Raw genomic sequence first — 71,778 nt, 5'->3', positions numbered from 1 at the left:
CCCTGCTTCTCCCCTAGAAGCCTGACTCAGGGCACGGCCTCCTCACACTTCCCTTCTTCATCACCAGCTCCTTCTGCAGCCTTTCTGCTTGGCTGGAACTGCTCCAGGCTGCTCGGGAGCACACAAGGCAGCAGGGAGGTGATGAAGCTGCGGTGTGACAGCCACCAGCACCGGGCAGAGAGTGGAGATGGCTGCCAGTTCACACTCCACCCAAGCCTCCTGCTTCTCCCAACAGCACTTTGCTCCTTCTCCAGGGTGTTGCAAAGATCTAGATCCATGAAGCATTCAGCTAGTGCACCTTTAGGTAAGTATCTAGCTGTAAAGTAGCCACAGCACTCCCCTAACTAAGCAATCTTTGGGTTCTTCCTACAACAAAAGTAGTGTAAAACCAGGTGCAGCATTAATGATGAGAAATGTACACAGCCTGCTTCTAAGTAGAGAGATAGAACATCAATGAAAAATAGCATAGCTGTTCCTCCCCCACTGCTGGTGTAATTCAGCACTTCACATGTGAAATCACAAAATATTAATGGGAAAAGGCAAAGCCATAATACTTTTCTCCTACTGATAGCTGAGGTATAAACTATTTTTAATCTTTTTTTTTTGTTAATAGATTTTCTTCCTTGGTGTTTGGGGGTGCTTAATGTCCTCTGGGAAAGATAAACATCAGTGATTATTTTAGGCCTGTATGACCTTGCTGAGGAGTAACATGACTCCGTGCAGGGCTGAGAGCAGACTTGGCAGGGCCTAGTTATAAGGAAGTCTTCTATTGTGCAGACTTGCTTTGCCTGTGAAGCAATATGTTTTTTTGTCTTGCAGAGTGGAGCTCAGAGAAAAGGCTCAGCCTGCACCAAACTCTTGCAGAAAATGACTGACTCATTTTCAGAAAATCAAACAGGATCACAGGAGGAAGTAATAACTGGCCTTCAGAGCTGAAAACTTTAAAACCCTGCTCTTGATTCACCCTCACAATGGCAAAGGAAGAAGATAGCAAATGATAGTGGAAAACAAGGCATATTCTGTTCAGTTTCAATCAGTCTTTGCTTTATGACAGATTTCACTAAATCTTTAAAAAATGCCCACCCCCTAACATCTCCGGTGATGTTTTCTTTTAAACTAACAAAGCAGCGTTTCAAATTCCTGACCACGTCTTGGTTGGCCAACAACAGAGCCTCTTTCCTGAACAAAATGATTTGTTGTAGCAGAGTGGAGTAAGCCACAACAGCTGTAAATCTGCATTTGCTTCTCTGCACAGCCCTGCTGCACCTGCAAATGAACTTTCAGTTCTGAAGCTGAAACAAACAGCCCTTGCAATAAATTAATTTATTAGCTGTCACATGTCCAAACTACTGCAGGGCACTTGAGTCACAGATGGAGTTAGAAACAAGGGACAGGTTATAACCAAACCAGCATAATGCAATTATTTTTAATGCTGCTTCCACCTAGTCTATTGCTCTTTTTAAGTCCTCTGCAATTTTGCCAGGGAAGCCCAGGGTGCTGTAGTGGTCTGATCTCTTCTCCTTCCCCTCTCCACTCCCACTCACGTAGGTGCCACGTACACCTGCAGCATGAGGCTGCAGTCCTATGCAGCACCCCTTGCCCCTTCCCACCCAGCCAGATGCTGCACCCAGCCCTTAGCAAAAAGTCACCCATTTGGGGTAAATGAGTGCAGCTGTGAGCTATCCTAACTGTGCTTAGCTTTCAGCACAGCTCAAAATCCTTTTTGGATCAATTAAACTTAGGACTGTGCTTTTGGGCTAAGTGCCTGTTTTAAGACAGCATAAAGAAATGCAGGCGTGGTGTAGCTCTCCCTGAATTCAGCAGTCTCTGCAATACCCAGAGTGAAGAATGTGGCAGGACCTAAAGAGCTTTGGTTTATATGTGGGTCAACCTCTAAGAAAAAGCGCTACTGAATAGCACAAAGAAGAAGTTCCCAGGCACGCAGAAGCTTCCAGGACATCCATTTCATGAGTGTATCTTTGATATCCCCTCCCCATTAGAGGGATATAGGTGATGTCAAGGAGGCAGAAAATCTGCCATGATCAGCTGCAGGAGATGGCCAGGAGAAGGAGGGTGCACTCCTGCAGCTATGTTGACATGTAGCATAAGTTATTCTGCCTCCACAGACCTTCTACTTGGCTGGACAGGGGTAAAGAAACACCGTAGGAATTCACAGCCCTTGCTTAAGTTTGTAGTAGCCATTTAGAGCAACAACGCTCTGTTAGGGGAAGGCTGGGGAATATGGGTATCTCCTCATCCCTCATTTCCACAGCCTGTCTGCACTATTGCCAAGCACCCTTGGTTAGCCCCTCTAATTAGTCTCTGCCTAACCATGACCTTTCCTTCTCACTTGGCTAGCCTGAAATGCTGCTAGCTGGTAAAAGGTAAGACTTCAGTGAGAAGCCATCACTAAGACAAATGGAAAAGACTTCAGTGCGTTCAGGGGAAGCTTTGTACATTACTGCCTAATAAAAAAAGGCATCAGGATGAGAATGCAGTTAGGTTTGAAGCGAGTTTACAGCTTCACCCCAACTTCCTCTCTGTCCACTGCCCTGAAGCTCAGAGAAGCCCAATGCAAACAGAGCGAATCCCCTGGGGCCAAAGGAAGGAGTGAGCAGAGGTTTCCCTCCCTCTTCTGCCCACCTCAGCCCAGTTCTGCCAGCTTTCCTTCCCTGATACTTGCAGAAGAACATAAGCACCATTGACACCTGTATCTGGGGGCCTGGAAATGGTATAAGCTAACACAGCTAGACCTGCTGTTGGACATTTCCTTAGCTGGGCCTGGCTCAAGAGCTGTTAAGACCGTTTTTCCCTCAGGGAAGGAAAATAAAACAGGAGCTCCAGAAGCCGGCTTCCCAAATTTCTCTGACACCACAGCATGCATGACCCCAGAAAATTGCTGCTGCAGTTTATACCAGCCAGCTCCTCTCTGGCTAGTGGAGGAAAAGCTGAGAAATGTTAAGATCTTTAGTGAAGGAAACATCAGGAGTACCTTGGATGGAGCAGGATACAAAAGAACATGTATTACAAGACGTGGTTCAGTTTATAGACTCCCTGAAAGATAAACAACTTTGTGGATACTTTTACTGTGCACTCAGTAGAAGTTTCTCCTGTGGAAGATAGTGGTAGAACTGGAGCCAAGTGTCAGTAAGAAGCCCAGCCTTCATGCTCATCAACTATTAAAAACAACCCCTTAATTTCATAAGACCTCACCGCTTTTAGATTAATCTACATCCGTTGTCCCCTTGTTTTGCTGCTGAAAAGACTTGGAACAAATTATCTCCTGTAGTAAACTGGTGTGTCTCAGCTGATGTCAGTAGCGCTGCACCAGTTTGCACCAGTGGCAAATCTGGCCCCAGCCACACAAGAATCAGGAACCTGAGGTTACAGAAAGGGTTATTTGCACTACAGGAATGAATGACAGCACAGTTTCAGTTTCCTGTGTGAATACATTTCTCGCATCCCTCGCTGTTGGTCTTTCTCACACACTGCATCCAAAGCACAGCATGCTGCAAGGAAAGATTAAAGATGCTGCACATCTCGTTAATCTGGAGTGTCCCTGAACACGTAGCTCCTAGAAGTCTGTGGAGAGGACACAAATTTCTGTATTGAACCAGCAATGTCACAAAACAGCTAACAGTGAAGAGGGAAAAAAAAGGCAGGATACAAGTAACTCTTTTGAGCAGATAATTAACTTTAAAGCAACATCTCTTCAACTCCCTGGGTTAAGTCCTCTGCTGTCACAGCTCCATCAAGCATAATTATTTATACTAGTTGATTTGTCCTGCTGTATTTGGAACACAAGGTGAGTCCACTTCTTGTTGCAGCAGTGGTAAACTTCTTGAGACATCACATTCACCAAGTAACTGGAAAATCAGCTCCCAAGATAAATCCTGTTAAGTGCAATGAGATACAGCAAGGAGGGAATGGGTTCACTGACAAACCATGGCGGGATCCTATGGTGATATCTAATCTTTAGACCTTATCTAGATCACAGTGAAATCAATAGGATTTCTGTCACCTCCCAAGTTGCCAAGATCTGTCCCCAGGTTCTCAGCTAGAGCTCCCAGCTCAACCACAGAACGCTGCAAGCCAGTCTAACATCAGAGACTGTGATGGTACCCAGGCAGTCTTTTACCTTTGGAAGTAAACAGGTGATGCTGTTGGCTGCAGTTCATAGAAGGAGTCTCACACTGTCAGAGGTTTTGCAGGATTCACCTCCTGAGTATGATCACAGGAGGACTGCAAGCACCAGAAGTTTGTCACTGACTTCCCTGTGTGTTCCCTGACCAAATCCTACAGAAAGTAATTTTGCTTTCTCCTGTTCTTATAGAAATCAGAGCTTTCCTAGATGACAATTTATGATGAACATTTATAACACCTTTCCCTGAGAAGTGTATGTTAAAATAGCATTCCTAGATGCATCTATTATAACATTGAACAGTCAAGTAGGAAATTCTGATTTAAAAAAGAAAATATGAAAATTACCCCCATGAGAGTTCTTTCCTAAGGAAATTGATATTTTTAAACATCCAGAAGCCCTGAAAGCAAGAAGAGTCCAAAACAAAACCCTGCCTTTCCCCACCTGCTCAAAAACATTTTGGGAAGAGGCATGTGCCTCTATCTCAATTAAATACAACACAAGAACATGGCACGGCAGACGGGGTTGTAGGGAAAAGTCACACTTCCAACAAATAACAGTACGTCGCTGTGTTTTAATGTTTCAGAATAACCTTGACAACCTATACCTAGTTTCTGTACACTCAGAGGGAGTGTGGTTGGAAGGAAGCAGCTAACCCAGACGTCGGGCATGGTCTAGTCTCCTTGATGAGCCCTGTGGCCCCAGTTATTCCTTCTCTAATGTGGGAGTAATGGGACTGACAGCTTTAGTAAATTGCTTTTGAGATCTGCCCATAGAAAGTGATTTGTAGAAAGAATGTATCACTATTAAATCCACCTCCAGGGAATAATGGCACTACTTAGAGTACTGGAAGCTCAGTATGCAGATAGTTTTTTGCTGGGCCTGGTCCTTGATTCATTTTTTTCCCCTGTTTACTCTATGTATTTACTTTTTGCACTTCATTCAGGATAGATAATGAAAACAGTATAGTCTGCTTCTACTTTTGTTTCTGGAACAGATCAAAGACTTTAATGGACTCGGACTCAGCAGAACTGTAAATGCTCCTTTCTGTACAGATATAGCCAATTAAATGGCCCTGTCGGCTTCCAGGAGGATTACTTAAGATCTCATTATTTGCACTGCTCTGAATTCAGTCCTTAGAAGAGAGTGGACACATTTCGCCCAAATTAAAAAAAAAAAAAAAATATGTGGAAAATAGCAAAAGATTTTTTTTGCATCTCCTGTGTTTAATGCAATCAGCCTTAGCAAAGTGCACTGCACTCCTCCTTGTTAAAGCAGTCCTGTCCTTTTTTTCTCCTTGCCTTGGAATTGTTACAGAGGGATAAAGTTCTGCACGGCTCGCTCACTCACACAGTTGTAATAAGTCAGAGCAGGTTGGCTCCCTGCCCAACAAAACACAAACTCCCCTGAAGTCTCCAGCTTTTCCATGGCAACACCACAGTCATCAACACAGCAAACAATCGCTCCAACCCCTTCTACCTCTCCCCTCTTAGCGCAGGGAGGGATAGCATTGCATCCAGCCCATGGACCTGTGCTAATTACCGGGCATGAAAGGAGATAGTGATGGAGATCGTGTTACCCTCTGCATGGAGCTTTAGGTGAGATCAAAGGAAAGAAAAGGCACTGAAAACACTCAACACTTCTCAGAGTACTTTTGCTTAAATGAAAAGACTGTTGCTGCGTGTACAAGACATGAAACACCAAAAAGTGTAAGCGTATTGAGACTGACCAAGGGTGCAAACAGCATGACAAAGCAAGAGTTCAATGCTGAGTAGAGTCCCTTAGCCCAAGAGAACCATGTGTCACTCCAAGGTGTCTAACGGCCTGATCCTCGCCACGGTTATCGATGTGCATTTCTGCTGGGCCGGTGCCTGGCTTTCAGGGGATAACAGCAGACTGATGGTTCTGCAAATAGGATTGTTCCCCAGCTCTGTGTTGTGAGTAGCACTGCTCATGATCTGTATGGCAGGGGAGCAGTTACAGCGCTGGGTCCTGATCTGTCACTGCTTTGCACTGGCATCCTTCACACCTGTCCAAATAAGGGCCAACACCAGGACTGAACACCACCATTCTCATCTGGTAGCATTTTACTCTCACTTTGCATAAGTATATAAGACCTCACAAGCTGCAAGGCAATAGAAAATGAGACCCAGAAGGCCCCAAAATATCTTATTTAAACTAAGAGCTAGTAGTTTTCAAGCTGTGGTCTGCAGACCCATGAGGATCTGAGGACTACTTCTGAAGGGTCTGTGAAAGCTAAGCAAGAAAAGCAAATCAATTGCCACGAGGCTTAAATTAGTTGTAAATGAATTTTAGAGTATGTGCAATTTGTAAAAGATTGGCAGGTATGTCCACTGGCTTTATATTCCCCTGCAGACATGTCAAGAACCTGCTCTGCGCAAGAAAAGCTACCCTGTTTTGGGATGATTTGAGGGTATATGCGACAGCATGGATAAGAGTATGGGAAGTTCTCTGCCATTAAACCTCACCAGTGTAAACTCAAAAGTGGATATAGTTTTCCTGGCATAAGCAATATTATAATTTGTTTGGACTATGATTTTGCTGGTTTAGTTTTAAGGTCCTCGTTAAAGTAAAAAAAAAATTGTAGGCTGGAAATGCCATAGGCCGACTAGCTCCTTGTGGACAAAGCAGAATTTTGAATGTAAATTGGCCCCAAATCAGCCATTTCCAGTTCAACTCCTGGTGCAAAAGAATGTCCTTCAGGCTTTACAAAATTATTTAGCTATTTTTATAACATTTGAAAAAATGATTTCTCTGGAAAAAGTTCAAAATGGAAATAATACACCAAGTATCCAGGCTTAAATGGAGGCTTAGGTAGCACTGTGCTTGCAGCATGTCTAGCCTTGGAGTAAGCCTGTTCGAAGGTATCAATCTCTGCTGCTGGACTGGTGACCTGAGGGTGTCAGTCTCCATGGCAAAATCCCACCACTGTTAGTCTTTTTTCACCAACACGCATGTGACTGAGGCACTCCGGGCCACAGTCCCTCGTACAGAGGGTCTGCGGTTTGCCTTGGTCCAGTACAACCTGTGGGAGAATTCATCCGTCCTTTGGGGTGAATGGTGCAAACAAGAACCGTGGGAAGAATTTTGGTGCACTAACAGCACTTCAGTTACATGCGTTTCAGTCCAAGTTAGTGCAGAACTACTCTAAACCATGTCCCCAGCCAGATTAACTTGTTCAAACCTACATTAGAGACATTTTGGTGTGGATAGTAAATAGCTTAAGCAAGAGGGTGAGCTTTTTACATATGGCTCAGGTAGGATTTGCAGCAACTAACGCAAAGATGGATACCCTAACTAACATTGAGTTTAACTCTTATTGACATCAGCAGTACTTTGCATGATGCCCACAGTGTGGTGAGGTCCTACTGATGATATGTTCAATGCCATTTTAAGATTGCTTCACCCCAGCTGCTGGGTTACATCTGCACAGTACAGGTGCCAAAGTATAATCCGCTGGTCAGTGTGCGTTATGCATTTGTTTCTGTGGCTCATCCACAGAGGAAATGAGTCTCTCAGCTACTACCCTAAAAAAGCTGGTTCTTCAGCCCACACTATGATAGGTCGTAAATTTAATTCTAGAGGTCCCTGACCTCTAGAATTCGGTGGCAGAGAAAACAGTGGTTAGCATGCAAGTCTCTGTGTGTTAACATGAACAAGGACACAAAAGAGGTTACCCTATGATTATGTACTGATGACCTGAACAAAGCCGGTCAATCCAAGCTGAGTTCTGCTATGAAAATTATCTTTAATTTGATTTTTCCTTAGTTTATGAACATAACATTTCACTGTAGGCTTGGGCCCGGTCCTTTTTTCTTCAGTGGCAACATGACCACTGTCTTCTCTGTGACCAGGGTCACTAGCACAACCCCAGTGGCTTGTATCGAGATACAACAACACAACTCCCTCCTTGGACTCCAGGGACTGTATGATGCACTGCCACAGCAGTCTCAAAACCTACAAAACCTACAAACCCAGAAAAACAATCTGGAGCTTTGCATTAGTCTCCCTCAGCTGCTGGTGGGTTCCCTTCCATAGGCTGGGGAGCCTAGGGATTGACACAGCGTTCCCCCTGTCACTTATGTGCCACTCGTGATGGCTGCAGATGTGCATCGGGATGTGAGCCCCAAAGGGATGCCTCAGCCAGAGGAGATCAGATTGGATTCCAGTGAGACCACAAGAGCAAAGATCAAGTGGCTTATTAACCAAAGATGAAATTTCAGCCACTTTTTAAGTGGACACTTTTAAGATTCCACTGGACAGGGTGATGGGCCATCTTGTCTAGACCGTGCTTTTGACAGAAAGGTTGGACCAGATGATCCTTGAGGTCCCTTCCAACCTGGTATTCTATGACTCTATAATTCTATGATTCACCCTTGTTGCTATCGGTAGAGATTCATTTCTTTCACTCATTGGTGTTAATCAGAAGAAAATAATGAGATTAGGTATAAAACTGAAGGGTCTCGCCCTAGCCAAGGGTCTACATGTTCACTTTCTGCTTTGTACCCAGCCACTCAAGTGCCTTTCCACACGCAAAGCCGTTCGCTCTCAGTAGATCAGACCTTTTCACTCTGCAATACCAGGTATGCATTCTCTTCACAGACTGATGGGGTGAAAGCTCTCAACCATCTTCCTAGTGTTCCTGTGCAAGCCAAGGAATCACTTAGCCCACACTGGGAAAAGAAATATGAAGTCCTTCATATCATTGTCCTACTTTCTGGTGCAGCCCTGCCCACTCCACATCAAAGGTCTCCCTTGCCATTAGTCACAACAGCCCCAGGTACCACGTGCTCTGGTTTGCATGTCTACACCCCCCACCACATCAGTGTGCTATTTACTGCTGGCCCGCAGCCTTTAAACACACCGTTGGCAGCATCACCGGTGCAAGCTGCAACTGTTTAAATAAGAACCAAACACTCCTGCTTAATTTTGTGTTCTCTTTTTCAGGACAGTTTCCATGAATAAGCAGACCTTCTTCTGCTTGCTGTGGGTGGGGAAGGCACTGATGTGTCTCCCGCTAAGTAGCCCATCCTGGCTACTGCAGTAAGACGCATGCCTAACCTGGCTAAGAGGCAGGAAGCTTTGCACGTTGGTTCATGTAGGGCCACTCTTTGTTTCTGATGCTGCATCCTAGGAGTACAGTCCCCTGTTTGAAAGAGCCTGAGGGCCTTAATGGGCCCTCATAAGCACCTCTGGGTGCTCACCTGCCCTGCTTGGCTTGGGAACCAGTTGTTGTGCAAAGTGTGCATCTTTCTTAGCATTTACTCACTTGAGTTTCCGCTGGAATGTAACTACACAGTCCTTTGCCTTAGTAATTGCTATATAAGATGAACTGCTGAAAGTGTTTCCGTGATGCAAGAGCAGAGAAATAAACAAAAGGGGGAGACAATGAGGAGGAGAGTGGATTAACTGGAGCATCCTAACCATGGGCAACTGAGGAGTGCCACAAGTAAAACTAACTGGAATTAACCACTGACAGTAGCTGTAGCTGATTCCTATCAGGCAAACCAAATGAAATCCAAGGGTGCAGAAACTGCAGGACCTGTTCAGAAAAATGACCTCATTAATAAAGTTTTTGAGGGAATGATCAGAGGTATTATTAACATCTATGGCCTTGCATTTGAATTTTGCTGGAGAAACTCTCTAAGACACAGCAAACCTTTGAACAATCCATTTTGGGGCTATAGGGTCTCAGAGTCTCCCACACCAAACAGTCTGTGCAACCAGGTCCTTGCCACTGCAAAGTCAGTGGGACGGGGGAAGGACAAGAAAGTTTGCTGTTTGCAATGCTCAGTGCCCTGCTTGTACAGCGCTTTTAACCTTTGCTCAACAGTATGTCTCATTTCTGCCTCTCTACCTCATGCTTATACCAAGCCCCCAATCTCCTTCCTGTCATTCCGTGATAACGAGGTAATAAATGCAGTAAAGACACTGGTAGATTAGATTAGATAAGAGAGGGTTACAAGAGACTCTGACCGGCTCAGTTGTTCATACAGGACCTCAATGTGTCTTGCTATAGGCAGCTTTGTTTTGCTTCCAGGTCCATTGCTCCCATCGTCTTGTACTTTTACAGACTATTTCAGAAGATGCTAAATCCTAACTTGCTCCTGTGAGGGGCAATGGCTCTGGACTCCCCTACAAAGCACTTGCAGTAAGTTGGTGCCCACAGGAGCTGCAAAGTGAGCATATGGAGAGGTTTGTGAGGTAGGAAAAGGTGCTGGCTAAAGAGGGATTAAGTGTTGAGGGAGAAAGCCTGCTCTGAGGAGACAAAGTGTATCAAGAGAGGGAAGGGAACAAGTTTTAGACATGTGAATGTTTTATAACAGGGCTCATAAAAACATATAACAGTGCAGCCTGTTTCACTGCTGCTGTGGAGTTGGTCAAATTGGATCAGTGGGGCTTTCTTCCTTGAAAAATGAAAAAAAGAACTTTGGCAGAACTTAGCAGGAGCCAAGTTATTTTTTGTCCTTGAAAGGATGATTATCCTGCTCTGTACTGATTCGCTTTCCTATTCCCAAGGTAATTTTCAAGCTTCCTTTGCTTACCTGTCATAGGATTGTACAGAGAGAGACACCCAGGCACTGACAGCAAAATTTCACTCTCCTCCTTTGCCCTTCAGCTCTGCTTCTGCAACTCCTAGCACTGGCCTCTAACACCACACTAAGATCGATGGTTACCACATGTGCTGGGAAGTCCAGGCATCCCAGCACCCAGCAAGGACCAAGGCACCCATGAGAAATAGTGAGCCTGAGAGATGGAGTTTCAGCATTAACACTGGATTTCCTGGCTGGGACCTGCCTGTGTGTGGTATGCTTGAGTCCTTTACAGGTAAATCCCTTTTTAATAAATTATTGCCTTCATTTTTTAAAAATATATTTTCAGTAATATATTTAAAGAACAAAAAGCCAAAACAGAGGGAAAGCAGAAACAGTGACAGATCAGAAAAAGGCAATGATAAAATAATAATTCAGCCTTCTCTGAAGGAGCAACACTTACATCATTGGCAAGAAAAGAAACTGGACAGTCTCTTACTAGCACAGTTCAGGATTTTTCCTAGACCACACATACTAACAAGGAAGGAAGTGGGCCTTTTACATTTGTTCTCTAGTATTTCTAAGTTTTAAAGAAACAACAAGGCCTGTCTTTATACAAGGCATTTAAAAATAGTGTTTTCACTGTACAGCAAACCAAAATGTCATGTTAGTACTACAAGCATCATTTCAGAAAGTAAATGGGTAACTACTTCTTAGGTAAATACAAAGAATACTTTGACCTCTGGCACTGATGGATGACTCATTGACTGAATCATAGAACACCAGGGTGGAAGGGACCTCAAGGATCATCTGGTCCAACCTTTCATGGAAAAAGCACTGTCTAGACAAGATGGCCCAGCACTCTGTCCAGCTGAATCTTAAAAGTGTCCAGTGTTGGGGAATCCACCACTTCCCTGGGGAGATTATTCCAATCGCAGATTTTTCTCATTGTGAAAAATTTTCCTCTTGTGTCAAATCAGAATCTCCCCAGGAGTAACTTGTACCCATTGCCGCTCATGTTTTCCACGTGACTCCTTGTAAAAAAGGGAGTCTCTGTCTTCTTTGTAGCCAGCCTTTAAATACTGCAACATAGTGATAAGCCTTCTCTTCTTAAGGCTGAACAAACCCAATTCTGTCAGCCTTTCCTCATGCAGCAGGCTTCCCAGTCCCTTGATCATCTTCATGGCCCTTCTCTGGACCCTCTCTGACTGATGCACTGATGTCACATGTTGGGGTTTTTTGTGAGCAATGGCTCCAGTCTATATTCTTGACTCAAGCAAAATCTCCTAGGGATAAATTTTCCAAAGCACTCCAGAGATTTTAGGCTGAGCTCCAAAAATACAATTAGATGTCCAGTTCCCATTTGTTTCAGTTCAATACAGAGAAGATTAGATGCCTAGATGTTGTAAGTCAAAAAGATTTGGACTCCTAGCTGTTCCCAGATTGATCATTGAGATGCAGGAAAGGAATCCAAGGGTCCAAGCATCCAAGTCACCATCAAGCACAGTCATAGAAATACTGCTAACTTGGTAAGAACATTTCCTTTCTAAGACTTAATTGCTCTTCATTTAATTGTAATTGCTTTAAATAATCTGCACATGAGCATGCAACACAATTACATTGCAGACCATTACAGTGGCATGTAGGCAGCAGCACTACCAAAATGTATTTAGAGTTCAGAGACACTCAGATTCTGGAGCATGAGTTGAAATGTAAGAGATGGCCAGGAGAGACTCCTCATTTTCTGCTTTGCCCACAGCACCCTGCCCTATTTAAGAGTCATTAAAAATACAAGACAGTGGATGTACTACTATTCTTAAAACTGTGGTATACTCTTAAGTATTTTCTGAATCAGGCCAATAAGGATCCCTTCTCCAATACGGGGTCTCATTTCAAGGAAGCAGCACTCAAACTGAAAAGCATTTAATCATGTTTAACTTCACACATATTCTTTAAGTATTTTTCTGAACTGGAGCCTGAGCATTCACAACTGCCTGCCTGGTTTGTGAGCATCCATGGCCTGCGGTGAGAGGCCAGAGAACCTATATGTGCATTGTCAACTCACAAAAATTTTTCCTTTAAGTTTCTTGTTACAATGTTACCTCTGAGCTTATCCTTTACAAAACTAAAGGAAGGAGGAGAGAATACACTTGTGATCATTAGATTTCCAGTTGAAGCAAAAAGAGAAAAGCTAAAGAAGCAGTATGAGGGAAGATGAGGAGAACATGTGGAAACCATGTGTTCAGCATCTCTCTTGTTAGCCTGGCCCTCTGGCCCTTCCAAGCTAGAAAAACAACATTATGAAGCACTGTCAGGAGCATGAAAGGAGAGAAGGGAGGGCAATAGCCCAGGTGAGAGAGGGGTGAATGTGGAGGAGGAGGAATGGCTAATAGCTCTGGGAAGTGGAGGAGGGGGATGGCAGAGAAGGACTTTACCAGGGGAAGGGGATGAGTGTGACTTTTGTGACCAAAAGAGGCGGCACAAGGATGTGGTAAAGAGTCCTTCTGACCTGTGTCAAAGAGCCTGTGCTTTGATGACAGCCTGGGAGATCCAAGCACAGACGGTACGTCCTGGGAGAGGGCTCTGAAAACCACATAATGGACAGTTTCAGTAAACAGCCCTTTCGACACACCAGTCATCCAAATGCAGTTACCCTTCATGGGCTTGACAGAATGAACACACATCCAGTACACTAGCATGGGGGTTATCGACCTCACTAGCCATCCTGGCTCTATCAGGGCCCCTCAGATGTATTGTGTGTCATACATATGTATGTCAAAGGCCCTACATATGGTTGGTATATATAGAAAGTTTTAGAAGTACATACTGTTTACTCAAGTGACTGGATTAACTTCTGCAGAGCTATTCTGGTCCACCTGTAAATACATGGACTAAAGGGCCTTATGAAAAGTAGTTACTGTGTATTGGCAAGTGGCACTTTTTAAAACCTGACTATCTTGTGTTATGAATGCTGGGGTTTTGTTTTGGTTTTTAAGTACCAAAAATGACAGGATCGTGCTATACAACTACTGGATACCAATTTTTTTTTTTCTCCAGTTTAAAGCTGTTTTTTTCCTCAGTCCCCTAAAGCTAAAAAAGTGTGTGTTAAACTTGCAGTATAAACTGCTGCTGGGAATTACCCCGGTCCTGATGCCTTTGCTTAGATGAATAGTGAGGTCTGTAAGGTGACTGACCAAGGCGACAAGAGGGGGGGAGGACTGTGGTGCTCCCAGCCCTGCTCACACAGGAGCCTCACAGACTTCAGCCCAGGGGTGTCTTCCTTTTAGCTGCCGAGTGTGACACGGATGGCACGCTAAGAGCTCCAGGACAGAGGATGGTCACGCACAGTGTGAGGATGGCTTTCGCGCTGCACCTGGGGCTGTGCCCTCAGGTTCACCATTGGCACAAACAGCAGATTGTGCCTTCAGGTTGCCTCAGGGCACCCCTCAAAGAACACTCTAAACTAACCCAAAGGGGTGGTTCAGAGTAACTTAGCCTGGAATCAGCCATTATCTCTGTTCTGTAAACTCATGACTTTGATGGAAAGCAAGATGATTTTGTGGTAAAAGGAAAAAAAAGCAGGGAGGCAGGGGGATGGGGCCAGAGTGTGTTTGCAGCTGCTGGCCATCAAATTTCAATTCAATCAACATGACTGAGTTCCAGCTCCTGAAAAAGAGAGCTTTTGACGACATATTGACATAGCCTGAACTACAGTGGTCCAAGTGGCAGTGCTATAATTATAAGGATTATATTTAATACTGCACTTGGAAATGAAGGTCTGAAACACTGTGACTCTCTCTCTCCCTAAAAGCTGGCCAAAATATGTACTAGGAACCATTATGGTAATACACAAATCTGGTAGGAAAAAAGAAATGTCGGAACTCAAATCATTATGAAAGGGGATCATGTGGCTGGCAGCTCAGGTCTGCTGGGAGTTGAGCAGCAAGGAGGAAAAATGAGTGTGAAAGGAAGGGCAATTGGATTTGCAGGAAAAATTGAAAGTAGTTTTTAAAAGTACAGAATTAACTGGTTTAAGGAAATAAGTCAACTGATAATTAATACTCTACTTACTTTTGAATTCAGTTTCCTTTTGTAGCATGTTGTGGACTTCAGCCAGGCTGAGGCCTGTTTGTTGAACAAAGACCAAACCCTGCAAATACTTCTAGACTTGCTTAATTCTACACATCTTGATTTCAGTGCGATTACCCATGTGTGCACAATTAAGCACATGCATAACTGTTTCCGGGAACTGGGCCATAGAGGTAAGCAGCCCCATGTTGAAGACCAAGTGTATCTAGCTTGGAAGGATGTTGTACCAAAACCTTTTAGAGAATCAGAGAGAATGCATTTCTTGATATAAACTAGCATAATGACCAGAAAAAAAAGCTTGATCCTACATTAGGCTGATGTTCCACAGTGCCACGTCCATAGTATTTCCCATAGGCAGTTTCAGGAGGGGCTAATCAGAACAGAATCAAGACTGAAGCTCAGATATTGAGATACCATAGCAGTGAGGAAAAGAGAAAAAAAGAAAACAGAATGGGTAGGGGGAGGGGAAGGGAAGGGAAGGGAAGGGAAGGGAAGGGAAGGGAAGGGAAGGGAAGGGAAGGGAAGGGAAGGGAAGGGAAGGGAAGGGAAGGGAAGGGAAGGGAAGGGAAGGGAAGGGAAGGGAAGGGAAGGGAAGGGGAGGGAAGGGAAGGGGAGGGGAGGGGAGGGGAGGGGAGGGGAGGGGAGGGGAGGGGAGGGGAGGGAAGGGAAGGGAAGGGAAGGGAAGGGAAGGGAAGGGAAGGGAAGGGAAGGGAAGGGAAGGGAAGGGAAGGGAAGGAAAGGAAAGGAAAGGAAAGGAAAGGAAAGGAAAGGAAAGGAAAGGAAAGGAAAGGAAAGGAAAGGAAAGGAAAGGAAAGGAAAGGAAAGGAAAGGAAAGGAAAGGAAAGGAAAGGAAAGGAAAGGAAAGGAAAGGAAAGGAAAGGAAAGGAAATTGGAGTGTCTGGAGATGGTTTCTAAAGCAACAGAACCCTAAATAAATGGTCTGATTTTCCAAAGTGAAAAACATACACTGAACAGCCCATGCAGCATTTTCGCCAACTGTCACTGGGGTGGCATTTCTGAAATCTGGTGGAATGACTCATCCCAAAACAACAACTGTTGCCAACAAGGTCTTTCCTCCAGGTCTAGTTATTTGAATGAGAGAGCCGTAAAAACAAAATAAACAGAGAAATCAGAGGCAACTCCTTGTCTTGGGGTTCAACTCAGAAGCTCCCTGTGAAGCCATCCACTCTCCAAGACACCTCACCAATCCACTGAACAGGAATCCAGGTGATCCTCTGGGCCAAGGAAGGGATCAGCCCTGCTGGAGTGAACCTGTTGTTCATTAAAACAAATTCCTCCTTCCGCTAGTCACTACCTCTCATATCACACATATGTGCAGGATGCATCCTCCTGAGCCATTCTGCCCTCCCCGTTAGGGATTTCAAATGGTGGCAAACAATACCAGAGGAATCATGACCCTGCCGACAGGTAGCACAGTTCTCAAATGGTTTGAGACAGTCACCCTTCAATTCAGTGGGAGCAGACCTGGCCCAGAGAGTACACTGTCGTGCAGTAATTAAACACAGTCCCGTGAGTACCGATAAGTGTCCTTCTTTGGCTAGTACAAAATACAACAATTTCAAAGAGACTTTCTGAAGCAGTGTTGTTTTGCTGAATAATTTACGTCCCTGAGTCCTCTGAAAATGAGCAGCATACACTTCAGCGCTGCAACAGCTATTCAGTGTAGACAGTGCACATTGTGTTCAGTAAGCTCATTGCTTAAACACTGTTGCCATGACTATAAGAAAGTGATTATACTATTGTTTACAAGAGTCTCTCAATAAGTCATTACCACGGTAGCCAGAGTTTTGCCTCAAGTCAAAATTTTTGGGAAGAAAAAAAATCTCACAGGTATAATTAACTTTGTGATCAAGATAATTCCACTGAAAAACTTTGAAAACTGAATACATCGTATGGTGAGGAATGAAAATAAGTAAGAATCACAAGTTTCTCAGGACTGTTGACTCTCTGGTTTTCTGACTGTTTCATTGGTAAATTCCATGGAGAAGAAAAGTCCTGCTAACTAAATAACTGTTGTAACTCGTTTTCAAGGAAGAAATAATTTATAGGGCAAGCACCAATGTAGTTCAACTGTGATGAGTAACTCTGTAAAAACAAACCACTTTGTACACAATGTAAGGGAAAAAAGACTTAAAAAACCTGACTTATTTAGAAGAAACATTTGGGATTATGAAATATGGCTTTTCAGTGTCCTGTAATGAAATCGATACCCAGAGCATTTAGTTCTGCATCCTCTAGTGCATATGTCCAGTACATGACCTCTTTATCTCAACAGTGTGCTGATGATCAATAGTTTCCAAAACTAAGAAGTAACTCTGAAGCTGTTGGAAAGTCGTCCTCACATTTCCTATGGACAGTAACAGGCCGCAGAACACAAAGCAAAGAGATGATTAATAGAGTGTTGGGCTAGGAGTCAGGAAATCTGGGCTCTGTTCCCAGCTCTGCCACTGACCTGCTGTTTGACCTTGGGCAAGACACTTGACCTTACCGTGCTTCTGTTCCTCCTTCCATTCTTTGTCTATCTTGTCTCTTGAGGCCCTAAGGTATGCAGGGAAGGGCATGGTTCTCACTGGGTGTTTGTATAACACCTACTCTAGGGAGGTGCCCGCAGAGGTCTGTAATAAAGCCAGGGTACCACAGGGATGACTCTTGCACAATAGCATGTTTTGTTTCGAAACAGAATAGCCACGATGAACCTTCTTGGGGTTTCATCTGCTCCTCCAGGAACTTACTGGGTCTTTCAGCCAGCTTCAGGCTCAGGCATCAGGTAAATGGGCTTGCAAGATCTGCTTCCTCACTGTGTCAGAAGTACTTTCATGCCTATTTTTAATTGGTACTAATTTCTCTGCACCTTGATTCAGCTGGGTTTGCAAGCACATCAGAATTATAACTGAGTGACACAGATAAAAATAGTTACAGGAGCCATTCCTGAACAAAAGGAATTTCTTCAGGGAAGTGCCAACACCTGTATGTGAAGCCACAGGCATGAGGTATTTTCAAATTAAACCAAAATAAATGATAATTTTTCAGTAAGTGTGTTGGAATTTTGTGTAAGTTGTTCAATTAAGATATATTTCTGAGTCTTTCTCCCACCCCGAGCCATAAACGTGAACCTTCCTCCATTACTACCAGATGGGAAACAACACATGCAGGACAAGGTGGCTCCCACCTGCTAGTGCTGGGGTGCAGCTGCAGCCTCGATAGAGAGCAGATGACTTGTGTATATGCTCTCAGTCCCACTTTGCTCCCAGTTTGCTGGAGCATCAAGTACATTAAATGCTTGGATACAGCCAACTTAATTGGAAGACTGATTGACAAACTGATGCAGAATCAAGAGCAAGTAAAGCAAGAAAATATGAAGCATACATTTATGATTATGAATGAACGGATGGAAAATGCTTTCCTCTCCTAAAAGGAAGGGGCACTGCCACATGTTGCACTTTTGTTGTGAATCTTGGCAACGCAGTGCCATAAAAACTGAGCTCTGGGAGTCATGTGATTATGTAAAAGACTCATTTGGGTTTGTATTTTCAGTGCTCATACCTGTGGGTCAAAGGCTGAAAAGGTGATTCGAGTGCACCTCAAAGGCTCAAAACACAGAAGTCAAATAAGAAGAAACCATCAACTCACATACATTGCCTGCAGCTTTGCCAAAGCAAATGGTCAAATATCCTGTCTTAGGCTCCATCAATAATAAATGTGGCTTCTAAGCCATAAAACTCACCATCAGATCTCAATGCACTTTACAAAGGTGATAAATAGTATTTTTCACAGAGGAAACTGAGGTTTATGGAAGTGAAATAACAGGAGTAATCTGTTGAATAGATCCTAGAGTCAGAGTAGAAACACTGAGTTTCTAGTTCATAGCACGCTCACCTAAGAACTGTTGCTTGAGAGTTGCGGGTATTTTGTGTTGGGTATTGGTGTTGGCACTGCCATACAATTATGGATTGATTACCTGCATCTAATAATACTTTGGAAGAACTTGACAAAGTATGACAAATTCACAGGTTGGCTCTCAAGTGATTATAGGAAGCTTTTCATGCGAAATCTGGGGCATAAATAGTTTATGCTTTCATCTAAAAAAAAAAAAAAACAGAAAAAAATCTGTTTTTTAAATTGAAAAAGTGATCCAAATCTCACTTGGCACCAATTCCTTCTTTTTTGCAGCCAAGACCACTGCCTCTTTCACTGCTCAAAGCTGTTCCAAACTGTAGCAGCGTGATATGGGTAAGGTCCTTTCCAGGTTTATAGCCACTGATTCAGATTCGTGGAAAAGCCAGCTCTGTCATGAATCCCATCAGCTTTATCTTGCTGCTGCTAGGAACACTATCACACAGGGGAACGTTGACATGCGGACACCAGAGAAAAGCCAAAGAGCAAAGACCTTGTTCCTCCTCTTCGGAGCAGTCAGGTGGCTAAAGCTCTTCTATGTACCATGTAGCTGATTGTGTGCCCTCTAAAGTGTTACATAGTGGTTTCTTTAATCACCTTCCTGAACTCCATAGAAGTGATGGAGTCAGGTCATTTTCATGTAGAGCTGGGCCCTCGGTGGAGACCAGGGTCCCATGTGCTAGGCGGTGAGACGGTGCCATCTGAAGAGCTCAAGCACAGAAGGGAAATAGTGGCACAACAGAGGACATGCACAAGGTCACAGAGAGGCTTGCAGCAGAGCTGGCACCTCTATGCCAGTGCTTTGTTAGCTGGAGCAGCTTGCCAGCTTCCAGCTCCTCCTACACCACATACAAGGTGCAATGTAAGTCCAGCCGTGGAGATGATAGATACTACCCTTCCCAAAGTTGTCAAAGGGACCAGGATAGAGCACTTCTTCTCCAGTAATGAGACACAGGTGAAGTTTCAGTATCATAAACCAACAGACTTGATAAGAAAGGCAGCCTACAGTTGGCCTCTGAAGATGGTATCTTGGTAGAAATGACCGTTGACAGCAGTTAGGAAGAGGAAGAGAGGCATGTTACAGCCTTTTTTAACCTGCTAACTGACTAACCTAGTTGCTGGAGGTTTTTTGGTCACTGCAAGCTAACCGAACCCCACACAGACCTTCTGCAGGCAGTGTTCTTTGCGAGGGGAGAAGTAATGATAGTGAGATAAGTCTAAGTTTTTGCAAAGCAGCTTCTCTGACTCAGACATACCCTTCTAAGGTTCAGATTTCCTCAGAGAGTGGCTAACATTTTTGCTGGAGTCACACTTTTCAGCACAGAAGAAACAGAAGCTGTATATGACTCTCCTTTGTTGTGGTGCTACACACAAGGGACTCAATTTGAGTACCTCAGGGGATGAGAGAGCTCTATCAGAGGATATGCCATAATAGTCAGGGAAGTTGAGAAGCCCATGGGTTGGAGAGTGTGTCAAATCCAGGCAGCCAAACTGTTTCTCTGCTCGTTACCTACAGAAACTTTGGTGGTGGAAACAGTCTGTTAAACAGCTTCAGAATGGAGGAGGCTTTCATTAAATGTATTCAAAGCTTTAAAAGCTTCAAAGGAGGCAAGTGATTTGATTGGAGACCTAGGACTGAAAAGGCTCCTACACTAGCATACTTTTAACAAATCCACTTGCTCAACTTTTCATTAAATACAGCTTTTATACAGCTTCCAGGGGATCTTCTTGATTTTGGTTCAGAAAATGTTCTCACAGCTGAGGGAAACAAAGATTTTAAATGGCTCCCATGTCCATTCTAGCCAAATGGATCCCAGCAGGCTAGAGGGCCTATGGCAGCAGATCAAAATTTTCTACCCACAAAAGCAATGATGTGACTTATTCATTTTACCTGACTCAGCTACATAAATTGTCTTTATCAGAACCCAGCTCTCCTCCCACAGAAACACAAGTAGTAGACAGCAGTCCTTCACCCCACAAACAGAACATTTCATTGCTTTGGCACCAAACTTTGTTAGTCAAAAGATCCCACCCCAGGTCTGCAGAACAGTTTGTGCTTTAATCCACCTGTGATCACTGCACCATAACATCACTTCACCTCATAGCTGGTCACCTTATACTGCTTGCTTCAGAGTGCTTTCAAAAGTTACGTACATCCAGGACCAGAAAATGCAGCTATTTCTGCAGGGTACCCCAGCAGCCAACTAGCAAACAAAGCAAAGCACTTGGGAGATGGGGGAAAAGTAAACTTGGGCCAAAGATACCAGAGCACAAACTTTCCTTTTAAAATACTTGAGGATCTTTAATGCTAGCACAGGGGATGCCAAACCTCACCAAGCATAGTGTGGATCATTAAAAAAAGTTATTAAGAAACAAAGTCAGGGCTTCCATGATCATTAAAGGATCTCCACATAAAATAACTGCCTAAATTGAGGTTTTACAAGCCAAACTTGGCTCTTGGCACCAATCAGGCAACCCTGTCTTCCACTGAGGTCCTCCGGGAACTGGGACAAACCCATTGACTCTTCCAGATTTGTGCTGCTGTTGATGAGAATTTAGGGGAGTAGGAGAAATTAACCCATTCCCCTCTTCCTTGGCTACATCATCTTTATGGGACTGTTTTCCCTTTCCTTTTTCACCTGCATGCGGACCTCATCCAGGGAGCAGGCCACCTTCACAGTCACTCTTCTGAGTACAGAAAATATTAATATATTTAATTAATATTTTAATTGAATCCTTATAATGATAAATCCAGCACAACTTTGAGATGGGTGAAAGTAGAACGAGTCACCTGTGACTGATGACAAACATCACTGAACACACTCAGAGCCACCGGTGTGATGGCTGCAATGAAAGAACCTGACCAGAATAATACAATAATGACTGCAAAACAGACTTCCCGGCTTGCACAGAGCAAAATGAACAGTGCTCAGACTATGTCAGAAGAATGGAGGCATGAATCGGCTGCTGCAGATTTGAAACTGCAGTGCAGGAACTTTGGTATTACCAGTTCAATGCTTAAGCCACTGAGGAATGCCCTCCACAGCTAACTGTTTATATATAACATAAATAATATAAACAGCTAAGTGCTGGAGGGCATATACAAACATATAGATGTATGGATAAAAGAAAGACAGAATATTTTGTCTGTTCCACTCTGCACCATGAAAAGTAACACCGCCATATAAATAAACAAATGTCAGCTCTTGAGAAATGCAGGGAGGGAGAAAGTACAAAATCATTCCTAGCCGTGACCTGAAGAATAAATTTCTTCTTCACATGCACCCACATCCATTGGTCCAGCTAAAAAATCTGGTGTCCACTCTCCAATTAGCAAATGCTGCTGCCAAAGATTCTTTCTCAGAAATCAAAGTAACACTGCCAAATTAAGCCCAAACCAAACCCCACAAAAAACTCTAATTTCTGCCAGTTTTAAACTGTCCACTGGGAAAGGATAATTATCAAATAACAAATCAAATATCAAATAACAATGTCAGATAATCACTTCAAGTTCTTTGATATGTTCAAGTGGATGTCATTTCAAATGTTATCGAGTGTCAAATATTTACTCTTGAGTCTAACTGTGTAAACGACCCATCCAATGCCACTAAACATGGCAGGCACACTTGTAACAAGAGCAGTGGGACCTGCAAAGCAAAGGAAACAACCCAGCTATTTTCAGGAGAGGAAGTGTGGGGACAATCTTGGTTTTGCAGACGAAGAGCATCCTGATAGCCAGAACTCCCCAAAGAGAGTTATGACCACCTTTGCGCTTATCTGTGTGGAGTTTTTTTTTAACTGGTGAATCTACAGCAAGGCAGGCAGAGCTTTACAGTCACCCCGTGGAGTCAGAGATGCGTCCAATCTCACACGCTCAGTGTGAGACTCACACAAACGCTCCTGTCCTGTGCTTCCCTGTGCCAGAGCAGTACCGGCCACAACTGAAGCTCAGAGCTGCACCTTGTTCCAGGACCCTGCACACCTCAGATCTGCTGTCTGCTGTGAGCAAAAAGCCTGGAATTAGAGGAATAGTGCATATAAGGCTTTCACTAGATTTCCTCTTGGGAAACACCCCACAGAGGATGAATTCTCCTTAGAGATCGTTCTCTTCCCCATCTATTTATAATGCACAGGACAACAGGCTTAGTCTGTCCTTAGCCTTGTCCTTCAAGAAGCTTTGGAATAACTGGTGGAGCAAATTCCTCCTCCAGCTACAGCTGGAGAGAAAGCAAGACCCCATTATTTGCCTGCCCATCCCTGCCCTCTGAATTTTCATGAACAGGAGCACAATGATGTGCTACCTGGTCTATGACCCTCAGCCACTTGAATTCATCCCGCTCAGACACCATGTGGTTTGCTTTTCCTTTTTAATATTTGCAACAATGTTCTAAGGAGCTCTTGGTAAGGGGAACATGTGCCTCCACGACACAGAGACGTGACTCTGAACCTATGCCTTTCTCTGTTCCTTAATTAGGCTGTCCTACCAGAGCAGCAAATGAGGAATGTCTGTGTCAAGCACAGAGTGGGAGGATCAGCGATGTGCAGTGATACCATTACAATACCGCTTCATGAGCCAGCATTTCTCCAGCGTCAAACCATGGTTCAGGGACCCAAACACCATGCTCAGTGAAGTCACGTACCTTGTCAGCAGGATTACCGAACGCTAGCATGCAAACACGAGGGGAATTTTGTCAGACCTTTCCCTTGTCCAAGACACATATGTGCAGAGTTATCTGGGAGGTAACGCAACATGCAACGTGGAGCGAGGGCTGTGCACGGCATTGTCCAGCAAAGAGCGGGTTAACAGTCATTAGTGGTATTTCAGAAACAAGGACAACCTCTCTGCATTTAAAAGATTAAAATCTTTCAATATTTTCTTTGGAGTTGTTTCATTTAGCACTTTCAAACAGCTGCTTCCAGCTATTTCATAATAATAGTAGCAACTAGTAAAAAAACCCCCGAAAACAAGAAAAACCCTACACAGGCCTGTTCCCTGATTTCAGAAACTGGATTTTTCTGGGACGTACATTATTAGCCAAAAGCCTTTTTTTCCCGCCATAGGACAAGTGCAAAGCATTTCATTAATACACACTGGAAAAATAAGATAATGGCTTTCTTGACTGTGACGAGGAACGTGGGGAGATTTAATCTCAACACTGAGTCAGGTCGAAGCGCCTAAAGTCCCCTCGGACACAATGTTATCGCATTAACGCTTACATCATCACCCTCACAAATGATGCTGAGTAACGCAGCCCCAAACGTCGATCCACGCACCGCAGCGAACTCCCAGGCAAGAAGGGAGAAACAACCACAAAGGTCCCGTTTTAGCATACGTCAGGCACTAAGAAAGATAAGTTTGATGCCTGGAGCGGAGGGAGCAATCTATTTTGAGCCGTTCAAATAGCAGCCACGGGCCTATCAGGACGCAGTCACTCCTCTTAATATTTCGCATGTGTGCTGAGAATTAAGAGTTGGAAGGCAGCGCAGCACAGCATAAGCCTTCAGAAGTGTGGTACACGGGCTGCTCGTAATAAAGTAACAGGAGACAAGGCTTCGCCTCCTTGACACATTCAGAGCAATTTCCAGTTGAAAAAGGTCAACATATCATATACAAAGCAGCAATGCCTGGAAAACTCTTGTAACTCTGCTCTGCGAAACACACTCTGGTAATAACAAACTGACCATTTCTGGTGAAGCTGGTGCTGGGAGCAGCGGGCGTGAGCTGCTGTCGCTCTGCGGGACGTCGCTGTGCTCTCCCGCACAGCGCTGCTTCTGCGAGCGCCCGCCGGTCGCTGAGGGACGCAGCTGAACCGCGCGCACGGGCTCCCATTTCTCAGCACTGCCCATCTGCCTCGTGGGTAAATACTGGCCAGGTTCGAGGGACACGGCAGCAAACTGCTGCCTCGAGTGAAAATAGCTGCCTGAAGCCCTGATGAACAGGGTAAAATGGGGCAGGGGGACAATTTTGAAGATGGGCGATACTTTAGCGCTACTTTTCACCCCTGCCTGGGGATGTGCTGACAGCGTTTGCCGCCGGTGCACCTCCTCAGGGATCCTTGCTGTCACCACCTCGGCGGGGCAATGGCGGAGGCACGCGACGCGTTTTTAGGACCACAACCTGGTTTAAAAAAAACTCCAAGCAGCCCCAAAATCCCTTCGAGGGAGGACATGTCCCTCAACTCCCCCGCTCCCGGCCTGGCAGCCCTGCGCACCATCCCTCACACCCGCCAGGCCCAGCACCTGGTAGGGACCCTCGTGGGGGGTGCGAGGCGCAGCGGGTCAAACCGGGTGACCACGGACACCCCTCACCCACCGCAGGAATGCCCTCGGGTGGGGACGGGCCTCGGCCTCGGCGCTGACCCCACCTTCGCGCCTCGCCTGAGGGAGTGGGGGGGGGCGGGTGCCCTGAGGGGAGCGGGGGGCGGGGGGGGTGTTTCCCTCCCGGCCGCGCGTCGCGGCCCCTCCCCGCCGGCAGGGGGCGCTGTGACTCACCGCCAGGAGGGCCGAGGCGCGCTGCTCCCCCGCCGGCTGCTCCCCGTTGATGCCGCCGTTGCTGAGGAGGTGCTGGTGGTAGTCCGGGGGCGCGGCGGCGGCGGCGGCGGGGGTGGCCGAGCCGCCGGCGGCGGCCGCCTTGGGGTGCTTGCCGGCCTTGCGGGCGCCCTGCCCCTGCTGCACGAGGTGGAGGAGCTGCAAGGTGCTCTCCCGCTCGCGGTCGGAGCTCTCGGCGCGGCCCCGCTCGTAGCGCCCCTCGCAGCTGAGGTGGTGCTGGCGGCAGACGGCGATGCGGGCCCGCAGCCGCTCCACGATGGCGCTGTGCACCCGGGGTGCCGCCGGGCCCCCCCCCAGCAGCCCGGCCCCCAGCCCCGCGGCCTGGGGGGGAGCCGTGTCGCCCATCGCTGGCTGCCGGTCCTGGCCCTCCGGATGGGTCGGTCCTCACTGCCGCATGGAGGGGGGGGGGGGGGGGGGGGGGGAAGGCGGGGGCAGCGGCGGGAGCCCGAGCCCGGGGGCTGGCGGCGGGGCGGAGGGCGGTCAGCCCCGCGCCCCCAGCCCACCCCCACCCGGCCCCCGGGCGGTGACGGCCCCGCGGGGGGTTGACAGATCGCGGAGGAGGGGTGGGACACACACACACCACACACACGGGACGTGGGGGGCACGGGGGGGCGTGCGGCGGGCGCTAGGGTTGTGCCAGCATCGGGCGGGCGGGAGGGGCGGGGGTCGGGGCCGGGCAGCCCCCGCCGAGGGGCTCCGCGGAGCGGAAAAGGCGCCCGGGGAGGGGGGTCGGAGGGGGCTCCGCCGGGGGAGGAGGGCAGGAAAAAAAAAAAGAGCGAGCCGCTGCCTCCCAAATGAATCTCTGGACGAAGGAGATCTCCCTCGGGAATGAGTGAGACTTGGCAGGTTTATTGATTTTATTTTATTTCGGGGAAGCGGGGGGGTTATTCCTTGAAGTGGAAATTTAAGGCATTGCCGTGCTCGGCGGCACGGAGAAACCCCCCCGGCGGACCAAAAATCTCATAGATGTGGCGGAGTGGGGGGGTTTGGTTTTTGTTGGGTTTTGTTTGTTGTTTTGTTTTTTTTTTTTTTTCTTTTTTCTAAAGTCTTTAGTAAATGTGCAAATAAAGAGCCGGGGAAGGAGGAGGAGGAGGAGAAGGAGGAGGAGGAGGAGGCGGCTCGGGTTAGTTTAGTCTTTGTGCTTTCTCGTTTCGCTCGCCCGCTCTTTGCTGGCCACTCTTCGGTTCATTACTGTGTCCAACTGTCTGCCGCTAAATTGTAGTTCCTCTAAAAATAAGAGAGACGGATCCCCCGTCCGGAACAATGTCAGTCAGTGGACTTCCAGACCACGCTTCGCCTTCAGTTAATCCAGCCACTGGATAAAATCCGTACTGCTTTCAGTGCTGATTTCCCCCCTTAGTAATAAAGCAGCAAGCTACGACCCCAGGCAAAGAACTCCTCTCGCATACTTTCCCTTATACTCCCAGATACTGAATAGTTTCAAGTACAGTTTCAAGAAAAGCACGGGGGGAAAAAAAAAAAAAAACAAAAAGGAAAAAAAAAAGCCAGCCCCTCTTCAGACAGTAATTACAAACGGAGAGTTGCACTTACAAACTTCCAGCATTTTGCACCCAGAACAGTCCAGCCACTTTTCCTTTGTGCTTTTCTATATTCCATCCCCGACCCGCTGGGGTGGGTGGTTGCCGGTGGGTTATCGGCGCTGCCTCCGCCGGTCGCTGCCGCCGCCGGGTGCCCGAGCTGCCCGTTGCCCTCTGCGGTGCGGAGCGGTGCGGAGCGGCGCGGAGCGGGTCCGCGGAGCGGGGCGCTGCGGGGGCGGGAGGCGGGTGTCACCGATAGCGCGGCCGGGGACGCGGCGCCGGGGAGGCCGGGGCGAGGCGCGGAGCCTCCCAGCGGCCGCCGAGGGGAGTCGGGCCGCCGCCGCCGCTCCCCGGGAGGTATTTGCATGGGAGGAAGCCAAGGAAATCCCCTTTCCCCTCGCTCTGTACCTGGGTGCCGGGCCGGGGCGCGGGCGGGCGCCGCCTGAGCCGCCGCCGAGGAGCGCAGCCTCCCGCTCCCCCTCCTCCCCCGGCAGCGGAGACCTTCAGGCGAGTACGAGGGAGCTCTCGAATAAATCACGGCGCTGCGCTCCTCTACCAGCTGGATTTCTCTGGAACAGGCGGTAGAAAAACAAGCAGTGCCTTCTAGGGCGCTCTCCGGCACCGGGCGGGTGCGCGACACGAGGTCAGGCTCGGGGTGCGGGAGCGCCGGGCTCCGACAGGACCTTCCCGGGTGTCCGGGGCAAGGCACGGAGCCCCTGCACTTCGGTTCCTCCCCGGGAAAGCCACGGCCTCGGTGCTTCTCTTGTCCGACTCCTCTATTTAGAGCAGGGGTGGCCGACTGCGAGATCTGGCCCCTGGTACCGGGCTCGTTGCAACTGGCAGCCGTGGGGTTCTGCGTGTTGCTGTAGGTGAGCTGTGAAGGAGGATGCAGAAATAGTGGGAGCTGGTCGGCTTTATTAAAGCAATATGCTGTTGTGCTACCGTGGCTGTATTATCCGAATTCCCAAATACCTCTTTGGGAATAAAAATGGCCCCCAAGCATGAAGAGACACATCCCTGATGGAAAACCTTTAAGGTCTTTTGGGACTGTACAGCCCCTAATACAACAGTCTCATCTAGTTCTGCAGTGGGGACAGTCAGAAAAATACACAAATTTCATCACAACATACCAGGAGCATTAAGCTGAGAATGAGGAGGAACTAACAATAACCCTCTCAGGTGCTTTTATCCCCCTCCAAGGTCACCCACATAAATACTTCAAATGCCAATGACGAAATGACATTCCTGGAAATACCCCCAAAATACAAGATCTGCAGCACTGGACATACGGGAAACATGAAAGCCCCCACTTTCATGACCCCCATCTCCCTCATGTTGCAACAAACATCCATGTGGGTTTCCAGGATCTGGCTGGGTGAGCACCAGCCAGAGTCTGCGGCACATTCAGACCCATGTTTGCCCCAGCAAAAACTTTGACTCTTCGCTGAGGGACAAGGTCTGGGGAAGCCGGGTTTGTGGATGTGCTACCTTCAGAGGAAGGCGTTATAGCTAACAGGAAAAAGGGATTTTTTTGTTTAACCTTGACCAACTGAGGAAGAGTGGGTTATTATTTGATACATAACAGTAGCATGCATCTGTTGAGAACAATGGGCTGGCACAGTTGGAAAAAAATCCGAAATTTTAATGTTTGTAAAATAATAGACAATGTTACCTTTGCTTCAGGCCTCACTAGGGCTTTTATTCATTCTTTATAGCTCAGATGTCACTGCCGTGTTTAAGAGGATCAGTCACAGAACGCCTGTGTAACACTAACACACGAATCTCATGGAGAATAAGCACGGGTGTTTCCAATGAAGTCTTGGCTGGGTTTTTCAAAGTTGCTTGTGGGAATACGAGATCGGTGGTGCTGCTCCAGAAGATACCAGGGTAGCTGCAGGAGTTCTCTCTCTCTTACAAGATTTTGTAGAACTCAGAGAACAATCTTTCAAAACAAAGGGTTTTGAATTTTAACTTCAGACATGTAAGATTCACTTTTTGCCAAGCAGCATCTCATGTGTTTGTGGTTTAATATATCCCTTTCAGGGCGAGAGACAGCTGGTTGCAGAGCTGCACTACAAGTCCCCGTCGCTCAATACACAGCAAATGCTGCCCCTGGCGTTTCATAGAAGAAAATACCCTAAATCCATGCCTCAGCTTTTCAAGTCTTATCCAGAAGACCCTGGCGAATGTTACCAGCCCCTAGATACCGTCATCATTTTTGGTTTGCCTAGTTGTCAGTTTTCTTAAAAGCAAACAGTTCTTAACATCATCGTAACATCACTTGCGATTCGTGTCATAGGCATTCTAATAAACACACACGATAAACAGTAACATAACAAGTCACGAATAATTAATTACTTTTTTCTTTATGTCTGCATTAATTTGTGACCTTTTTACATGATACTGTAATCTCACATGAGCTGTCATGCTTGAGCATTTTTTCTGTGTGAATTCACTACTGTGGTCGAAGCTCTGAGTCCCCTAAGTCATCAGCCCCTTCCAGACCAGCAAAGCACTTACTTGTGCTGGGTTCACAGCCAGGAATTCTCACCACAGACACCCCATTGTGCTACTAACTTTCCAAAAATGGAACAAAAAGACTGTGCTGAACCTATGTCACTTAAAAACTTGAGTGCATGCTTAAATCTAGGTGCATACCTTGTTCATCCCGTATCAAATTACTTCAAAGTTATATTAACTCCACCGTAATGGCACATGCTTAATATCAATCTTGCAGAGGATTTGGCAAACTGGAGCTTTGAATTTTCAGCCACTTCCATTACTTGCTTTCAGTGAGGGTTCTTAGCCATTTTGAATGACTAGAGTTATGCGTACATGTATCTCCTGGGCTATTCCCAGCTAGGTGGGCTCACGTACATGCCGCTTGCGTACCGTGCAGCTCACCTAGTAAACTGTTTAACTTTGGAGTAGAGTCTGACTGCACCCACGTCAATTTTCTTGTCCTTAAATTTTGGGCACGAGGTGCATGCAATTACTGCTCTGTTTAAACTGTAAAATAAGCCGTCTTGATAGCACGCCAGTTTTTTAATTAAGAATATAATCCCCAAGGCAACCTAAAGAAACCATGTCTACATCTTATTTAATAAACAACAGGGAAAAAAACCAAACCAAAACAACCCCACGCCATTACTTACTACCTAGAAAAATACCAAAATTCACATACACTATTCAGGGAAGTGGAGCCACTGAGGAGGTTATTATCAGCTTCTTTCAGTACCATTTCACATATTTCTCATATTATTGGCTGGTAGATCATACTTTCTTATATTCTTTTGTCTCACCTCTAAATTCAGATTAGAAATTGGTATTTCTTATTTCTCAAAGCAGAATCAGAAAGAATTCAACTTTATAAAGTCTATTTTGTGTGTGCTGGATATTTCTCTTGGAGCAGTATTGTATTTACATGTGTTTATCTAACACACCCACTCTGTTTATTCAGACAGACTTAAAGAAGGATAAAACTACAAGTATTTATTTATCCAAATAAAAGTAAACTAGAAGAATTAAGCCTGGGAATTGCCTGTAATTGCCTGCTGAACTGCTAGAAATAGGTGCTTTTTGGGAACAGGAGAAGCCTTCACTGTCAAAAAAATGACAGTAACAGCTACCTACTATTAGCAAAGTTTACCATCCCATTTGATCCACAAATGACTTTCTTTCCAAAAACTGAGGGACACGGGGAGAAAAATCACTTCTTTTCACACTTCCCTACAAGAACTGGACATAGAATATAGCCTGAAAAGGGCCTTCTCTCCCAGAAGCACATCACATTAGTAAGCCTGATCCTGTGCATAAATACCTCGTGTGAACTTTATCATTATCACAGTCTCCAGTTACAGAACTTAAACTAGAGCAGATTATCGAAACATTACAGGAACTGAAGTAATTTCTAAGTATGATCATTAATCACCCGTGCCAAGTTAATCACATACTGAGCTCTCTCCATTGTTCCATTAAGACAGGTACTTTATCTTAATTAGAGCTACTACTTCAAAAATTAACACTAAAGACAATTTAAAATGTCCTATCAGAACTAATATTATATTCTCTCACCCTCTAACTCCACTCAAATTCTCTAATGTGGAAAAGGAAGTATGAAAGACTGGTCAGGTTTCTGGCTTCTCCTGTCATTAGATATTTGCACAAAATCTTTCTGCTAGAAATATTCTTACTGCGTATTTTATATATAGAAAGTCTCAGGGGGTAAGAGTCTTCTCTGTACTTCATGCTGTACAAGTACTAGCATTTGCAGTCTGTCCTGGAAAATTTGATCTACACTTTTACATATATGGCTCTTCTAAACAATCTTTTCATTTCCTGTGGTGAAGACAAATGCAGAGGTGATGTAATGATACTTCACGTTCTCTGTCTTGTAGAAACTCTTCAGGTAAAACAAGAGCCACAAAAATATTATCACTTCCTCCAGTCTCAGTGAGGGGAATATCAAAGTTTAAGAGACTATACACACACAAACATTATGTCAGCCCCTGCCAAGCCAAATCAACTACCAGTTTCCTACTGAAATAGAAATCAGCGATGTCAATTCTAGTAATTTTCTTAGTCCAACTGGTGATGTCACAGACAAGATGAGCAAACCTATGGAGGCACTTTCTTCCAAGAAACTCTAACAGGATACTTTTGTATCCCTGTTAGAGACAGAAAAACATATATCCGGAAAAAAATGCCTGCAGGAACAAGGAAGAAGTAGATAGCTTACACTCTTTAGGTGAACGAAGAGGACGCGAGAACCACGATCTAGGATGTGGTAGGTATCAAAAAATGAGTAAAACTCATCACTGGAACAATTTGTCAGTTTTCATTTTCAATCAAAATGTATGTATTCTTGAAGTACTATCAGTAATCAGCAAGCCACAATTTCCCAAACTTATTTTTTGACTTGGTAGCAAACAGTTTAAATGTGGCAAAATGAGAAATCGACCATTCATTCTGATAGCAAAATTTTTAAATACCAATCATACTGTCTCAAGAGTTTTCAGAAAATTCAAAAGGTAGCAGAAATTAAGACCAGTCAGGAAGGCTCTGAGAGGGCATACTCCATTATGTAGTACAAACCTCATTTATTTCGGAACAGTTTTCCTTTGTAAGAATAAAATTACACCAAACATAAATGTTATTATTCTAGAGTAGCCAACAAAAGTGTACAGAGATTTTGTTAACAGAAAGAAGTGGGGCATCAAGGGGCATTACTTTTCCTAAAAGGGATGTATTTGAGACAGATTCCTAAGTACTTTTAAGTTGATGTGTGTGTTCCCACCACTACTCCCAGAAGAACAGGGATGAAGAAGGAAAGAGAATAGAGATTTCCTTCAGCTTTGGTAAACAGGGAGATAGGTATAAGATATATCAAATCTCAGAATATTTATGTATCTAACTCACAGTTAAGGTATGGAAATAATATCAACGTAAATTTACTTGAGAGTAAATTTCAATCTGTTTACTGGGATTTTCATCTTGGTCTGTAAATCTTGTATCTGTATGTGGTACAAGGGAAAACTGATGATACTAGCTCACTGTAATAGCATATAAACCATTGCTGAATTTCAAACCCTTAAAATATAAAAGCAGTTCATTTCTTCCAATGAATGCAGGAAAAAGGGTACTGAATGACAAATCTAAGGTACAGAATCTGTTGGCTACGGAAAAAAGCCAACAGATGTTCACCATGAAGCAATACACCTGGCAGCAGTAGCCTAGACAATCAGCCTATTTGTTACCAGGAGAGCCACATCATGAATGTGGGGATTTCTTATGGACAAATCCATACTGGAAGGACTGATTTGGTAAAACTTGGAGTTACTATTGACACGGATGGAAAAAAAAATACAGCACATTCTCAAACAGTAGTTTAAAGGCATACAGATTTAAGTATAACAGCCTAAAAAGAATCTTGAAGACCAAGCAGAGATAAAGGGCACGCAGATAAAGCAGGCCATTCAAATTTTTACAAGATGTCTTTCAAAGAGCTATATGACCTATATGGACAAATCCATAAGAAATTAGGTTTCATTAGTTCTGATTTTGAGAGAACAACTTGTTAAAAGAATCTTCCTATCACTAAGTTACTCAGCCACGAAAGACTAATAAGAGAGTATCTGCATACAGCAGGATGTAAGAACAATCCCTAAATGGATTCAAAACCCTGCACCCTGCATCTTATCTTAGGCTACATCTAATTGTTTTTATATGCAGCACAAAGTACAGGGTCAGAATCATAGAATGGTTTGGTTTGGAAGGGACCTCTTTAAAGATCATCATGGGCAGGGACACCTTCCACTAGACCAGGTTGCTCAAAGCTCCGTCCAACCTGGCCTTGAACACTTCCAGGGAGGGAGCAGCCACAACTTCTCTGGGCAACCTGTTCCAGTGTCTCACCACCTTCATCATAAGAAATGTCTTCCTTATGTCCATCTATACCTACCCTCTTTCAGTTTAAAACCATTGCCTGTCACTACAGGCCTTGGTAAAAATGTCCCTCTCCATTTTTCTTATAAGCGCCCTTTAAGTACTGGAAGGCCACAGTAAGGTCTCCCTGGAGCCTTCTCTTCTCCAGGCTGAACAACCCCAAACTCTCTCAGTCTTTCTTCATATAAAAGGTATTCCAGCTCTCTGACCATTTTCATGGCCCTCCTCTGGACCTGCTCCAACAGGTCCATGTCTTTATTGTGGTGGGGACCCCAGAGCCGGACGCAGCACTCCAGGAGTGGTGTCGTGAGAGCGAAGTAGAGGGGGAGAATCACCTCCTTGGACCTGCTGGCCACGCTTCTTTTTATGCAGCCTGGGATACAATTGGCTTTCTGGGCTGCGAGCACACATTGCCAGCTCATGTCCAATTTTTCAGAATGGACAACACAGTACTTAACCCTTCCTCACTCAAAAATCTACTCCCCTGGTCTCAAAGAACTCTGATTTGGGCTTCGTGCAATTCAGATAAGCCATGCATCATGATTCAGAGTAACTCCTACTTTCTGTTAAGTTACACTGGAATAATTCTTGCTTATCTTGCATGGCCACATTAATCCATTCTCTTAATTTTTTAGTTAGTTTCGGCCACGGCAAGTTGTGGCCACTATGTTCGCACAAAGTAATTTGATGTTTAAAATCTCAGTAAATTGCTCCAGCTGCTTATCAGAGACAGCACTGTGAGCCCAACTGTTCATTTAGATTGCTAGCCAGACTCAGTCTGTATGACGCCTATAATGTGACTCATCACCTACTCTCTAAAGAGAGGAATGACTACTGTGCTGCAGACGTAGTCAGGACTGCAGAGAATTTCCTTTGTTGCCTTGCAACAGTCTATACTGATTCCTCAGAAGGGAGAAAGATCTTTGCATCGGGTCCTGTTTACTGTAACTATCATTCTAAATGGTTGGAGTTGCTTGCATATAACGAGCAATAAGGAAGGTAAGATGCACGTCATATGTTCTTGTATAACATAGCTTTACCTTTCCAAATAACCTACTGCAAAAGGTCTCAGCATCTCCTACCTTCCCTATGGTACAGCTCAATATAAATAGGTGGAAGTTTTATTTCACAAATAAACACATACTGAGGTGTTATTTTTAAGAACAGAAGGAAACTTAAAGTAACCTACGCATCTATTGACACAGATGAGAAAAAAAATACAGCACATTCTCAAACAGTAGTTTAAAGGCATACAGATTTAAGTATAACAACCTAAAAAGAATCTTGAAGACCAAGCAGAGATAAAGTGCATGCAGATAAAGCAGGCCATTGAAATTTTTACAAGCTGTCTTTCAAAGAGCTATATGACCTCTTAATCCATCTTCTCTTCTTGGAAACTGTCTGCATCATTCATGTAGTCTTCAAGATCATTATATCTCTGCAAATAAAATAAAAGTTGTATTATTTTATCAATGTTTAATAACTGAATTACATAAAGACTGCTTTTTTTTTTCTTCAGTACATTAACAAGCATGCCAATAATTCAGAAGCAATGATATCTGAAAGATTGCTAAATACAATTGTACTACAAGTTGTCTTAAAACAGTTCATAAAACGTTTCTGAATAATTCAAAGTACTTCAGTATAAACAGAAGAGTAGAATATCCTTGCTGTGCCTCACATACGTGTTTCCACTCTTCCTAAGTTACAGTTTGAGTTTGTTCTGTTGCTCCTTTCAAATGAAACAGGAGCCTGCCCACCACAGCCCAGAGATCAGGCAGCTGTCAAAAAGCTTCATGTCAAAAGTTTACACAAACTCTGTGTGAACGCAACAGCATACCACTGTTTGACAGACTGGGTCAGCAGAAGTGGATGAATGGTTAAGCTGAGTTATATTATTGACGCCCAGTAATTCAGAACTGATCAGTTAAATCAGACATTTTACCTCAGCTTACTTTTATCTGCTTGGAAAAGGATACATCAAATAACTCAGTCGTACCTTCTGAATCCACCCACTGTCTTCCAACTGGCTGAAAAGCCGTGTGACTGTGTCTTTGACTGGTTCATCCTCAACACCATCCAACTCAGTAACAGAGCTGCAATCCATATACAATTTGTATTTGAAGTGCTTCAAATTATGATAAACTCTTGTACGATTTGCACATACCACGCCAACCTTCAAAACCTAGGCCAAAGTGAACACATCATTCTCGATAGAATTGTGACTATCTTGACAATATAAAGAATGGCTAAGTCAGTCTAGTAAGATTTTATCAGTCACTCTAAGAAGATTTTATGAATAATGAAATAAACAGAATGACACTACATGCATAAAATCCATGCAAAACCATCTAGTTTTCACAGCCACAGCAGAACAATTTTTGAGCAAGCAGGCGACCAGCAAGTCTATGCAATGGCAGCTTATCAGTACTGTTTTCTTGCAAACACAACCATGCAACTGGTAGTATCCTTCCTGTCTTCTGGTGGAACTTTGTTACAGAATCACTAACATTTTAGACAACCATCAGATTGTGAAAGTAGAGGAAGAGAAATTACTTGAATACTTTTGCTTAATATGTAGTACTTCCTAGGGACATGAAATACCAGTTCTAGCATTTTGTAGACTGAAAAATCAGTATTTCTTCAAGAAATACACATGAATACAGATAGACATATGCCTAGAAACATATATTTAATAAATATATATATAGATTGGATTTCATAAACATAAAATCTGAAAACCGAGGTTTTATACAATGCAAATGTTAATATGCAACTGCCTGGGAGGTATAGCTACACCACAACACTGTATCAAAGCCTCTGCATCTCCCAGTTATTACTAGTTTTACTTCCACAAATTCCATGCAGAAAAGACAGAACTGTCTTACTTAACAGTTTTCTTTACAGCAGTATTTATGGATAAACAAATGGTAAATAGGCATGTAAATACAAAATCAGAGCATGGATTAGAGTATTATTCTCTATCAGCACTAACATTAAATACAGGCAAGTATTTGCATGTACCTTGAACTCAGATTTTATACAAAGATATTAAGCAGTGAAGGTGCTTACCTGAAAATACTGAGTAATATATTGGTTACAAGGATCTTTGGCAAAAATCTAAATCTTCCCTAAGAGCATGTGAAATTGGAGGTGTGGGGAGGGAGAAAGAGTCAAAGTCCATCTGCATTTAAGGACATCCTGCCTTTCACAAGAGTAAGTTTTGTTCCATTTCTACAAGAGTAGTTAGAGTACGTACAACAGCAAATCAGAAGAGGAATCTATTCCCTGTGCACTCACAGGTGCACCGATTACTATTCCAAGCCATGGAGACAAAGCCTGTCAGGTAAGAAATCTACATCTGGCTGGTTTTTGGAGGTCTGGTTTTCTACACGCAAAAGCAACATAACTAATACATGCGTAAAGAAATTCAGCTCCCGATACATACAGGAGAAACTGATTTAGTTTTACTTAAAAAACCCAAACAACAACTTATCCTTCAAAGGCAGCATTGTTTTGGACTGCTGTCACACCTTTGCGAGTAACAAGCAGGTAAAAGGCTAAAGGTCTTTGCACCAGTGATGCAAGCTGCAATTGTATTGGTATTTATTTCAGATCACATGCACATATATCAAAAAAACAACAATGTTATATGTTACAAAATTATCTCTTCTGAGCCACAACAGTGATACCCTTTATTGCTGCCATTGATAATAATCTGAATACTCTTTTAAATTATGAAAAAGTTAAGTTTTAATTAATGCTTACAACCAACGTTTTCAGGAAGCTTTTCTGAATGCATGAACAAATGTTTGCATCTGTGAGTAGTTCCCCCAAACACCTGACCTACTTGTAAAACCTAGCACTAGCAGTATCTACTGACAATAACAGTAACAGAAAAGCATATTTATATTTATATTATATAAACTAAAATATGTATTATTTATATATTTTCTTAAATATATGAATATACTTAATTTCTTAAATATATTAACCAGCAGTTCCACTAACACAAGTAAGTGTAATATCACTGAAGTGAAAAGAGACACACTCACCTAAAAGAACTTTTGATCTGACCTACAGTAGATGGTTATTAACTGAAATTTTTACCACCTTGAGATAGAAAATTCCTATTCCTATATTGCAATTCTCTACTGGTCATGTACATGTACCTATATGCAGCTCCATTTTCTACTCTTCCTATAACTGAAAAGCTAAGGCTTGTGTTTGGTGCTTACAGGTGCTTCTGAAGTACAAGACCTACCAATCACCGCATAACCTTGATTCATTGAAATGCTACTTCTGGAAATTTGAAACACTGAAACCACCAAGAACGGAGCTGCGGCGTTTCACAAAGCATTTCAAAACTTTTCAAGCATCCCAAGCAATGAGGTGTGGCATCTGGAACATTATGTGATGTAAAATAAGAGATACCATCTTGTATCAAACTGATGGCCCAGTTCCAGCCCTGCGACAACAGCCAGCAGGAGATTATTTAGGAAGTTAGTGTAAGATGCAAGACAAACACCAGAATGATGATAACATTACCACAAAGGTTCTAGCAGTCAACAGTTAAGACAGTCTGTATCACCCCAACTACCATGTTCCACAGTGTGGCAGAGGCCTCCCCAAGAACCTGTCTAACCCCTCTTGAGATCCACTAACACTTTTCACTTCCAAACTATCTTGTGGCAATGAGTTTCATAGTTCATTTATGTGCAAGGTGTAAAGTATTTCTGTATTGGAGAAATGCCAGAGGCAATAGCTAAATATCATATAAATGTAATATGTATTGTGTTTTTAAAGAAAGAAAGATTGTCTAAAAATACAATGCTATTTCAGAATGCAGCTTTGGAAAGAATCTCAGTACTGTACTCGTTCTAATTTTTTCCTCTTGCAGTTCTCAGTGACTCTGTCCTAATGCTTCACTTATCTACTCAAGCTGGCCATATCAGCCAAAGTTGTGTTAAATCACTTTGTATGGAATGCAGGAGCATAGTCCGACAATAGCACAACATGTAGTAGCTGAATCCATGTCCTTTAAGCATGATTATAAATGGAAGCAGAACACCAAGACTGGGAGTAGAAAACAGTTTATAATCCAGGTGACACAGCAAGCAAAGAAGTGTGGGGGACACCTATATCTCCAAACTGTTTGATTCTCCCCAACTATGGAGGAACGGGAACTGGCAGCCACACACAGAACAATGACCACAAGCCTAAGCAAAACTGGAACAGATGTTTCTCGTCTCTTCTCTTTCTACTGGCAAAGCAGAATACTTCAGAGATGAGAGAAAAGGAAAGTTTTATGCAGAAGAGGGTTGGAGGTCTGTTTTTGTTCTCTCCACATCCACTTTTCTCAGGTATTTTCAAATAAAACTTTAGAAAATATTCCAACTACATGTTTCCATTCAATCTGATCTGCCAGTGCTGAACTGCCTTCTCTTTCAGTCAATTAAGTTCTTGAAGTGCCAGTTTTATGTAGCTCTGTGTGCGTTTTTTCTTTTTTCTTCCTTTCTTTTTTCTCAATTGGCAGGACAAGTTGATCAATGCACTGCCAGCAGAACTTCAAAGACTACTTGAGAACAGTACCTTCAGCAGTCTAAAGTACAGGTCACCGTAAGAACATGAAAGTTGCATTACAAAGCCATTATCAAAAATTACTTAACTCTCTCTCCTTGGTCTGTTCTACAGCCCCTGAGCTATATTGAGCATGCCCATGGCAGGCATCTCATCAGATGCTGGGGTAAACAGAGTATAAAAATCTCTTATTTTCTACTGTTAAGCTGAAGAGGTCAAAAATGAACTAGCAAGTTAGTTTAATATTCAGGAGGATATTTCAAGTTTTTTCCAAAGTGAAAAATAGCCAATGCTTTACATAGGACAGCATTTGGACAGCAGTGAGGGAATTGCTACTGTTATTTTCACAGTTAAGTTGGAAGTTGAGTAAAGATTAAATCCTTGTGGTAGTTCAGTTTTGCTTAGGTAAGGCCCATGATTCCCATGAAAACTTGAAAAATTTTAAATTAGTGACCTACATTTAGAGACCCATACGTAAGGAAGAATAAGGACTCTACGATGGACTGCAGTATCAGTGCTAGTATGATTGCCAAGGACTTACTGTTTTCCTGCAATAAACAAGGGGAAAAGCCTTGCTGGAAAAGCCTAGCTCTCTTGACTATCATGCATGCACAGATTTATCAAAACAGAGTATTAACAACTGCTGCTCAGAAGGATCTGTAATCTATTTAAGAAAAAAAACTGTGGCACAGGTTTGCCTAGATTCTGCATTACACACAGAGTGCAATAGGATGACATAATGATAATCACACTGACACCCCTCAAATCTCTAAGTTTGAATATTTGCAAAGATCCAAACAATATAGGCTTGAGCGTCAGTAAGGTGTACTTCCAGTCTGATAAACGCCTCACTTTATTCTTATACAAGAAATCCCCTTATACCACATTACAAAATATATTGTAAATACAACTTGTTCAGACACTTTTCTCTGTTCAGCAAATACTGTGAGGAACTTCAGCTGTATTCAAAGATTCTTTTATGCTCAGAAAGACAAGGAATATACCTTCTATACCTCCTGAAAGGGAAGAAAGGCAGAACTCAGATATCAGCTTCGTACACAACTGATAAATTGTGTGCTTTGAATTTATCATAAGAGGTCATGAATTAGATTACTTAAGGTCATATGCATACCTAATCATAACAATTACTGGTAGTTGCAAGTTTGAAGGGAAGATCCCCAAGTGTCAGGAAAACCCAGTTCTTAAGAGTCCAGGTCTTCAAAAGTCTCAGCTGTGAAATGTAACAAAATTGACTGCTCAAGTCATCTAGAATGACTGCCTAGCGCAACATCATGTAACAACATGAAAAATGTGTTTCATTCCAAAAATCTCATTTAATCTAAAACGTAGAGACAACTGAGTGAGAAAAAGACAGAAGACTACCTAAACGGAAATGTTTTCTAGTTTGGACAAGTAGTTCTGATAATGCAATAATGAGAAAAAGGCTCTAATAAAATGTATTGAAGTAGTTAGGAACAAGTCTTCTCAAAAGGAGGTCAGCAGTTTCAAGTGTCAGTGCAACAGAGATGTCAAGATACTTTGTCCTGAGTGAATAGCTACATGGGAAATAGCAGATGTGAAAAAATCTGAAGAATGAAGCAGTAAATTCTGACTAGATTGCACTTGGACTATTAGAATGACAGTGGCACTATTTCACTCTACCTGACCTAGAGCAAACAATAACTGCTGGGGGTGCACATGGATGCTCCAAATGCTAGGGCCATAGTAGGCACAGAATTAGCAAACTCAGTGACCCAATGTAGAACAAACCTTACTTCCAACAAAAGAGAAAACACAATCAGTCAATGGAGATGATTGTCCATTATACAGAAAGTTATTTTTATAATGTTTCTGAAAGCTAATCAAAGCAAGATTCCTGATGGGTAAGTCTTAAGGGTATTATAGGCACACACAAAGGTAGAAGGCTTTCAAGTGATCTAATTTCAGTGAAAAGGCATTCTGATATTTAGAATATATGTAAATCTGAAGCAAATGTCATTCTTGATTTAAAGCCTCAGACTCCTGGCATACAGAAACAGGATCTATTAAAGATTAAAAAAAACCCTCATAGTATTTCTCAGGTACTTGGTGAAAACCAGTAATGTCAGGCATGTTCAGAGCATCACTCAGTTGTGTAATTTCTTTACGATTGATTTTCCTTTCTTTAAGCTTTAGGATTTGCAATCTTCTATTAAATGTTCTCTGACAAAACAAAAAACTACTTTAGAAATAACTGATTCAAGGGCTCGTATGAGAACTTTGGTTAGTATGTGAATCTTCATGTGTGCTGTCGGCCTCTGACACACAGTTTCAGACTGCCTCCCCATGCACCACAAAAGACAAGCATGCCAAGCAGGATGTGTAGGATGCCATGTACCCAGAGTTTCTTTCTTGCCCTGGATGAGACTCAGACTGCAGACATTTGAAACAGAGGAAAAATTGAGGCAAGTGTCAATTTTGACTTGAAGGCAAGCTTTATCAATAAACCCTATTGTATGTCTCAGAATCCTTTATCTTCTTTATCACGAAGTCCAGCTCATGGTTGGGTATACTTACTAGCGTTTACCGTAGTGCAAGGACATGTGCTGCACCAGGTACTAGTATTAAGTGGCAAAAGTAGGGAGGAAGCAGCACTCTGATCATTGTGATGCAGGCAAAAACAAAGATCACAGAAAAACATCAGATTTATTTTCTTGATAGAAGTTAGGTTTCTTTGAGAATACTTTTTATTACCTTTTTCCCAACATATAAGAAAGGATGATGGGGGTGGAGGGGAATGCCTCTATTCAGCCTTTAAAGTTTCACAGGAACTTCCTTCATAATTCCTAGCTAAATCTAAGACTCCTCCAAACTGCAAAGTGGTCCTCGTATTTTAAAAACTAATAGGGTTTAGACATGGAAGTACAGTAGCTTAACTCTTGCTGCTAGCATTATAGACATTAGGTACGTTGATAGGATTTCTATTCTTTGTATGATTTTCTGTAACACTAGACAAAGCTTAAAAGTAATTATATAGGGTGCTTGTTTGAAGTTACCTGTTTGTCATCCGACATGAAGTCATCCACTTCCAAAGTTCTACTATTATAAAGCTTTCCAGAGAGCAGCACATTAAACTTACAATGCCGATTCAATTCACAGGCCTGACAAGACTTATTTTCTCGATTTTTCAAGATTATGCGAACATCTGGATAACAATCCACACGCTCCTGAAAAACAGATTCCAAACAACATTAAAGAACCTCTGTAAACTGAAAGATGCTTCAGATAGGCTGCTGAGTAGCCTTAGTGTGAGAAAATTAGTGTGAGAGAAACCAAGGAGATTACAATTTCACCATTCAGTTGTGAACATATACCTTCTCAATCATTTTCCAACACTTCACTCAGTTCTAATTTGTTAATTCTTTCTTTCGACTTCAGACCTAAAGAACGGCTCCTGCATCCTGGCACTTATTTTTCTCTCATCTCTCTTTGGTTTGAGGGGGTGGGGGTGCAACTATATCAGTTGGTCTGCTACAAATGAATACCCTGTATCTCTCCGCTGGCCATACTCCATTATTACAGTGATTATTAGATCACCACACCTATCATACTACTGCTAGTCTAGTAATTCACATACAATGACTAAGTTAGTGTATATTGACTTCATTTCTTTTGAAGTAGTAGAAGGTTCATTATGAACATACTGGTTTTATCTTTTTGTGGGAGGAGGAAGAAATTGTGTTATAACATTTAGAAAGTCATAAAAAAATCAAAAAGTTATCTGCTGAAGTTAGCAGGAAAAGCATTCACGTAAATGAGAATGGATTCTGTTCTGTTACCTAAATGTTTATCTGGTTATAAACACACAAAATACTTCCGATATAATTATCAAAACAAGTTACATAAGTTAAAGAACAATGGGTTTCTATTTAAAAAGTATATATAATTATAGTAATTATTGTATCTTTACAGAGAATTACAGCATAAAAAAAAAAGTCAGTAATAATATGACTTGGAGCCCACCTCACTATTCCAAGTAGAAGCTACATACCTTGTATCGATCTTTCCAGCGACTTCTAGAGATTAAGTTCTCAAGACGAGGTTGAATGAAGCGGTCATCCAAATAATGAAGTGAGAGCAACATATCTTGCGCATATTTCTTTTGTCTTGTTCCATCTGTTCAGCGACAGTCATTACTAATTTGCTGACCGCCCTTATGTTGTACAAGTTTCTTCAAATAAAATTTTCAAGGACATTGTGCTTCTGCATTCTAAGAACTATGAACGAGGCTGTGCTAGACCAATCACTCACAATAAAAAGCAAGTTTGCTACTTCTTAATGCTGAAGTAGCTGCTTTTAATTCAAACTAATTAAGAGATTAACTTCCACTAACTCAGAAAAATCCATTCTGTGTTATAAAAATATATCTTTGTAATGCTAGGCTATGTTCATACTATACAACATTCTTCAGAAAGAATACAACCTCCAACTCGCCCGCATAGCTGATCTACCTCCAGCACCTTGGCAGTAAGTTGTTAGTTTTGCAGAGCAGATACAATTTGAAATAGAGGGAAGCTATAACAACATAAAGCTGGCAAAGTTTGCTTACTACTTTTCGTAAGTTTGTTTTCATTTGGTAAAACAAAATTAACACCTGAAAGAACTAGCTGGGTAGATGAAAGATGTTTTTAGATCCAATACACAGCTTTTATTCTGAAGTCTGTGGTGTACTTCAGTTTCTCAATTCGCTCTTAGTTCCCAACAACACCAAAACCTCCTCTGGCACTTTGCTGACTCCTTCCACAACCTGACACTGACAGTCCTCTCACTAATACCACCTTTACAGTGCTTCTGAAGCTACATGTGAGGTTGACATTCAGCTCCACTAGACCAAATGCCAAAAAGCACTTCCTCAGCAAGAACAAGACAAGAAGTACTGACTGAAGTTAAAATTTATTTATCTGAAAGCACAAATGTTAAAAAAAAGGAAAAGAAAAAAACAGAGGTGCAGTAATCACCTAGAATTATTTATTATCTATCAAATTCCTCAGAAAAAGCTATGGAGCACACATATTCACAAATTAGCTGACCTTGGATTGTCTTCACTGAGACAATCTACTTTGAAATGAATTTCACTTTCATGTTGGAACTGTTACTGCTGATCAGTAACACAGTAACACTCCCCTACATCTCAGAATGCCTTCTAAGTTTAAAAAAATTAAGTCCACACATTTTTCCAAGATTACTCTATCCTTTCCAGATAGACTTTTTTTTTCGCCCCAAAGTTACAGAGCAGCAAAACCCAGATCTCAGGACTCTCAGTCCTATACTCTAATCAGGAGACACGTCTTTCCCTAGAATAAGTGTCTTTGTGTAACTCTGAATGCACTATTATATTATTTAATACAATTTACTTACCATATAATGAGCTCAGGAAAGTGTCATCAATTGCATTTATGAGGAAAGCCTTTACTATTCTTTTGAAGTGTACATAATGATCACAGCGAGATACTGGGAAGAAAGCAAAATAATCAGATTTTTTTTTAAAAAAAGATGTAAGCAACGGTAAGAATCCTTTAAGAATTTTTTCCATTATTGTAAATTTAGAATTTTAAAGTCATTTAAATATGGATTTAAAAATAATTTCAGTGTACAACATCCACACTCTTAAGTCCTTGTCTTTAAAAAGTGCTTCTCATCCCAATGATCTTAATGAATTTTAGCATCCCAAAGTCACATGCCCTTTCAGCAAGAAGAGCCCACAGTAGAGCTACAAACACTAAAAGAAGAGAATAATTTGTTCTATGAATAGCAGGAAATAATGCAAATGAGAGAAGGCCAGGCTTATGGGCTGGGGGTTTTTTGTTTGTTTTTTTCTTTTTTTCTAACTTTCTTTCAAATATACACAATTCTGTTCAGGTCTTTACTGGGGAAGAAATATCACAAATGCTTGTGACTATCTACAGCAGCACTGACTGTCCAATCAGTACATACCTGCTTCTGAACAAAAAAATGCATAAGATAACTAGTATAAAGTTCCGTTTCAAATCTCTCTGCTCCATCTAGATACTAGTTTTCATAAAAGATCAACTTGAAAAGTTTTCTCACTCCATGCAGTTTGCCTGCAATTGACCAATGAATTCAGAAACACCTATAGACCTGTGCTCCCAAGTCTCACCACCATGGAATAAAAATACATTAAAAAAAATCCCAAGCCCCCAAAGTCCCAAACTCATGGCAAGAATTTTATATCATTCTCCAGAACAGAATCTGGCCAGAATTAACATAGCTGCTCGTAGCCTATATCACAAGATGGAGGATGATTCTTATAATAGGTCTCCACAGGAATGACTGCATCATAGGTAACCTACTTCAACCTAAATCAGACCAACTTAAAAAAATCTGTGCAACAAGGTTTCCCCTCCTTCCCCCCAAATTATACCCTCCCTTTAACAATATACAGAAAGACTGTAAAAGTTTAGTGTGGAAATCAGAGTACTTCCACAATAAATTGCAGCCTTTTAGGAATCTGCTTTTAAACTATCATATCCGATTACATAGTATTTGTGTTTACAGTGCACTAATATTTATTACAGCACTACAAGCAAGTTATACATATAGATCTTACGGTGTGGGACATAGTATGCCAGCAACTCGCTATTTGATGTATTTAGTTTCTTCTGTGGTGGCTGGTTTTCACTCGTTATGTGCTCTGTGTCGTCATCATCATCTTCCTCTTCCTCTACTATGAAATCTTTCATGCTGTCACTGTCAGTTTCACTACCTTCTGTTGGTGTGAGGGGCATGTGACAGAATGGTTCCTCTTCTATTTCTCCTTCACCATTAGAATCCTAATTAAATTTAAAAAAGTATTTCAAACACAAGAATTTTCAGTATTTGCACTGACAAAGTACTACATATATTGGATAAGACTTTTGACCTTCTAATAATATAATTTGTTCAATTAACAAAAAATAATATGTTTCAAAAAATACATCATTCTGTCCTAGATGACAATTACGTTTAGCTTTAAATCAGTCATTTCCATGTACCTCTCCTCAGTCTATTTGTAGGAATTAAGCTAACATGAGATCTCTAAGTTACTTCAGCAGGTATTTTGATTCTTGATAAAACCAATTTGATAGTCCTCTCATGCATCTCTTTGAAAAAAAAAAGATAAAGTTTTTCCTTTCTGACTATGCAGAGAAGACAGATACCTGCTAAGCTGCTTAGTCATCAGAATACCCAAAAGAACAAATTAAATTCTTAAATCCTCAGCGATTAAAATTAAACTCAAGATAAAGGTTTTCAGCAGCCAATATTGTTATTTAGTTAATGTGACAACTGTTAAAATGTGACAGAACTACTGATTTGTCATGAATAAAAACCAGAACAAAATAAAGAAAATCCCACTGATTTATTAGTCTTTGCCTTGCCCTACATTCAGTATTTTCTCCAATTACATTTCAAAGATAAAATCCAGACCTCACAACTTTCACTGCTCCAAGTTGCTCTTTGTCTTGCAAGTTCTTTCAATTTTGCAAACACTTTCTGTTTCCTATTAGTAGAAACATTTTCTGTAGGGCAGGTTTTATCAGGCTGATGTTCTTCGGAACTGTCATCTTCATCCATTATACAGTGGCGTTTAGCAAAAACTTTTCTAACAAGTATATCACTGCCCTCACTTTCATCACTGTCATACAAGACAGAGGTGTTCAACCTTTTACGCTTCCCAGGTACGATGCACTCATCTTCACCATCTTCTGTTACTTCCCCACAATGGCTTTTCTCTTCCTGATCTGAAAGTCTGTTCTTTACAACAGTTTCATCTTTCTCATCTACTTCATCTTCTGATGTGGTAGGTTCTTCCTCCTCAGATGTACCTGAGGATTCGTCATCGCTGTCAAGTAGTATGAGCTCCCTTTTAGTGCGTCTCCAATCAACTCGGGATTTGGATGATGACAGTTCTGTTCCTGCTGTCTTATTTCTTGTTTCGTATCTTCTGACAACTGCTTTTATCTCCATTAGAAGGCTGTGACAACACACCATAATATAAATCGGTAAAACAAAGCACTTATTATGTCATTAAAAGAAAAAAGTACAAGGGCATGCATACTTTGTTACATACACTTATGACTTAACGATATCATTATTGGCATGCAGAAATCAGCACCAAACAAAACTAAGCATGCACAATAACTTCTGAAGAGAATATACCTTACTCAAAAAAATGTAGGAAAGAAGAACTGCTAACACCCAGCATGAATGAACGGGAAAAATCAGGTCGGAAGTGCAGCTGCAGATCCCACCACGCCCTCCAACACTGGAAGCCTGCAGCTGAGGCAGGGCGCTGCCCCGCCCCTGAGGGGCCGCGTACATCACCGGTGCAGGGTGATCACCGGTTCAGGGTGATCACCGGTGCGGGGTGACCACCGGCAGGCCTCCCTGAGGAGCGGCGCGGCGTCCGCAGCCGTGCCCGCACCTGGGGAGGGACCGCCCCCCGCAGGCCGGCGGGCCTACCCCCACCTGCCCGCCCCGCACCAAGGCCCGACGCGGCAGCGGCGCCCCGAGACGAGCCGTACCCGGCTGTCGCGGCCCGGTCCCGCCTCTACAAAGCGGGACGGGCCTGAAGCAGCAGAGCTCACCCCGCCCGCCCCGCTCTGCCCCGCAGCAGCCCGCACAGCTGCCGTTACTTTTACCGTTAACGTTCCCGCGGTCCAGCGCTTGAGCCGCTCAGGAGAGACTACCGCCCCCCTGCGCTCCGCGCGCCGCGATTGGCCGCTTTCGCTGTCACTCAGCCGCCGCGATGTTTACGGAAGTGCTGGCAGGCCGCGGCGGGCGGAGGGGGTGTGTGTCACGTGGTGTGTCTGGAGCTGCGTGTTGGCGCGCAGTGACGGAGAGACCGAGGTCCGGGGTTCGTGTCCCCAACGCGCCACGGGGCAGCTCTCCGCCATCACGGCGCCTTCTTCGACAGGTTTCAAGCAGAGTTAGAGCGTGATGGTTTAGTTATGATGGCGTTTTTCCTCGCTGTAGATGCATTCCTGAGGAAAATCTGTGTGGGCATGTGCAGTACAGCACCTCCCGAAAGGGGCTGCCAGTGACCACTGCTGGTGACCGGTCACTGGGGGCTGCCCTGGGCTGAGGCTTACCCCACCAAAGCAGCTTCTTCAGAGCAGCCAGCACTCTTCTTCTCTGCAGCCTTGGGAACAAACTAGCTAGACTTACTGTGTTCCACCCCCAAATGATGGGGGATGTGAAATCTGCTTGTGGCAGCTGTAACTATAGGGATGTTTTGGGGGTGCCAGGCTGGGGCCCAGCTGGAGCAGAAATCCCAGTGTTGTCTGTGCTTGGGAAAGCCTCTGCCAGCCCACCTGTCTTTCATGGGCCTCTTAGAAGAAAACACTTTCTTTGGTGTCTGTATAGCATATTTTGGGTGTGGTGCCTGCAACTCCTTGGTGGGCTTCCCAGCCAGAAGCAGGAGCTTGCCAAGGGCTCTGTCTCTCTGTGGTTCGTGCTATATCCATGTGGAAAATCAGAGGCTGGGTGACACAGAGAGGTCCTACTAGTGCCTGTGCTCAAGGAGAGACCTGCCAGCTCAGCACGGGGCTCTTTTTCTTGGTAATAGCAACTTCACAGCATGCACTGAATTGCTAAGCATGTGTGCTGCTCTCAGCTGGGGCTGGCCCTCATGTGGGTGATGCCTGCAAGCAGTTAGTGCTAATTGCTGTAGGGGGCCTCAGACAAGAATGCACACAAGGACATAATTTTTGCAACTGTGATGGGTCCATCCCGGGAGGGCAGAGAAACCAACAGACACCTGTGGTAGTCAAAGATAAGAAAGATGAGAAACTTTACAGATGGAGCAATGAGCCAAGACAGGCATTGTATGAAAAAATCCTAGAGTTCATGGAAAGGACACTAACAGACACCTTTTCAACAACCACTAGGGACCACCACAGACCACTGAAAAAACCCCCCATGGAAGCCCTTCAGAGACCCTTCCCCAAATTTTAGTATGCTCGGACAATGTATTAACATATGCATTAGATCCTCTGAAAATAGGTGTATACTTCTCGGAAATTACATGAATATTCATTTCTTTTATTGTATATAATAAGTGTGCTTTTGTCTTTTGGCATGCACATTAGGTGGAATGATCCCCTGTGCATCCAGCCCTGCAAAACAGAACACCTGCCTTCTAAAACTTCAAACTAAGTCTTCGGGGCTTCTTTTGAGACTGAATTTACAGTAACATGGGGAACCCCAAAAATGGAGGTTAGGGGATGGAGACATGGCCTGAATGTTGCCTTAGTGACAGGGGAAAGTGGGAGTACTGCAGCAGAGGAGATTGGGAGATGGAGGGTACAATAAATTCATAAGGAAGTAAGTTGCACTACATTTGCTGCTCAAAGAACAAGACATTTTGTGGATAAGTATATGCAGGAAACTATTAACATCTACAACAATGAGCTTTTGCTGTGTTTCCGCCTAAACCATCTATTGAATAGGAGGCTGGATTCTGTTCAGAGCTAATACTCTTACATATGCATTTTAATAACAAGATTCATGTCTTAAATTTGCTCTGCTCTGCTTGGTCTGTGTAGAAAACTACTTCTGCCTTGGAACACATTCTGCTGACACTTTTTATACTGTTTTAATAAGATCTTGTAAACATCACCATGTATTTCTTTAAAAATAGGTGGTAATGAAACCAAAAGGAGAGGAAATGCCTGGAAATGAAAGACAATTCTTTCTCATCTTATTTGCATAGCACTGCTATGGATTTCACATGGTGAAGAGGTGTGGACAGGTGTTAATGTAGATGGTGGATTGAATTCCCACCAAAATGTTTATATTGCAAGGATAAAAATGGTTGTAATTCAAGGATTATACTGCATTAAGGGATTTATAGTCCTGGGCTGACATTTCTTTTAATTGCTTTAAATTTTAAGTTAGTACATGAATTTTCAAATAAATAAATCGATCAGAGTTTGCCCATGAATTAATGTTTCCTCCAAACTACAGTGGAAAATAACATTTCGGGGTGCTGCTCTGTCTCTGGTCTTCATCTCGTTTTTTGCTTCTAAGGTCGCCACCTAGTGATAAAAGGCGTGAAGAAAACCTTTTAGTTTTACTACTATAGTACAGGAGACGGGAATAGGTAATTTCAATGAATATATAGTATGTAACTGAAGAAAATATATAATAAATATATTTTTTAACTTAAATGACATGAAGAGTTTCATTTATGAATACTGGCTTCTGAAGCACAGCTAAGAAGTTTTTCTTATGCACAATGCTGAAAGGTCTTGTCTTGATTTTTCAGGTGAGACCCAGTCCCAGGGGAGTCTGCAGTGTGGGGTTATGTTGCATCCTCAGATTTTAGAAGCAGACTTCCATTCAAGAGACACAAGTTTTCCAAACAGGCCAGTTTTCCCTTAAAATGTTCCCTATACATTAAGCAAAATCATCTGTCAGATAAAAAATAAATGCAGTTGATTTTCGTGTGCACTGCAGCCTTTTTACTGGGCTTGTGGAATCACTATGCCACGTGATGGTCACAGCATCTCCCCAATACTGAGTTTTCTATTTTACTGGTGTAACTACCCCCCTATAGGGGACTACCCTATAGATATTTTAAGTAATAGAGAAATTAATATATGGGAAATTTGAATTTATTTTAAGTGGCAGCCCCCACTAGCCAGTTCTGTTGCTAGCTACTTTCACTACTGAATATTTGCTATGCTGATTTCCAACCGATCTGTTAGTTTTCTGGCTATTGCTATGTTCACATTGCAGTTTCACTGAAGCTTGACCTCTTTTGGGGTTCTGTGATGTACAGGATTATATGGACATCCCTTCCATAAAGCAGACCCTTCCTGCTCGGGGTATTCTCCTTTCCCTACAGTAAGCAATGGGAAGCTTGGAGTCCATATTTCCCAGGGATTGTTTCCTGCAACAGTGCAGCATTTGGAAACCCTTTATGACTCCCAGGCATACTGAGCATTAAGCTGGCTCATGTCCAAATAATAATGCTGGAATTTACCCCAACTAAAAAAAAAAAAAAGGGGGGGGGGGTCAGGGAAAAGCTTTTTTTCTTTTTTTAAAGAGGAATGCACCAAAACTTATGAGGAGATTAGGCCTGTCTGGAACTGGCACTGCCACCAAAGTGGGTCTCACTCTCTGACAGATATCAGTAGCTCGAGTTTGTCAGAGCAGGAATGGCAAGCCACCTCTGAGTTTGACAACGAGAGGTTTAGCCAAGGGAACATACGACAATGAGCTCTAATGCTTTTGAAATAAATTTTCAGCCAGCACGAAGAGTTTCAGCATTGCAGTTCCCTAGAAGGGACTGTTCTTTTTAGTGTTCACCAGCTTACGTCAGTAGGGACTCCCTGTCCCTTCACCAAACACCCTGCTCGGTCCATTTATGTCATGCATTAAATACAGACGTAAATTAACCAGACAATAACTGTTTTCTCACCAGGAAGAGCTGCTAGGACTCATAGGGAGGCCCCCAAGTAAGACTATGCCTGGAGTGGAGAAATTGAATACAGGGTCATCTTCCTTTCTTTCATTCTTTTGTTCTTTCTCTCATTCTTTTTCTTTGTTGAACTCAGTCTCCTACAGGGTACAAGAAGAGAATATTACAGGAGATTTGTTATCTCACATTTCTCTGTCTCCTATTATTGTCAATGGAAGACCATTTCCCTAATTTTAGGGAGAATCCCTGCATATTATAAGCCTGCCCAGAAGCCCTGATAGCTGCTGGCTGACTTTGATGTGATTCTTGTCATTTTTTGCTATCACTTTGTAGCCAGTAGCAACAGAGAAATTGACCTTAATACTTAGAATTTCTTAGGAGAAAATATTTTAAGGTTCTATTTCAATGCATATTTTAAAGAACATACATTTCCATTTAGAAGAAAAGTTTTTCCAAAAATTTAAAGTTTTGTAAAGCATAGAGTTTTCAAACTAATTCTAAATGCCTTTTTTTTTTTTTTTCATACTTTTGTTAATAGTACCACTTTTCTCAGAGACTGGAATTCATTTCTGCATAGAAGCCTTTTTAAGGAATTAATGGGGTTTATGAGTTCCTTAATCCTGATTCTGGCTCTTTGTGCAGGGTTGAATTTCATAGAAAAAGTGAATTTCAGACAAAAGAGACCAAGGGAGTTAACATTTAATCTCTTTTTGAAACACTGAGAGCTTTCTGGTCTCGTGAGATTCTGAAATCATGTTCCATATACAAAAGTTTTCTTTATGTGTCTTGTAGGCTGGATCACAATTACTAGATGACTTGCATGTTTATGTTGTCTGGAGTACCTTTGGGAGTTCTTGTTGTTTCTGCTATTTAAAAGTCCCAATAATTGATAAAACATGTAGTTTACTTTGCCATTTGTGTGTGTAAGTTAAAAATCTTTTACCTTCAGTGTCTGAAGTATATACAGTCTAATAGCAGGAGAGCACAAGGCTGAATGTACTTAAGGTTCAATATCACTATTTGAAGATCACCTATATTTTGCTCCAATGCCACTCTGGTAAAACTCAGTTTATTCTATTTTCACTGCCATAAGATTTCAGAAATACCCTGGTCTTTCACAATCACATGGACTGTGAATTAAATCCTTCTGTGTTGAAGTAGGAGACTGAGGAGTAAATAGGATTTGATGTTTATCTGGCGCTGGTACAAGATTGAGGCATTCCTACCCAATTCTGGAAAGGTTCTGTTTGAATGATGCCAAGGTTTAGATAGCATTGGCAATAACTTGACCATATTGATGTGCTGAGTTTTGAGCATGAACAATTCAAGGCATAACTTACTAGCATCCACAAGAACTGCGTAGCAAAGGTCAGGATTTTTGTGCAATTAAAGGTATTTTATCCTACTTTCAGAGTTTTTCACCTTGATTTTCTTTAAGAATTTACTTTCAGCTTTTGAGTGGTTTCGTTTCTTTGTCACAAACCACATATAATTGCTTGGCAGCAGTTCCCTAGCTGGAGTACAAACTTTTGCCAGGAAGAATGTGATGAGTCATGATGTGTGACCAGAATAACTGTGCTATTAAAATTGCCAAGAGTAGATGGAGTTCCATCCATAAAATTGTGCTTAGCTACTCTAATATATTTGACCTGGGACAGCAGAAACAAGGAACACTTAGAATAAACTGTAGTGGCAAAAGTGGTTATCTGCTTGTATAAACTGCATCTGCACTAACTTTTACCATGATAATATACAAGAATCTCTATACCTGCAAAACCTTTCAGCTGTAAACTTAGCCTTCATTTTTGTCCTGGCTTGATTAACACCTATTAAAAGCCTTCTTTCGTGTGTTTCCTTGCATTATATATCAGAAAAAATATAAAGTATCTAAACTATGATGAAGAGAGCACCTGACTGGTTAATCTAAGCTGTATGTGCTACAAAGAGAATAGCAAAGTATATGCAAATAAATGACATCCCTACAAATGATTTCTTATTGTGTCATTTATTTCTTATTTAATGGAGGGAATTGAAGGTGAAGTAATCCTGTTTGTAAGGAGGTAGCGATTTCCATATTATAGCTGTAAAGGTTAGAAATCTATTAAATTAATTTGCATAATAGCAAAGTCAGAATAAAGGACTGTTTTGTCCCAGGGCTAATGGTTCCTCTCCAAGATTTACTATTTGAAAGGTAATAAATCACCCTTCATCTGAAGTTATTGTTTGTATTCAGGTCCTTGGCACAAAGAAGAGATACAGATATCAGGACAGTTGCAGGCAGATTATGAGTTTTGGATCTTAACGTGCTGCCAGTGGAGCCAAGAACAAAAGTTCAACTGACTTCAACCCCACAGACTCATACCCTGAAAGATCAACACAGGAAAAAGAGATGCATAAGAGAAAAAGAGAAAGCAGGTTTGCATGGCTATTCTTTGAAGTAGATATATTATATTTCACAATGTAATCTTAATTCCAGATTTACACATTTGGACTAGGTGAAAAAAGTAGATCATATGGAGAGTTGTTTCACTGTTATTAAAATAGAAAATGGATTTTCACTTTAGGTATTCAACTCTGAAATCCTTAATTTTTTTCTCATTACCGTGAAATTTGCACATCTGCTCTTGTTCAATATTCTCCCAGCTTCCCCTTATATTCTTTTGTCTCTGCTGACCTCTCATTCAAGAACTGGCCTGTTATACAGCAATGCTACCTTAGGGGACATATTTTTAATCTTTAAAATCTGGGAATTTTTCAGCATAATTGGGGATATATGGAAAAAAGAATAGTATTAATGATACGTATTATGTATCACAAGAACCCAAAAGCAAACTGTAGACAAGACAGACACAAATGCTGGTACCCGGTAAGTAATCAAAGATTACGTTCTTAAGCACAAGTTCTTTGTAAGTACAATAGCTTCTTGTTTTCTTAACAAAATATGTTAACTCACTGTCCTTAGTATAGGTACGGTCTTTGCAGAGACCAGATGGAGCAGTGGGGTTTTTCCTTTCCCTAACTGTATTTAAAGTTTCCCATCTCCTCTACTATATGCTTATTCCTTTCCTCCAGAAATAGCCTTTGAGTTCACACAAGCCCAGCTACATGATATTGAGGTTGGGATGTGGTCTCTGGTAAGCCAAAGGGAAAATGCAGATGAAAGTGCATTACAAAAACCTCCTGTCTTGAAATTCTACCTTGAAATTATCAAAACCACAGGACAGTAGTTAGAGGCCAGTACAGGATCTCAGCTGCTGAGGTAATCCCCTTCCTTTGAGGTTATATAGCTCTTACTAAGTAAGCAATCACAGGCTGAATTGCCCCTGAACACGGCGATTGATGAAATAATTTGGTCATGTGAAAGGCCTCAAAGACCTGTGCCCTTAGAGGTCTGGGCTAGATTTTTATCTTGGATATCTTAGGCTAATGTAGTTTTTTACGTTCCTTTCCCATGACTTTTCTATTTCTGATGTTATCTAAGCATATGTGGCATACTTTCCCATTCAGATCTAGGGGTACATAGTTCATTAACTGGTGTCTTATATTTTAGCTACACAACATGCTTAAGAATTGTCACGGCTAGTTTTTAAGCACATGGGGATATTGTGGAAGGGAAAGAAAGTTCTTGGTGGGGAGTGTTGGGAAAGCTGCTTTTATTAGATATGGATGTTTGCCAGTAGCTTGACTTTCAAACTATTGCTGACTCTAATTTTCGTTTGTTGAAAGGCTTTCGCATCCCATCCCTCCCTTTTTTTTGGTGTGTCATCTGACTTATTAAAAAAAAACCCAATTTATTAAAAAATCTGGTTACTACATTTTATATCCATAAAATATTTAAACAACTTCTGTCTGAAGAGAAATATCTCTCTCTGTCCCACAAGTTGAAAAAATAGTTATATAACCAATTGTGAGCAAAACTGGTCACAATGAAAAATTCCCTTAAGATTTCTATGGTTGCTCATACTAAACACTTATAAATGTCTTCCATTTGAATATAACAATATAATGCAATGACATGGATTTTCGCCTTCATGTAAGATGCCTCCTTCAATACTAGGGCATAACATATTTTGAGTTTGCGCTTTTCTTACAGTATTCATTTTTGGCTCCATTAAACTTAAGCACGTCACATTTGAAGTTGGTAAAATGGTGGTTTACATTACGTGTTAAATTCCAAGCATCACATTTACAAAGTGCTTAATATTGTTTGTAAACAGAAGAGCACGGAGCAGAACATTAGAAATTGTAATTGTATGATTGCTGGGTCTCTGATTTGCCCATGTGGTAGTATAAGTCAAACGACAATAACTTGATGTTAACTACTTGTAGGGCAGGCACAGAAGGGGTATTTCTGTTTCAACTCACTGTTGCTGTTCTGAGTATTCATTACTTGTATTAGAGAAGCACCTACCAGTTCACACATAGTCTTGCAGGGTTAGCTGATTATTGTGAAAAGATGGTCTCTGTTCCTTAGAACATACAGTTTAAGGATGAAGTAAGAGACAGAGGGTGGATAAAGGAAACTAAAATGAGCAGAGGGACACAGACAGTTATTTATGATTGCAATGATAAGCAGAGGTCACAGAACCATTTTTGTAAACACTGTGAATCAAATCTCAGAGAACTTTGGAATTTGATTGTTGTTTTGGCTGAAAACAACATTTCTGTAGCCTTAAGTTATTAAATCACTCCCTTCTCCCTCTGACAGTGCCAGACAAGTAGGAAACATGGGCAGTTATCTCAGCAATTTATCTGGGGAGCTAAAGGAAGTAAAAAGAGTAGAGAGAAGCTCCTAAAAGTTTAATACCTATAGGAGACAACTACTGTGCTTATAAAGAAGATTTCATGCAAAATAAGCTTGCTTCACGTATGCATTCAGGCAAACTCAGGGTGAGCACTTACTCCTTGAACATGATTAAATGATTAGTGCTGATAATATTTTCTGCAGCTGGAGAGATTTACACTCTAAACTGGCTGTAGTTTCTGCCCTCCTTTAGACCCCTAGAGTATTTTGCTTAGTCAGAATTGACAGCACTGTTTTAGTCAAGGCTATATTTAAGCAAACAGCATAATTCTGCATTGTACACTCCTCTAGATCTGTAGTTGATCCTGTACCTGAATATTGTGTTAACATTCATTTAGGTGGTGTTTGTTGGTGGCACTGGCACCTGCTTTTGTTCCTGCTTCTTACAGTTGTGAGTAGGCAATGAAGGAAACTTTCTGAAGTGTAGGTTCATGAGTCCTGCCTGTGACCACCCATCTCCCCTGTCCCTGATACTGTATAATCCCAGAGCTAGTGATTTCCAAGCCCATTACTCTTCTCTGCTTCCCATCTCCCACTAAATACTTTGTGGCATTTTGGGTCTTATGGCTCCAAATTTGGGAGCAAATGTCATGGACATATCTGGTATCTAGGTGATAGCAGCAAAGATGGTCATGAGTCTGTTCACATATGCTGAGACAACTATTTTCTATCTGTGCTTCATAACAGAATAGCTCTCCTTGCAAATACTTCCACCTCAGAGAAAATCTGTGAATTAGTTATGTAGGAAGAATAACAATTTTTTTCTTTCTATGGAAGCAAAAGGAATTAAACGTATTACAAACATTGCTCCTTATGAACTCTCACATAAATTTTTTCTTAACATGCTATTAATTCCAGAGATATGAATCCCAGGAATCCATTTTGAAACAACAACAGTGTTTCAAAAAACTCTACATTCACTGTTTTTAACTTCTGAAATATGAGGGGTTAATGTCATTAGACATTAAAGACACACATTTAGGGACCTGATTTCCAACTGAAATCCTTGTGTATTTGGCCCTGAGTCCTTTATAGGTACTTTACTGTCATTCTTTCAGTAAAAATGATATGCTTCAATGATTCTGAGATTTGCTTCCCACTGATCTTTCTACATATTTGGGGGTGAAAAGAAGCCTCTCTTCCAGTATGAGAGCAAATGGAACTGAATCGCAGAAATCGTGTCACGGTAACCCATGCCAGACTAACCAAGTGGTAATTTGAGGAGTTTTTGCACGGTGGGGACACCAGGAGAGCAGAAGGAACATGGTGACCTATGGTGGTGGTGGTGGGAGCAGGAATGACGGATATTTTGTAGTGATACATACAGCACAGTAAGATTGTTGAGGGGTGCAGGTTATATAGCATGCTCTGGGTATTGCACGGCAGAGGTTGCAGGCTCTGGGCTGTAAACCAGGGTACAAAAGGAATCTGTGGAGGGGGAAACAGAGGAAAAGTCCTGGAGAATAAGGAAGAAAATTAAGTTGGTTCCCTTGCACATTTATCTATGATTAGGGGCATGTGATTGAGGCGGGGGGCAGTGTTGCTTGACTCAAAAGCAAAGTTGCAAAATAGGTCTGACTGGGGCCAGAGCTCCCATGAACTTCAAAGTTTGGGACTGTGTCCTCCTCACCTGTGACAGTGGTTCAGAGGCACCTGGCAGGTGTTTGCTTACGCAGCTTCTGCTGTGTCAACAGACGGAGAACAACTGACCCAGAACAAGCCCTTTTCTTAACTGCTGACATAAAGTATTTTTATCTTTCACCATGTATGCAGTTTTATTGCTTTCTTGTTAGAATGCGGTTCTAGAAAAAGAATTTGAAGAGAGTTTTTAACATGGAAAGTTATATTTTATAACAGCAGTCTTTTAAAACAGGCATTTAAAGCAGGTTTTTGAAAGTGGTTTTTGAGGATAGGAGAAAGAACTGTTACTATGGGATAATGCAATGATAACCCTTCCTCATTAGTTGACAGGTGCTGATTTGTCTTTATCTGGTGCACTTACTGTAGATTATGTAATACTGATCATATTTTGGGACTGAGCTGGATTTCTGGATTTATCAGATAGTCTCAGGAAATTGCTGTCTTGCTGGGTTTGCTCTTCTATTATGATTTGATGAAAAAGCAGTAGTTACTGAAGAAGTGTTGTGGTTTGGGAACTATTTAATAAACGGGTTTATCAAAAAGAGATTTTTTTTTTGTACAAAATGTTTCATAGAAATGAGTTAGTTGAAATTACCTCCTGGACTTAAAAATTGCTTAGAGCATTTTTCAAAATTACCAAGATATTTTCAAAATTGAGAAAGCCCTGTCTAATGTTTCAAAATAATTTTGTTTGAAACTATAGGTTATTGACAATATATTATAAAATTTACTAGAAATCATACATCCAAAATTACCCAAATAAAATGGTTTGTACATTGCATCAGTCCGTGCCGTTTTGGTTAACCTTTTTGTTCAGATTTAAGGGGTTTTGTAATATTTTTTAAGTTTTGCCTATTCCTCACAGTTTGGAATAACATTTGTTTAAAAAAAGTTTCAAAGCTTCTCTCATTAAGTAGGCCAATTCCCACTGGTCCTATTAAAATGAAACAACACTGAAAAGAAACCAACAAAAATGTTTAATTGTTTGTCTATAAATCTGCAGCCTTGGGAGATGGGTTAGAGAGGGAGAGGGAGATGGAGAAGGGGAAGGATAGAGAAAATGACCATATGTGTAGTGGTAATCTGATGCAATATAACATAAACTAATTTAAACTGCATGGTAGCTTTGCTTTGTAGCAGATCAAAGAAGCGGAGAAGGGACCTGAAAACTGGAACTGTAGCTCACAAAAAACTGCTGAATTTGCAGAATAATCTGGGTTTTTATTAGCCCAAGATCCAAAAAGCCAGTTCTGCTTATGCTTTGTCCTGCAGGGATCTGGTCGCTCGAAGTAGGGCTGTGCACTGGAAGCTCCCCAGGTGGAGACTCCGGGTTTATTTAATGGATTGATCCTTTCTGGTTCTGGTGCAGTGCTGAAACAAAGTAATTGGAAAACAGATACAGTCACCAAATGTGACAGATACATACTCAGAAAAGCCGGATAGAGCCGTCAGCCTGACTGCAGTACACAGCCTGAAGTGGACAGAAAGACGCCCACTGATTGCAGTGCGCTTGCAGTGCATAGCTCATACTATGAGCCAAAATTGTGATATATTAGTGTTTCTTTAGGCTTCCTTTGGGGTTTTTTGGATACTCTCAAGTATCGTGACTGCTAGAAATTATTTGGCTTTACTGCACAATATATCCTATTTCAAGATGACCTGTTTTTTTGGGTGCTTGGGAGCGGTTTTCCTGACATGAATCATGTTTGCGCTCTGAGCTGTACTTATATTGCAAAATGTCTTTCTCCTTTTAGTGTTTACAGAGAACTTTGTGTGTGTATTTTTACATCAAACCTTTAATACACCGTCATGGGCAACTCTGTCCCCCAGTTCAGCAAAGCACTTGATTACTGCACAAATCCTGCTGACTTCTCAAGCCGAAGTGAAACGTGTTTAAAAGGTTTCCCGAGCTTGAACCGCTGTGGGAAAACTGCTGAGGGAGGGAGAGAAAAAGGCAAGCCCAGCGGTGAAGGTGTACTTGTTATTTTATAGCATGAGATCTGCCCAGTAGATGGCATCTGAAACCCACACACTGTAAACTGCTCTCCACCGAATTTTAATGTATCTCAATTTTCCTTGCTGAAGTGATTTTTAGTTAACACATACCCTATGTTTTCATTAATACCGGCCAAATGAGGTTACTTTGACCTTGATTAATAAAATGTATAATCATTTTGGAAATATTTGGAGTCGGAAACCTGCCAGCTCCTTTTTTTTTTTTTTTTTTTCTTTCCCCCTGGATTGCGCAGTAATCAATACAAGAAAATCTAAATTGCAAATCACGCAGAGTGTATTGCATTGCACACCTCCCTCTTAGCCTCCCTTCCTGCCTCCCCCCGCATAATTTAATCCATCCTGGAAATGATTTGCAGTTGTCAGTACAGGGATGTGGAAACAATAACCCAAACTTGCCCTTTTTTGTTACTTTTCAAGGAGAGTAAGTAATGCCAATGTACAGAAAATCACCGCCGCCACCACACGCGGCATTAATCAAAAGCCTACTAAGAGCGGTGCCTCTGCTTTGGCGCAGCCCCAGGCCAACCTGGAGGCTTTTACCCACCTCATTTAAAAATACTTGGGAACCCGAGAGGAGGGCTGGGAGCCCGGGCGCGGGGGCGGGTGGCTGGCGCAGGGCCGCGCTCTGCCTGCAGGCCGCGCTGCTGACCCGCGGGCCCCGCCAGCGCCGCGCCGACCGCCGGCGGCCCGGCAGCTCCGCAACCCCGCGGCCCAGCAACCCCGCGGCCCGGCAGCTCCGCGGCCCCGCAACTCCGCGGCCCGGCGGCCCCGCAACCCCGTGGCCCGGTGGCCCCGCGGCCCGCCCTGCCCCTCAGCTCCCTTGGGCCGGGGCGGCCCCGTGGCCCAGCTCAGCGCAAACGGCGAGGCAGGCCCGAGAAAGAGCGTCCTAGGACCTGGCACAGGACCCCAGCAAGGGTCCCTTCCCATACTTCTCAGGGGGAAAAAAAACCCTAACAAAACAGCAGACTGGTTTGTAAACCAGCAGACTTTTTTTTAATTATTATTAAACAAAATGTGATCTCTGTATTGTGTGAGGGGACAGCAAGGACTGGCTCCTCTCCTTATAAAGATTTCAATATTCTGTAATGTACTATTGTCATGTGTTTAATGCTGAATTTCAATTATTCTGTAGGAAACGGGCATGTCTTGGAAGCAGGTTAACTGTATTCCTGTTTTGTATGTTGAGTCTGTCATGTTCTTCTATAAAAATATCCTCTTGGCTTAATGTTGAAATACGTACTTTAAGGTGCACCAAAAAACAAGATCTGCTACTACTGCTCCAGGAGATGTATTCGGCAATACTTCCGTGGCTGTGTCATCTCTTTGTTTCTGTTTGTTGCATTTATTTAATGATAATTAACTGATCTGCGAAGCACTTGAGCACATTTTTAACTCCAAGTATACAAGCAGCCCCACTGAAGTCAACAACTCCATTCAAGCACTTTAGTTTAATCATGTACTTAAATGCTTGACTATGTCTTCAGACACTACATTACAACGCTTGCAGAGGAACTGTGAAAAGTATTAAGACTAAATACGAGTTAGGAGAGTCCGGGCTGAGATCAAGTCCTGTGCCTCTGGAACAAACTTAACACTGTGTGGGGTCCTGCTGGGCGCAGGGTCCGGAATTGTGGATCTGAACACAAGATCAGTGCTGGAGTCTTATCTGGAGATTAATGTCACTGTCCTGCTGAAGGGGCTGTCACAGCATGTTGTAAATCCACTGTCATGTCACATGTAGACACTAAAGAAGCTGCAAAATGCTTTAACAGAGCCTGGATGTACACTAATGGCCAACTTTCAGCATGGGATTCCCTGCTTACACACATTCCTCCCACAGCTTCAAATACCATCAGACTTTGTGTAAGCCGATCTGAGTATAAATCAGCTGACATTGATTTAAAAGGATAATCTCTACAAAAGTATTGACCTCTGCATATGAAAGAACTAAAAAGAACAGCAGGTAACTCGCTGTGTGAAACCAGCTCCCGAGGCATTCCATTCGCAGGCTTTGTATTGCCTAAACCCAACCCCTGCCATGCACTGAGCCTACTCCGGATAACTGACCATCACCTACTTTAATGCTGTATCATCAGTTCTGCAAAGCAGTAGCCTGAATTATGGTGTTCATATGCTCAAATCTTGATGAGGTGTCAGTTTTAGCCAAACTTGGAAGAAAGTAGAAAGGAAAGAAGTTAAGGTATTTATAAGGCAACATGATTTGCAGGGAATAACAGTAAGTTTTACATATGGTTTTAAGCATCATAGTAATGAATACACTGGAGAGGCAGCTGTCTGGGAAAGAGCAAGGATCTTCTTTCCCCTGATGTAGAGGTGGACACAACCTGAAGGTCCGCAACCTCCAGATAGCTGGAACAGTGAGTCATTATAGGCTAAAGTCTCTCCTCAGTATGAAGGTATTATTTGGACTGTAGCAGTTTCAGTAATAGCAAAAAATATTTTCATTATGTACATAAGATAATATCCATCTCAGTCTCTCAATCGAGTTAAATGGCTGGTCTGTGAAATGGAGGCTAAATCAAATAGAGTTAACCCATTATTTGGCTCAGTATTGGTACCAATTCTGTTTTATATCTTTATCAATGATCTGGATGAGGCAATCGAGTGCACTCTCTAGTAAGACTGCAGACAACACCAAGTTGAGTGGGAGTGTTGATCTGCTTGAGGACAGGAAGGCTCTACAGAGGGATCTGGACAGGCTGGATCGATGGGCTGAGGCCAATTGTATGAGGTTCAACAAGGCTCAGTGCTGGGTCCTACACTTGGGTCACAAGAACCCCACACAATGCTACAGGCTTGGGGAAGAGTGGCTGGAAATCTGCCTGGTGGAAAAGGACCTGGTAGTGTTGGTTGATGGCTGGCTGAACATGAGCCAGCAGTGTGCCCAGGTGGCCAAGAAGGCCAATAGCATCCTGGCTTGTATCAGAAATAGTGTGGCCAGCAGGACTAGGGAAGTGATCGGCCCCCTGTATTCAGCTCTGGTGAAGCCACACCTCAAATACTTTGTTCGGTTTTTGGGCCCCTCACTACAAGAAAGACATTGAGGGGCTGGAGCGTGTCCAGAGAAGGGCAACGAAGCTGGTGAAGGGTCCAGAGCACAAGTCTTATGAGGAGCAGCTGAGGGAACTGGGGTTGTTTAGTGTGGAGAAATTAAGGCTCAGGGGAGACCTTATCGCTCTCTACAACTACCTGAAAAGATGTAGCCAGGTGGGTGTCAGTCTCTCTCCCATGTAACAAGCCATAGGACAAGAGGAAATAGCCTCAAGTTGCACCAGAGGAGGTTTAGATTGGATATTAGGAAACATTTTTTCACTGGAAGTGTTGTCAAGCATTGAAACAGGCTGCCCAGGGAAGTGGTTGAGTCACCATCCCTGGAGGTGTTTAAAACATGTAGGTGTGGTGCTTGGGGACATGGTTTAGTGGTGGACTTGGCAGTGTTAGGTTAATGGTTGGACTTGATGATCTTAAAGGTCCTTTCTAACCTAAATGATCCTATGATTCTATCTTTATTAAAATGTATTAGATGTTCTTGAATTTAGTCAGAGACAGGCATCTGGTAAGCATCAGTAAACCTGTCTTGTTATTGGAAAGCAATTTATTGCATATTGTTTTCTACTGCAATGAAGTTATTTAGCTCATAAGGTAAATTAGAAACATACCTGAAATATTTTGCTTTGTAGATAAACACTCAAAACAACAAAAATACTAAATAGCTTTAATGAATGTATTTTTAGCAAAGTTATTGAGTACAGTCTTCTGATTTAAATGGGTAGCTCAGAACTCCCAAACCTCACCTTCTTCTGTCTCTACTTCTATTTTTGACCTAGTATTATGTTTAGAAAGTGCAATCAGGTTATTTTCTCTTTCATACAGCTGAAAAGCCAAACCAAACTCCTAAGGGAGTTCATTTCAGTGATGTGTGAAGTGACCAGAACCTTTTTCTTCCCTTAATTTTAGGGTAGTACAATATGTAAATTGGCCGGAATACTCTGGAGAGTTTCTCTTGGGAGTTCTCCCAAAACCTGTGATGTCTCACACTTCTGATTCTCTCCTGTCTGCATGTGCAGCACAGTGCTACAGCCTCTCTCCCACTCCCTGAGTGGTATTTTTTTAACCTAACTCCAAGCACCTACCTTGCAGAGATCCTTTTTTTCCTGAGTGATCTGTTCAGGCTCTCTTTGTAGACCATGGAAACAAGAAAAAGGCATTTCTAGGGCATGAGTCACCTTACTGTAATGTATACAACTAAAATCAGGTGGAATGCATCGAGAACCCAGAAAATTAGTATTTCAGCATTCTAGTTTTCTTTCTTTCTGCAAAGGGCATGCATTTGACTACTACTTCCTTACAGCTGTTGTGAAGACATAATTCATTAATAACTGTGAGATGTTTGACTAGTGGGGTCACACTGGCTAGGTAAGTACAGGGATATCTAGGCATCAAAAGAATTCAGAATGAATTATGAGTCTGCATAAAAAATAAGGTTCATTAGTCTTGGAACTAATGTGCTCAGTGAATTTTTTCTCTGATTGTAACAATGCCATTGTCACTCTGTGTTCTTTCCTTGAGGACAGGCAGAAAGCCAAGACAGCCCATCTTCCCAAGCCATGGGCAATCAGGGAGAGAAAATGCTGCTCTGAGATCCTTGGATTCTCCACTGTGCAAACTGTGCTGCCACAGTGGTAGCAAGCCAGCATTCCCATGCTATATTAGAAAAAAAAAAAATTTCCCTCACAGCATTGAGGCATAAGATGAAACACAGTCTTTTGGGGAAGATACATGACTAAGTGTCATGAAATTTGTGATCTCTTCCCACCTCTCCAAGTCTCCGCAGTTTACGTTTTAAAATATGAGTGACTAAATACCTAAAGCTGTAGGCAGAGAAAACAGAGAAATGGCCGTATTTTTTTTAGGACTGCTGAGTCACTGAAGCTGAGTTTGAAAATTAAACCTGTAACTCATTAATGTTTGGAACTTGTTATGAAAGCTGAAGGAAGGTATTGTTTGAGTACCAAGAATAATTATTGCAGAAGTGTAACTATTACAGCATCAGAAAAAGAATATTCTTAGAGGTCTGCAGCCTATTTTTTTTTTTTTTTTTTGAAGTATAGAAAGGCATCAGTAATCACAAAATGCCTCTAAAATCTCCTTCAAGTGTTATAAAGCCATAAAAAGACAGCTCAGCTAAACATGTAGTGGTTCAGCCAATAAGATATGCAAAGACTGATTTCCAGCAGATTCACGTTTATTACAGCCCCAGCTAAGTCATCCACTGAGAATCTCACTTTTCTGGCCCACCTGGTAAAGCTGCTATATGTGGACCACAAAATGTCCCAGATCACATCTCAGTTGTTCTTAATGTGCATTTTGGCCAGCACAGGGGACTGTGCTAATTGGTTAAGTATGTTCTAGTGTCTGGCCACCAGCTGCCAGACACAACATTGCACACTGCTGCCTTAATGCTGTTTGTTACAATCAGTTAATTTGTCTGGATTATGAACTGTTCTGCTATCAGGAAGAGAAAAGCACTTTAAGGCTGTTTCAATCCGTCTGCTCGGCCTTCCCCTGTCAAATGTCTAATTTGCAATTAGGAATTTCAGCAGCACTTTCATGTGCTCAGAAAGCAGTGGAGCAAAGCTTCCGGAGAGATTTATTTCCCATAGAAATAGAGGTATCAGCAATTCCCAAGAAACCGGTCTTTATCAGAAGTTAGTAAATTGTTAGTATTGCTGTCGTTTATGGAGCTATAAATGTGCACAGAGCAGAGTTGTCTCCTCCGGACAGCAGCGTGGTAACCGGTGCCTCACGTGGCTGGTTCCTTTCTCAGGCTGAGCCTGGCGAGAAGGCAGGAGGTGGCTGTACCGCCGGGGGATCAGGGCAGGGCTCTCTGCTGGCAAGCCCCAGGCTCAGGGCAGTCCTGTCCTCTATGATGCCCTAATAACGTGCTGGTTAGTGTAAAATAGGGATGAAACATCTCAAATCCTCATTGCTTCCTACGGGACTCGCTGTTAGAGCTCTCCCTCTGCTCTTGTAGCTGTGCCTTTGCTTTTTAAATTATGATCCTTGTAGCTGAGCTTCCTAATTTATAAGACCCTAATTCAGGAAGATGCTGAATTACCTCCTGGAAAAGCGTTGATTTTCTATAGATCCAATCTATTTCTTCTGAAACCAGCAATACCTTTGAAATTATGACCTTATTAGTTCTATTGGTACAATGCAAATTCCTTCCAATTGGGACATCTGTACTTCTAACAGTGTTGTTTTATAATTAAATCTAGGAGCCACGCTTTCTAAGGGGTTTCAATCCAATGAGTAATTACTCATTGAAATAATCTATAAATAAAGAAGACAGGGATACTGCATGAACACAGAAGGGAGGAATCGTATTCTCACAGGTAAAAGTCCTTGCAGCTGACCCTCTCTGAATTAGTTGTCTTGAGCCTTTTCATGGTCAATGGAGGGAAGTGAACTATTCTAGGGTGCAACTCCTGTCAGCCTGAAGCTGACATCTAAAACAGATCAGATAATTCATGCCCTAAAAGTGCCTATTTCACTACAGTGACTATAATGGGAGCCCAGGATGACTAGATCAAATGTAGCCATCTACACTGTAAATATCTAAAATGAAGTGTAATGGATCTTATAGTGAATATGTTTTGGGGCAAAAAGCCAGCATCTTTCTTCCCAGGTTACAGGGCAGCTGCAAAGAAGTCCAGTGTTATGCCCAAAATCATAGAATAGAATCATAGAATCATTTATATTGGAAAAGACCCTCAAGATCATCGAGTCCAACCATTTATGCTGAATATCAGTTTCTGACACATCTGGTAGCAATCACTTCAAAAACAGTGATGGTAAACTTATTTAATATTTTAAATATTAAATTTTAACTTAAAAAACTGTAGCTATGGAATAAATCTGCACAGACAGAGGTGAACAGTTTTTTACTGTTTACTTTTGAGAACTAGTTAGTTTCTTCATTTGTCATTTGTTTGTGAAGTCTTGTCTATAATACAGGTTGATTATTTAAACATATTTCTCAAACATATAGCTACCCTCTTTTCCTTCCCCTCGTTCAGGGGCCCTCCTGATTTTTTCCAAAATTAGGAACGAGAAGACCAGGGCATCCTATTAACCGCAAAATTAAAGTATTGAGCCCTTTTCCCTGGTGTTACACCATTCTTGAAGTGTCCCTCTGGGTCCTGGGGCTGACAGCAGAGGGGCTGGAGTCAGTGGCACAGCCACCAGTGCCCTCAGTTATTCCCTAGGAGGAGTTTGATGGCTGGAGGTCCCTTCCTTCTTAATACAGCCCCTGTTACATGGGCTTTCTTTTCTTTAGTTCTCGGTTATTCAGTTTTGTGGTTTCTTTGTTATATCTAAACTGGTTTAGACAACTGCATGCCTGCAGTGACCACTGACTGACCATTAGTATTTGTGTTTACAGTCTGGGACCTCCCATACCATCCTGTGTTTGCATTCTTGCAAACTGCATTTTATTTTAGGATCACAGGTAATTTAAGCTACGCAGAAAATCTACTTGTTATCACTATAAACTAGAGCTAACCCTAAGCAAACCTGACTGCTGGACGTTTCCTACCCCAGTTAAATAAAACGAGCTAATTATCAGTTTAGGGCAGGACAAGCCCAAACAAATCCTGACACCCTTTGCTGTCAGGTCAATAAAAAGTGTGTGGCCTTTTACTAGGAATGGCAAAACCCCCATATTTACTGGGCTACACCAAACACCATCCAGAAACTGTTTGGCTGTGTTTGCACAGTGCTGTGCCTCATCTGTTCTGCTCCAGAAGCTGTGTAGCTGTGTTGACACTGCTGTGCTAATACAGCTATACAACTGCTGAGCAGCGTTTAGCTTGCATATGTCCAACTCAGCACACAGACGGAGAGAGCTTCCATCTGTCTCCATCCGTCTTTAGAGGCAGGTCCACAGTCTGTCCGTCTCTTATAACAATACACTCAAGTAAGCAGACAAACATTCTTGAAGTGTTTCTTACAGCGACGGCTTAGCATTTAGGAAAGCCATCTGAGTAATTCTGAATGCCTGGATATTTGGAAACAGCTGAACATCCAGTGCCCTAAGCACTGGCCACCTTGAAAATGGTTTCAGTCAGGCATTGGGGAATTGAGGAACCACAGATCTGTAGTCCCTTAAAAAAAAATCTCAACTCAAATATTATTTGTGTTTCCATTTATTCATTAGCAAAAATCAAGGAACCATTAAAAAGCTTAGGTGCACGGCATGTTCTTTAGTAATTATAATTCCCAATGTCCTGGCATGATATTTTTAAATGCAATTTTAGGGTTGCTCTACTGACAAATTGGAATATTTCTAATTGTTTAAATGACTCCCTCCCACCAATCAGAACAGAATATATACTCTATTAAGTTGATAATTACCATGTATTTGAGTATTTCACAGTCCACTTAGTCTTCTGATAGAGTTCCCTGAATGATCTCCCCCTCACATTTCTTTCTGTCTAGCACATTGTTTTAAGAAATGTTTTAACACCAGTGCAGGTGACAAAATATTTCTGGTAATCCTTTAAAGTGAATTATCAGCTTCTGGGAAGAAGGGCTGACTTTCATTTAAAGGACAAAATATGGCCAAATTCAACAACGTGGAAAAGTAGCAGCCACCTGACAGTATATAGACACCTACACTAAACGGACTGGTAGTTTCACTCTAATTTGCATTTGTGGGGTTCAGTTGACTATATACATATCATATAAATGGCTGCATTTCAGCTGGTCATCGAGGTTGTCTTTCAGGTCAATGTAAAGATATGGTAGCTTCTAGGATGAGGGTCATCATGTTGTGAAAAGGGCTTCTAAAACAAACCAGACAAGTCATGCTCCACATGTTCCTTTTTTTCTCTTCACTGTCATGGGAGGCTCTGATGGCTTGCTTAGATGTAGATGCCTACTTTATTGACATCTAAAGTTAGATTAGATAAATCTTATATGCATCCTAAAGGCACTGCCTCATAGCTTGAGTTTACAGTGATGAATATGGACTCTCATAAAGGGCTGAATACATATGACACTGAAGCTGTGGTGTATGGCTTCACATTAAGAGGCTAAATCAGATAACACCACAAATGAATGGTGCAAACACAGAACTGATGCAAGCTTATCCTGCCAATTTAAATGTAATGCTTTTTCCTTTTGAAGGGGTGACTTCGTACCAGTGGACACTATTCCAGAGCAGAAATGGGCTTGTGTCATTCTCCTCTTATAGTGGACTGGGTATTGACTGACTTTTCCAAGTGGCGAGGAGCTGAGGTAAGTACCATATCATTTTTTTCTAACATGGCAGAAATACAGTCATCTGGTCTTGTCTGACACAGATCAAATTTTTACTGTTCAGTAATGCATATATCAGGTATCCATGAAGGTGGAACCAAGGGTGTGCTGTAAGAGCTTTTATTCCTGAGGAATGACATACTGCCATCTGGCTCCTCTTCTGGCTGATCTGTACTGGCAGACCCCATTTTGAAAAGTAAAAAAACCATGTGAAGTACAGACATATTTCTGTTCATTGATCATAGTTACCTGCTTTACTTTCCCATTTGTGCTATCTGACATGTCTTTCACCCCAAGGAGAGCTCCTTTCAGGTGATACGTGAGGAATGGGGATAACATGTACTGGCATCTTCCAGTGCTGATGCTGGTTCCATATCAAGCTTCATACTCTGAGATGGCTGATAGTTTGAAAGCTTTATTGTCCTGATAAATGTTTCTAGCTCATGTTAAATGGGCTGTGAGCTTGATCCAGATGGCTTGCTGGATACAGCTTTGAGGTCAAATGCTGCTGACACTTGAGCCAGTAATGTGCATGAGCTACAGCATCTAGGATCAAACCCATAATTCTCTTGTTAATCAAACCAGGTCTGTGTTAGTTGTTGGTGGTTTTGCAGCACGAATTTCTCAGTTGATATATATGCTAACCAAAAGAGAACTACTTGTGTGTTATAACTTGAAATAATTGATGCAGAGAAGACAAACCATCAGGAAATATTCTCCCTTCCTTCCTCATTTTCCCTTGCACTCACAAAGGAACCTGTGTCAACAGCAAAGCTGAAGGGGCTCCCTATAAATGGATGGTGCCATTTCTCATTAATGCTGGGACAGATTTCCCAGAGTTATATGCATTTTTAAATCAAGTGGGAGATTTGTATTCAGACAGAATAATAAGACAGCACACTTAAAAATAAAATAAAGGAGAATATAAAATTGGGCCAGGAGACCCAATGTTGTTTGCTGTCAGACATAATTTGTTTTGCCAGAAGGGGAGATGTCAAACAGAGCTTTGGTGGGGACAGCAGAAATATTTTCAGTCAATAGTCAGTGTAGAAATTCCTAGCAAGTTCACTTTCATTATGATCATATCTTTCTTCCAGTACTCTAACAAAGGAATGTGTAGATAGTAAGTGGTGTGAGACAAAATGATATTTAAATCAAATAGCAAAGAACTTCTGCAAAGTACAATTCTTATTTGTAATTTTGTGGTTGCACAACAGGAAGCAATTTGGATAGTGTATCCTTCCTGTCTGGGAGAAGCAGTTTTCCGTGTGACACATTTTAAATATGAAAACCTTACTAAACTGATTTAGTTGGGGGTGTGTGTCAAATTTCTTGGGAAGATTAGACAGTTGCCTGGCTTTTTTTTGGAAGTGCTGCAGAATCTTGCCCTTTTTAAAAAAGATGTTCTACCACAGCTAAACTGTCACTTTTAACTCTGCACTGTTCACCTATGTACCAGCTTTTCCAAGGGTCATCAGCCTTCTAAATACTAAACCTTGAAAAAATGAGCAAAGTCAAACAAGTCATTTGTGTCAACCAGTCAACCAAGATACTTGTGTCTCAAGCAAAAATAGATAGAAGTTCATTAGATATTGTGGCGCTTTTGCTGTTACTAATGCTATATGGAAGAAGTTTCAAATATTGCAATATACAGTGATAAGATACATAAACTTAATTCACTGAATGTTTCTAGCTGTATCTTTCCACTCTGTTTCAGAAATTCACAGTCTGCTCAGGGATGAGAAGAACAGATGAGGCAGTCAAGCAAATCATTCATTGGCATTTTTTTCTTAGTTAAGGAAGCTTAACTAAGCTGATCTTCCATTGTTTTTGGAACTTCTAGCATTACGATGAGGTCTATGAAATGTGCTTTGATTTGGTTACCTGTTATTTGGTGATACTTTTTAGAGAAACTGCCACTAACAAGCATTGTTCTGTATTTCTTCCCTGAAATTAGTTAAGGCACCTAAGCTGATTCATGCAATACAGATAACTGATATCAATGAATTATATGGATAAATAAGAGCTTTAATTACAAATATTAGATATAGTAAAAGGTCAGTTTGGGTGCTTTATCATCCTGGCTTTTTGTACATTAATATAAGGTTGATTCTGTAATATGGTTTTGAGTGCTTGTTTTCACAGAATCACAGAAGGGTTGAGGTTTGAAGAGGCCTCTGGAGGTCATCTGGCCAAACCCCACCTGCTCAAGCAGGGCCATCTGGAACTGCTTGCCCAGGACTGCATCCAGATGGCTTTTGAATATTTCCAAGGAAGGAGACTCCACAACCTCCATGGGCAACCTGTGCCAGTGCTCAGCCACCCTCACAGTTAAAAAGTGTTTCCTGATGTTCAGACGGAACCTCCCCTGTTTCAGTTAGTGCCCACTGCCTCTGGTCCTGGCACTGGGCACCACTGGAAAGAGTCTGGATCTGTCCTCTTTGCACGCTCCCTCTGGGTATTTATAGACATCGATAGGATCCCCTTGAGCCTTCTCTTCTCCAGGCTGAACAGTCCCAGCTCTCTCAACCATTCCTCATAGGAGAGATGTTCCAAGTCCTTCATCATTTTAGTGGCCCTTTGTTGGACCCTCTCCAGTATGTCCATGTCTCTCTTGTACTGAAGAGCCCAGAACTGGACACAGTACTCCATTTGTGGCCTCACCAGCGCTAAGTAGAGGGGAAGGATCACCTCCTTCAACT

At 42.4% G+C, this 71,778-nt stretch overlaps 2 protein-coding genes and 1 long non-coding RNA gene across 6 annotated transcripts; 1 reads left to right on the top strand and 2 right to left on the bottom strand.

The window, feature by feature from the left end:
- The first annotated feature begins 25,281 nt into the window (after positions 1 to 25,281).
- On the top strand, positions 25,282 to 29,298 carry LOC141939788 (uncharacterized). The gene is made up of 2 exons (XR_012627724.1): positions 25,282 to 25,393; positions 28,830 to 29,298. It is a non-coding gene; the product is annotated as an uncharacterized LOC141939788 (long non-coding RNA).
- Positions 26,092 to 28,200, bottom strand: LOC141939973 (uncharacterized). The gene is made up of 3 exons (XM_074860747.1): positions 28,133 to 28,200; positions 26,800 to 27,733; positions 26,092 to 26,475 (listed from the first exon to the last, which is right to left on the bottom strand). The coding sequence occupies exons 1-3, from the start codon at positions 28,198 to 28,200 to the stop codon at positions 26,437 to 26,439; spliced, it is 1,041 nt and encodes a 346-aa protein (XP_074716848.1). The 3' UTR covers positions 26,092 to 26,436.
- Positions 29,299 to 31,865: 2,567 nt separating the features above from the next.
- On the bottom strand, positions 31,866 to 47,570 carry CCDC82 (coiled-coil domain containing 82). 4 transcript variants are annotated; one of them, XM_074860232.1, is made up of 8 exons: positions 47,489 to 47,570; positions 46,275 to 46,821; positions 45,418 to 45,640; positions 44,208 to 44,300; positions 42,841 to 42,965; positions 41,846 to 42,016; positions 35,230 to 35,415; positions 31,866 to 34,668 (listed from the first exon to the last, which is right to left on the bottom strand). In XM_074860232.1, exons 2-8 carry the CDS (start codon positions 46,812 to 46,814, stop codon positions 34,603 to 34,605), a joined length of 1,404 nt encoding a protein of 467 aa, XP_074716333.1. In that variant the 5' UTR covers positions 46,815 to 46,821; positions 47,489 to 47,570; the 3' UTR covers positions 31,866 to 34,602. The 4 variants fall into 4 exon arrangements, with proteins under 4 accessions (XP_074716333.1, XP_074716332.1, XP_074716334.1 ...); XM_074860231.1 differs by lacking the exon at positions 47,489 to 47,570 and adding an exon at positions 47,012 to 47,351; XM_074860233.1 differs by lacking the exon at positions 47,489 to 47,570 and adding an exon at positions 47,007 to 47,346.
- Positions 47,571 to 71,778: the final 24,208 nt, after the last annotated feature.

Source organism: Strix uralensis, chromosome 2 (genome assembly GCF_047716275.1).
Source record: "Strix uralensis isolate ZFMK-TIS-50842 chromosome 2, bStrUra1, whole genome shotgun sequence".
NCBI classification, from domain to species: Eukaryota; Metazoa; Chordata; class Aves; order Strigiformes; family Strigidae; genus Strix; species Strix uralensis.
Note: the sequence above shows the minus strand (reverse complement) of the source record. Positions and strands in the feature narration are given on the sequence as shown.

Coding starts and splice junctions, on each gene's coding strand:
- CCDC82 (XM_074860231.1), bottom strand. CDS start 47,052: ATGCTGGGTGTTAGCAGTTCTTCTTTCCTACATTTTTTTGA. Junction 45,641..46,274: donor GGAGCAGTGAAAGTTGTGAG/GTCTGGATTTTA, acceptor AAATTTAATTAG/GATTCTAATGGTGAAGGAGA. Junction 35,416..41,845: donor TCATGTCGGATGACAAACAG/GTAACTTCAAAC, acceptor ACTTTGGCCTAG/GTTTTGAAGGTTGGCGTGGT.
- LOC141939973 (XM_074860747.1), bottom strand. CDS start 28,200: ATGGGTCTGAATGTGCCGCAGACTCTGGCTGGTGCTCACCCAGCCAGA. Junction 27,734..28,132: donor TCCTGGAAACCCACATGGAT/GTTTGTTGCAAC, acceptor CGGATAATACAG/CCACGGTAGCACAACAGCAT. Junction 26,476..26,799: donor GTGCAAAATGCTGGAAGTTT/GTAAGTGCAACT, acceptor TCTTATTTTTAG/AGGAACTACAATTTAGCGGC.